This window comes from Sorghum bicolor, chromosome 10, assembly GCF_000003195.3.
Source record: "Sorghum bicolor cultivar BTx623 chromosome 10, Sorghum_bicolor_NCBIv3, whole genome shotgun sequence".
Taxonomy (NCBI): domain Eukaryota; kingdom Viridiplantae; phylum Streptophyta; class Magnoliopsida; order Poales; family Poaceae; genus Sorghum; species Sorghum bicolor.
The window spans coordinates 10,633,835-10,705,923 of NC_012879.2; the positions used below are offsets into that span (position 1 = coordinate 10,633,835).

At 42.4% G+C, this 72,089-nt stretch overlaps 3 protein-coding genes, 1 long non-coding RNA gene and 1 pseudogene across 4 annotated transcripts; 4 read left to right on the top strand and 1 right to left on the bottom strand.

Annotated features, from left to right (window-relative positions):
* Positions 411-22,316, top strand: LOC8061527 (annotated as a pseudogene).
* LOC110430907 lies at positions 27,284-32,488 on the top strand. The gene is made up of 3 exons (XR_002448342.1): positions 27,284-27,673; positions 31,293-31,505; positions 32,150-32,488. It is a non-coding gene; the product is annotated as an uncharacterized LOC110430907 (long non-coding RNA).
* LOC8065760 (3-ketoacyl-CoA synthase 5) lies at positions 48,026-49,670 on the bottom strand. Its single transcript, XM_002438150.2, has one exon. The coding sequence runs from the start codon at positions 49,668-49,670 to the stop codon at positions 48,189-48,191; it is 1,482 nt and encodes a 493-aa protein (XP_002438195.1). The 3' UTR covers positions 48,026-48,188.
* LOC8065761 (3-ketoacyl-CoA synthase 6) lies at positions 58,338-60,068 on the top strand. Its single transcript, XM_002436777.2, has one exon. The coding sequence runs from the start codon at positions 58,384-58,386 to the stop codon at positions 59,830-59,832; it is 1,449 nt and encodes a 482-aa protein (XP_002436822.1). The 5' UTR covers positions 58,338-58,383; the 3' UTR covers positions 59,833-60,068.
* Positions 63,311-64,870, top strand: LOC8061529 (3-ketoacyl-CoA synthase 5). The gene has a single exon (XM_002436778.2). The coding sequence runs from the start codon at positions 63,354-63,356 to the stop codon at positions 64,797-64,799; it is 1,446 nt and encodes a 481-aa protein (XP_002436823.2). The 5' UTR covers positions 63,311-63,353; the 3' UTR covers positions 64,800-64,870.

A 72,089-nucleotide genomic window follows, 5' to 3' on the forward strand; every position in this document is an offset into this window, starting at 1 on the left:
GAAGCCTCCATCAAACTCTCGACCACCTCACGCCGCCCCTCACGAGATCCCTTCCGAGAAAACACTGGTCGCGACTGGTGCAGCTTTTCCCACGTAGGATCCGCAGCCATCTTGGCCGGAGTCGGCGCCCCGCATCCCATGCAGGATCCGCGGCCAAGTCGGCCATCCTGGCCAGCAGCCACCACACAGATGAGGGGAGCGCGGCCAAGGAGGCCATCCTGACCAGCAGCCACCCGTAGACGGACGTGAGATGGCCAGCGACGAGCAGTTGGTGAGGCCGGGGGCGCCCACGGCTTGGACGCGGCGGTGTTGAACACGTGCGACCACGAAGAAGCACGAGATCTAAAACCGTGGAATACGGCAAATCATTGGCGGTGTAGAACACTGGATCTGGAGAAGCACGCTGAGAGATGGAGAGGCAGCGGAAGCCGGCGCGGAGGGCGCAGCACCGGCGGCTACGGCTGCGGCAGGTCAAGGTGGAGATAGAGGCCTGGGAGCGGACCGACGAGGAGTACCGCGAGATCGAGAGGGAGAAGCTCGACCGTAGGCTCGCGCTGGCGCTGCTCTGTGACAAGTCGCTCTTTGTCGGCTGGTTTGAGTCGCTGTGGGAGACCATCACCTGTGACCGGCACATGCAGCGATGGAAGCGGGTCAAGCACGTCTACGGTCTACGCCAAGTACCTGCTTCTGCTCCTCGCCGACAAGGTGGTCGTCATCGTCATGCACAAGATGATGGGCCTGCTCATGTCCACCAAGGACGACAAATAGCAGTTTCTGTGTTATCTAGGCTGCACACTGCATCGGGGAGGCTCTTGAGCACGAGGGGAGTTGAACAAATACTGACCATTTTGATGTCGATTTGATGCTGATCAGGATTTCTGAGCTGCTTGCGGACATCGGTGTATTGTTTCTTTGATGCCGATCAGGATTCCTGAGCTGCCTATGGACAATTAGGACTTACCACTGTCTGCAAAATATCTTTGATGCCGATCAGAATTGTGTTGTAATGATTTGAGATTTTGATCTACCTGTCCATAAAAAACTTGCATTGCATACGTGCACTGTAGCCTGTAATTTGATCGCTGAATGATGATGGCAATTTTAGCTTACTTGACAATATATACGTGTCGTACATCACAAAACATTGGAGAGTTAAAAAGTTTGGAACTATTAAAGATTTTGAAGAAACTGGAACTATTTAAGTGAGAGTTAAAAGTTTGATCACTGAATGAATTAACAACTATTCTCTTGGATCAACCATTGGTGTGTCTGCGTGCTCTAATTTACTTTATTTATTTTTTCGCACAGGTCACATACTGTTCATGCTCCTTGTGAACGAATGAAAATCTTGCTTGAGGTGAACTCATATTCGGATGAATTTTCCTAGGTTCTTTTTAATGTCTCCAATCAACAATGTATGGTTAACTGAGCACTGCTATATATAACAGGTTAGGAACCTGTTTTGTGCAGCCTGGCCTACAGTTAATACACTATGTTACTGCTAAAAAACTAGAAAACATGTGCTCTGTCTGATTTCAGTTTTAGTGCTTGTTTCTAGCACATCTTATAGCTTACACAAATAACATATGTGCTAGCTGCGTCAAATGATGCAAAAATCTATTAATTGTTTCAAATCTGTGTGCTCTTGCCTTGTATGTCAAGATTTGACTTATATGTGCGTTTGTAGGCCAATGATGCATTTGGAGGCTGGAAGGAGGATGGTGCTGCTGCAAGAAGATAAATTTGTGTTGTTTTCCTAATATGTAATTAGGTTCTATTTTTTTCCTGTATTAGAGCACAGGTGCTTTTAGTGCAGTAGTGAAACATTTTAAAAAGCTAATAAAATTCACAGATGGGGCTAAGAATGCCTTCAGTGCTGTTATTAATTTCACCGATGAGATCAAATCATGCATAACTTGTTACAATTTATTATGTCCATGATTTGCAGTGTGACCTTCTAGAAACTAGACATCTATGTATGTCCTGGCGTTTTTATTCTACATTTATTTTTTATGACCTTTCATTGGGTTTCTTTTAATTTTTCTGTTTAACAATGAATGCACGATTGTATATCATCTTCGACAAGGTAAAGAATTTGTTTATCTGATAGTGAAAATCTGTATAGAGGTGTTTTGTAGCCATGCTTTGTCAGTGTACATCAATATTGCAGAGTGACTATTATTGCATTCTTGGAACATAAGTGTTCAGTACAAACTAAAAAGTGACCAGGTCCAGCAACCGCATTGATGACTATTGAAATTGCAGAAGGCAGAGCTGTCCCAAGGATTGCTGAGGTAAGTCTTGTGATCTAACTCATGATAGATAGTCTTTGTGATCTAACTTGTGATGGATAGATATGATTTAGAACACATAAGCTGACTGAACCTTCGTGGTTTAGTTTGAAAGAGAGATTTCTGAAGCTTCTAGCTTCTCGAGTGAAACTTGAACTATGGGAAAAATACCATTTGGTAGTTTTTATGTGCATCCTTAAAATACCACCGTAGCGTTAGCACGGGCATTATACTAGTTAGATAATAGCTGGTACATAAATATACTAATTACACAAATATCCAGAAAGTGATTTTCATATAAATTGGATCTATGTTGTGAATAGTTCTAGATCCCAAAACCAAATAAATGTGTATGACGCTTTTGCAGTGTGCATGACCTCACAGATAAACACTCGGCAAAAGACCTGAGAACAGATACTAAACAAACGACGACCAACATTCATTAAGCTGTCCCAATAAACCCTTTTGTCTTATTCTTGGGTTTAGGCCATTTTCAACTCAGAGAAACAAGGACCAATCGGCAGTATTACCTGAAGTCAATGGCGCTATGGTATAGCCTGGTACTGGTAGTGGTAGGCAGCTAATTTTCTGCGCCATTTGAAGGGAAAGTAGAGTATCAATTTACTTGGGTAATTGATCCATCAAACCCTTGACCCTTGAGACTTGAGAGCATACCCATTAATGGAAGCGAAAGTAACGTACTGATGATTCAGCGCATCTTCATCGTTCCGGGTCGCTCATCTTTGATCAATACAGGAGCACAGTACCAACCTGATTGGTCTCCGAACCTATGCCAGCGAAGAAGTGCGGCCGTGGAGCGTTTATGGCATCTAACAACGCGGTACTCCTGGTGCGTAATCTCAAGGAAAATCAGCTTACAAATATTTATACACTGGACTCACTCTCCAAATTACAAGAGGTTTTAATTTAACTTTTATAGATACATTATTTTTAATACACTACTACAGAATGAGGCATTGGTCGATATCCAAAATGGCCAAAAACCTCGGTCCTTTTGCGGCCCGAGGTTAAAGGCCTCTTTAACACCGGTTCGTAACACGAACCGGTGCTAAAGGGTCCTGCCCAACGGCTACTGATAGGTGCTGTTGGGGCAGGGACCCTTTAGCACCGGCCAGTGCCACGGGCCGAGGCAAAGCCTTTAGCACCGGTTTGTAACACAAACCGGTGCTAAAGGGTGACCCTTTAGCACCGGTTTGTGCCCTGAACCGGTGCTAAAGGTCCGGTTTATAGGCCGACTCCCTCCTCCCCTCTGCCCATTTGAAACCGAGAGCACCATTGTTGTTCTTGGAGCTTCTTCTTGCTTGTTCTTCATTTGTTCTTCATCTCCAACGCCCATCGTTGATCTTCTTCGACTCCGTCATCGTCTCTTCGTGCTTCGAGGTGACTAACTTCAGCCTTTCTTGTCTTTTTCATGTTGTTTTTGGCTTGTGATGTTCCCATCATTTTTAGCTCAAATCCACTTTGTTATTTTGAATCATTCACATGAATTAGTATCCACATATATATATATATATATATATATATATATATATATATATATATATATATATATATATATATATATATATATATATATATATATATATATATATATATCATATTTCATGGTTGACCTAGTATTAATGTAGTTTGCAAGAATGAATTATATCTTTTTATGATCTTAGAAAGTAGGATAGTTCAAATTAATTGGTTTGTTAATATCACTTGATTTATTTTTATTACTACATAATGTCCATTGTATCATACATGTTTACTAGTAAATGTGGAATTTATAATTGTTTAAAAATTGAGTATGGATAGTAGATGGCAACCGTGACTGGGTCTTCGGTCTCTCAACGGGTTCAAAAGCGATACCGTCCGGAACTCCCTCTCATTACTTGTGGCAAGTGTGGGCAGAAGATTTTGATGGAGTACAAAGTGTCGAAAGAGGGAGTAAACAAGGGGCGTATATTCTACAAGTTGTAGCCAAACTTTCCTGAATTAATCAATTATGTATCTTAGACATGTTGTGCAATAAGATGAGAAACTATATGTGTGCATGGTTTTCATAATATATATGTTATATTTAATGCAGATGGTAACACATAATTGGATGTATAATGCCGATCGGCGCTCCGAAGAGTTCATTAATGGCGTGCACTATTTCTTAAGTGTGGCCGAGGCAAATAAGAGGGACGGTTTCATGTGCTGTCCATGTGCCGTGTGCAAGAATTTGACGGAATATTCTAACTCAAGAACTCTTCATTCACACTTATTAAAGTCTGGTTTCGTACCAAACTATATTTGTTGGACCAAACATGGAGAAAGCAGGATTATAATGGATGAAGGTGAAGAAGAAGAATTATTGGTCCATGCCAATATTATTGCTCAGTACGGTGGCTTCAATGATGTTGCAATGGGGGGAGATAATGAAGAAGAGGTAGCGGCAGAAGATGATCGGGGCGATGATGCTTTTGGTGATGCCATCCGTGATGCACAAAGAGAATGTGAAAGTGATAAAGAGAAAGCCAAGTTCGAGCGCATGCTAGAGGACCACAGGAAATCGCTATATCCCACCACTGAAGAGGGGCAAAAAAAGCTGGGTACCACACTAGAATTGCTGCAATGGAAGGCAAAGAATGGTACATCTGACAAGACATTTGGGCAGTAATTGAAGATCATAAAAAAGATGCTTCCGAAAGGCAACGAATTGCCCACCACTACGTATGAAGCAAAACAGGTTGTCTGCCCTTTGGGATTAGAAATCCAGAAGATACACGCATGTCCTAATGACTGCATCCTCTACCGTGGGGAGGAATACGAGAATTTGGATGCATGTCCAGTATGTAAGGCATCACGGTATAAGATTAGACGAGATGATCCTGGCGATGTTGAGGGTGAAGAACGTCATAGGAAGAAAATTCCTGCCAAAGTTATGTGGTACGCCCCTATAATACCATGATTAAAACGTCTGTTCAGAAATAAGGACAATGCAAAGTTGTTGCGGTGGCATAAAGAAGACCGTAAGATAGACAATATGCTGAGACACCCTGCCGATGGATCCCAGTGGAGAGCGATAGACAGAGAATTCCCAGATTTTGCAGATGATGCTAGAAACTTGCGGTTCGCATTAAGTACAGATGGTATGAATCCTTTCGGTGAGCAGAGCAGTAGTCACAGCACTTGGCCAGTTACTCTATGTATCTACAACCTTCCTCCATTGCTATGCATGAAGCGGAAGTTTATTATGATGCCGGTGCTTATCCAAGGACCGAAGCAACCTGGCAATGACATAGATGTCTACCTAAGGCCATTAGTTGAGGAACTTCAACTTTTATGGAGCAAACCAGGAGTTCGCGTGTGGGATGAGTACAAACAAGAGCACTTTGACCTGCGAGCATTGCTGTTTGTAACAATCAATGATTGGCCAGCTCTGAGTAATCTTTCAGGCCAGTCAAACAAGGGATATAATGCATGCACACATTGTTATGAAGACCTTGATCTTGTGTTCCTACACAACATGTTCCCCTTCGAGAGATTCATGGGTGTCCTAAAGAAATATGTCCAATGTCGTTCCCGACCAGAAGGAAGCATTGCCAAGGGCTACGGAACAGAGGAGGTCATAGAGTTCTGTGTTGATTTTATTCCAGACCTTGACCCAATTGGCATTCCTGAATCTCGACACGAGGGCAGACTCAGCGGAAAGGGAACACTTGGGAAGAAAACATATATTGGTACGTGAGACGATTACTTCAATAAAGCACACTACACAGTTCTCCAGAACTCCTCATTGGTGGAACCATATGTTGAGGTACACAAAGATTTTCTACGGTCCCAGTGGCCCGGGAAGAATGAAGCTTGGATAATGCGTCAGCACATGGAAACTTTTGGCGATTGGTTGCGCAAAAAATGTCAAGGTGATGAAAACATTGATGAGCAGCTTTATTTGTTGGCCAGGCAACCATCATGGCATGTCCTCACGTACAAAGGGTACGAGATAAATGGTAACACATTTTACACAGTTGGCCAAGATAAAAGGAGCACCAACCAAAATAGTGGTGTACGCGTGGATGCCACGGATCCAAATATTAACAGACAAACATATTATGGACGCATAGAAGACATATGGGAACTAGTCTATGCAGCTAATTTTAAAGTTCCTTTGTTCCGGTGCCAATGGGTGAAGATGACCGGAGGTGGGGTAACAGTCGACAAGGAGTATGGGATGACAACCGTGGACCTTAACAATAGTGGGTTCAAAGACGAACCATTCGTCCTTGCTGCGGACGTGAGTCAGGTGTTCTATGTCAAAGATATGTCTACGAAACCAAAGAGAGGAAAAAATGATGACCACTCAATCATCAATGAGCCAAAGCGCCACATTGTCCTTTCTGGAAAAAGAAACATTGTCGGAATTGAGAACATGTCAGACATGTCAGGCGATTACGAAAGGGATGATCGAATTCCGCCCTTCATAGTCAACAAAGACCTAAGCATTCTGTTAAACAATGAGGATACTCCATGGTTACGGCAGAATCATAACCAAGGGTCATACGTCAAGAAGAAGTTCACTGTTGTGTCGGCTTAACATAAAGTCATGTTTAATATTATGTGTTGTAAAATGTACGAATTCTGAGAAATGTAAGAATTCTGAGAATTTGGATAATTTTGAGCCAATCCTAATCACATTTCTATAAAATCCAAGACGGGTTTTGGTCAAACTTGTTCAAATGACAAACTAAATTACTTAAAATGAAAAAATTTTGAACACCAAGTTGTTAGATATCATCAAGATCTAAACTTTTTATATACACAACTTTTCCATTTGAGAAAGTTTAAGTTAACAATATCCACCAATTCTTGAATCTCACACAAACTATATAAAACTATATGTGCCAATTGTGGATTTTTAACTACACCTTTCCAAAACTTTCTCAAATGCAAAAATGGTCTATATATGAAATGTAGATTTTGATGAGTGGAACAATATTGGTATTCATGACTTTTCCATTCGAGACCATCTAGGGTTCTAAAACCGCTGCGTGGCTATGAATTCTTTGAAAATTCAAAATTCAGTGGTTCAAACTTTTCCAAATGGAAAGTTGACCATTAGACAAAATGTAGAAACTTGATGAGTGTGACAAACTTTGTATTAATGACTTTTCCATTTGAGACCATCTAGGGTTCGGTCAAACGGTGATTTTGTAAAAACCAATGCTTTGACTTTGGTCAAACTTGATCAAATGGCCCATTTGATGACTTCAAATGAAATAATTTTGAATATAAAGTTGATAGAGATCATCAATATCTACATTTTATATATTGTTCATTTTTACATTTGGATAATTTTGAGCCAATTCTAATCACATTTCTATAAAATCCAAGACGAGTTTTGGTCAAACTTGGTCAAATGACAAACTAAATTACTTAAAATGAAACAATTTTCAACACCAGGTTGTTAGATATCATCAAGATCTAAACTTTTTATATACACAACTCTTCCGTTTGAGAAAGTTTAAGTTAACAATACCCACCAATTCTTGAATCTCACACAAACTATATGAAACTATATGTGTCAATTGTGGATTTTCAACTACACCTTTCCAAAACTTTCTCAAATCCAAAAATGGTCTATATATGAAATGTAGATTTGGATGAGTGGAACAATATTAGTATTCATGACTTTTCCATTCGAGACCATCTAGGGTTCCGAAACCGCTGCGTGGCTATGAATTCTCTGAAAATTCAAAATTCAGTGGTTCAAACTTTTCCAAATGGAAAGTTGACCATTAGACAAAATGTAGAACTTGATGAGTGTAACAAACTTTGTATTAATGACTTTTCCATTTGAGACCATCTAGGGTTCGGTCAAACGGTGTTTTTATAAAAACCAATGCTTTGACTTTGGTCAAACTTGATCAAATGGCCCATTTGATGACTTCAAATGAAATAATTTTGAATATAAAGTTGTTAGAGATCATCAAGATCTACATTTTATATATTGTCCATTTTTACATTTGGATAATTTTGAGCCAATCCTAATCAAATTTCTATAAAATCCAAGACGAGTTTTGGTCAAACTTGGTAAAATGACAAACTAAATTACTTAAAATGAAACAATTTTGAACACCAGGTTGTTAGATATCATCAAGATCTAAACTTTTTATATACACAACTTTTCCATTTGAGAAAGTTTAAGTTAACAACTTTTTATATATTTTTATATGATAAATAGATTTTTTATTTGATGAAAACTATAACCTACTAGCATTCCGTGTAATCAATAACAAAAATAAAAAGTTTAACGTCAATATGATGTGAAAATAGATTTCCAGTTGATTGGATATAGTTTTTGTAAATTTATTGGAATAATATGTTTTTGCATTAACAAAATACTAAACATTTCTTACAAAATTATTACAAATTATAAAAATACAGCAAGATATTTAAGGTTAAAAATTTTCATGTGTACAATAAAAAAAATTACAATATATGTCACTGTTTAAAAAATATTATACAAAATATTTAATTTACTATACAATTTATAATATAAACTGTATATATAAACACTTTAAAAACCCTAAACTAAAAAACAGGGCCTTTAGAACCGGCCCATAGTGGGAACCGGTGCTAAAGGGCCCTGAAAATTTCAGGAGCCCGCTCTAGCGCGCGCAGGACCCTTTATCACCGGTCCGTGGATGGCACCGGTGCTAAAGGGACTCTTTAGCACCGGCTGGTAACCTGAGCCGGTGCTAAAGGGTCACCCTTTAACACCGGCGCGTGTTACCAGCCGGTGTTATAGACCCTTTAGCACCGGTTCCAACCACGGACCGGTGCTAAAGGGTGCGCCCCTATATAAGCCGCTGGCGTCCTGGATCTGAGCAGTTACCTTCGTCTTCGTCTCCAGCGCCGCGACGTTCGTCGTCTTCACCGCCGTCGCGCCGTTTCAACTCCCAGCGCCGCCGCGTCCTTCTTCCAGCGCCGCCGCGGCCTCTACCAGCGTCGCCGCGGCCCTCCACCAGCTCCGCCGCGGCCCTCCACTAGCGCCGCCGCCGGAGGGCACCAGCGCCGGCCAACCGTCGTCTCATCGATCTCCTCTCCCAGCCGGCTGTGTGTGCTATGTATAGATCGAGAACGCCATGCATCTCTCCATTGATTAATTAAGTATTTATATACATTAGACCATATATATATATATACATATATATACACACACATACATATATATATATATTATATATATATATGTATGTATATATTGTATATATATGTATACATATATATATATATGGTGTTTTGATTTGTAGTATTATTTTTTTAATATATTATTCTAGTATATTATGAATTATAGTTTTTTGTATGTATGTATTATTTTTTGAATATATTATTTGTAGTAGTATTTTTTAGTATATATTTGTTGTATATTATTCTTGTATCATATTTTATTTTCTTGTGTTTTGTATATATTATTCTTTGTACTATTATTCTAGTATTGTTTTTTAGTATATTATTCTAATGTATTACTTGGCTTAAAAGATTCTAGTATTATTTTTAGAGCACTCCAACACTTTTATTTGTAGTAGTAGTAGTATATAAGTCTCTAATATATATTCTAGTAGTGTTTAGCCACCAAATTTATTCTAGTAGGGTTTTGTATATATTATTGTTTCTACTATATTATTCTAGTATTGTTTTTAGTATATTATTCTAGTGTATTACTTGGCTTAAAAGATTCTAGTATTATTTTTAGAGCACTCCAACACTTTCATTTGTAGTAGTACTAGTAGTAGTATATAAGTCTCTAATATATATTCTAGTAGTGTTTAGCCACCAAATTTATTCTAGTAGGGTTTTGTATATATTATTATTTGTACTATATTATTCTAGTATTGTTTTTTATTCTAATGTAGTACTTGGCTTAAAAGATTCTAGTATTATTTTTAGAGCACTCCAACACTTTCATTTGTAGTAGTACTAGTAGTAGTATATAAGTCTCTAATATATATTCTAGTAGTGTTTACCCACAAATTTATTCTAGTAGTGTTTTGTATATATTATTGTTTGTACTATTATTCTAGTATTGTTTTTTAGTATATTATTCTAGTGTATTTCTTATCTTATATAGAATATATATATATATGTATGGTTGCAGACATAGAAATGGCTGACCGTCCTCATGATGATCCTGATTATATGGAAGCTGCCATTCAAAATATGATCGACGACAGTAGTCAGTACTTTATTGATTACCACGAGATCATGCAAGGCAATCCAACTGAGCAACAAGAGGGCAATGCCCCTGAGCAACAAGAGGGCAATGCGCCTGAGCAACAACTTCTCGTGCAACAAGAAGAAAATACTGGCGATGTATATGTAAATGTAAACATATATAATTAATGCATCTCTTACATTAGGTTTTAGACTTATTACTTGGTTATTAATTTAGTATTTTTGTTTTTATATCTACGTGTAGCCTTCTGGATCGACCTCTACGGGGAGAAGCGTACCTCCACGAGGGCCAAAGAAGCCGTTGGAGGGCCGCTATGTAATCTCTGAGTTTGAGATAGCTACAGGCAGACCACTTCGTGAGCATGCAAATAAATATGTTAGTCACTGTGGATATCTTGTGAGAGATCAAATACCGATCAGTGCTCGTGAATGGAGAGAGAAGCGAGGTGCTCCTGAGATCAATTTTGTCTCTGATCGTGACAAGGAGTTAGTTTGGAAAGCCGTCACAGACGTTTTCACCTTCGACACTGTGAGGGTATAAACCCCTATACCCTTACGGCTAGACTTGGGCCAGGAGGCTTGGCCCATTACGAGACGAGTTCGAGGCTTGATCCGACTGCTCGGAGTTTCGCGCAAGGAAACAAGACGTGGAGATCAAGCAAGATTCTAGTCGGTTAGAATAGGTATTGATATTGAACTATCTATGGCAATTGTAACCGACTAGGATTAGTTTTCAGATCTGTAACCCAGCCCTCCGGACTATATAAGGAGGGGCAAGGGACCCCCCTGGGGACAGATTATTCTCTCAACACAAATCAATACAACAAGACGCAGGACGTAGGTATTACGCCCACACGGCGGCCGAACCTAGATAAAAAGCTTGTCCGTGTCTTGCGTCACTGTCGAGTTCGTAGCTTGCGCACCGTCTACCGATAAACTACTACTGTGGGTATACCCCAAGGTAGACTGCCGACCAGCTTTCGTCGACAGTGGCGCGCTAGGTAGGGGGTGTGCGTACAGCTTTTCTGGCGAACAAGATGGTCATCGTTCCAGCTTCCGCGGCCGTGCCTGAAGGCCTCACGTTCACTGTCGGCCAGATTACGTGGACGACTCACGGCGGCGGCCTCACGACCACGGCTTCGGAAGAAACCTAGATCCGATCTAGGATCACGGTGGCATCAGCTCCGACCGCACTGACACCGAGCACTCGACCACCGCTTCCTCGTTACAAGGGAAAGAAGGTCGATGGCTCGGATCTCTTTCGAGTCCTTGATCGCGCCGATCTCAAGCTTCTCGAAGCTTCCCGATTAATGGATGGGATCTCGCGCCAGTCTGATCAAGCCGCGCCAACGGACTTTTTCAACTCCTGCCGGCCAACTCGTGTCGTCACACACGAACGGCTGGGAACGTCTCTGACGATAACCTCCACCCCCTCAGGACGGTCCGTTGAACTCAAGGCTGACCCAGATCAAGGTTCTCCTTACGGGTTAAACAACTCAGCCGTCCACTATTCACGGCACATCCAATCCCTTTTCAACGAGGCTGGTTGGTTGCCAAAACGGAGTGGTCGACCAGCCCGTCACTACGTCAACATGGTGACGATCCGAGAACTACGGGACGGCCAGGCTTCCAGCACAAACTCCAGCACTGGATCCGTTCCCACCGAAGTTATAAACTCCGAAGACAAAGACTACGACCTGGATTTACCACCGTATCCTCCGAGTTTCTCTCGCTTCCCGGTCTTTCCACCCCGGCGAGGAGACCTCGCCTTCAATGTCAGCGGCGATGAACCGGTCGTCGATGGAGAGACAGATGAGCAGAGGCAGCTCCGCGAGCAACGTATTGCCGACCGCGCCCGATGACGCGCGGACGAGGAACGACAATTCCCGCCGCATAACCTCAACGACGCTTTTGACATGGTCAGGGATCAGCAAGTCTACAAAACGCCAAGTGCTAACGTGGCTGTTGCCATGGCAAACCTAGATCGACTCCCTGATACTCCCGAGTGCCAGGGTGTCCGATCCAGTGTACGCGCGCATCTGATCGCCGTGATGGGACAGACAGCCACCTTGCTTAAAAGGGTCCAAGCTATCTCGTACGCAGAGGTCTCCTCCGACCAGACTCATCGCAGCCGGACCTCACCACAACCCAGCGAGCACCACCGTAGCCGTTCCCCCGACAATCGCCGAAAGGGCTCACGGCGTGACAACGGTGGTCGGGACGCCGGCGGCTACCGCGAGCAGAATCGTGGGCGTGGTCAGGAAGTGAACCAGGACAGGGATCTTCGATACAACATCCCTCCCAAGGACGCCCGGGACCGCATGAACAGGCGCGCCACGGAGAGAGCGGTGCACGAAAACCTGCGTCGCATCGAGTACGATGCCACGCACGGTCCTCCGGGCCTGAGACAGTTTTCCTCACACCTTCGCCAGGTCGTGTGGCCCCGTAATTTTAAGCTCGAGAAACTCAAAAAATACGACGGCAAGGAAAACCCAGAAAACTGGATCACTCTCTATGAGATTGCAGTCCGCTCAGCAGCAGGAGATGAGCACGTCATGGCCAACTACTTCCCAGTCGTCCTCGACTAGGCTGGTCATCAATGGCTCCTGGGCCTGCCTGAAGACTCTTTCGATTCCTGGGAAGAACTGCGCCAAGCATTTATTGACAATTTCATCGCTACCTACGAGCAGCCTGGGAACAAGTACGACCTCGAGAGGATAAGGGACAGGAAAAACGAGCCTCTGCGCGATTACATCCGACAATTCTCGGATATGCGTCTTAAGATCCTGAAAATTTCCCACGACGAGGCCATATCTGCCTTCATCAAAGGGCTACGCTTCCACGAAGCACTGAGGAACAAGCTACTGTGCAAAAGGCCAACGACGATGGCCGAGCTCCTTGCCACGGCTAAAAATTATGCCGACGCCGACGACGCAGAAAAACTCATCCGGGACGATGCGAGAGGTCCCGACCAGCCTCTTCGACGAGACGAAAGTCGTGGTCGTTTCGACAACAGGAGCCATCGTCGCCCCGACAACCACGACCACAGAGAAGGTTGGGACAGGCGGCGTGACAATCGCGATGACTTCAGAGGCAAGCGCCCCCGCGACCACGACCACGAGGTGAATACGGTCAAGCGTCCCAATGGGCGGCGGGACTACCAGGAAGACTGCAACAAGACGTTGAAAGGGCCATGCCAACTGCATCCAAAATCCAACCACACGATGGAGGAATGTCGCGTCCTCAAAAGCATCTACACGCGGCGTCTAAAAAACAATAAACAGAACCGAAGAAGTGAATAAAAAAAAATAAACCCTTTAACACCGGTTGGTAATACCAACCGTTGTTAAAGGGTTCCTGCAACGTAACAGCCCTGGCAGGACCCGTGTTAAAGGGGAGGGCTTTAGCCCCGGTTCCCCGAACTGGGACTAAAGGGTGGGCCTTTAGTCCCAGAAGGGCAGCACCGGCTCGGGAACCGGGGCAACAGACCGTTCCCGACCGGTGCTAATGCCTAATCCTGCAGCAGTGATATATCTAGACATATTGTATACCCAAATGCCCAGCAAAAACTACATGTAAAAAAAAAGTTAAACAACATCTAGAATAGAGGAATTATAATGTACGGTGAGAGCGCAATGCATCATTCAGCTTGTTTGAGTAGTAACAAAAGTATAAAATTAAAGAAACTATCTAGATACTGGCAAAAGGTATTATAGGCAGTTATTAGCTCAGGTCTATCTATATCGGCTGAAATTAACAGTTATAGTCATGAAGCTTAGACGCTTAGTGGACCAACTATTAGCTACTCCCTCTGTTTTAATTTATATATAGGTCGTTTTGATATTTATAAGTACATACCTTTTATTATGTATATATATATATATATACATATTATATCTCTATATTGGAAGATAATCGACCTACAGTACCGATTGAAAAAACCTTTTAGTCTCGGTTTTTAGACCAGGACTGCAGATTTGAAACTAATAAAGGCCTTTAGTCCTAAGTCAGACAACCGGAACTAAAGAAAATCTCTAGTTCCGGTTTGTAACACTAAGACTAAATGGTTTAGCCCACGTCTGGAGTGTACACATTTAGTCTTTGGTGTTAGTTACTGGGACAGGAAGTCTCTCTTTTTTTTTCCTTTTCCTGCTTTCCTTTTATTTTATGGTTTCCTTTCTATTCAATTCTTGTTCACTTCAAATAATTTTTTGTATATGTATTCTACGCTACTAATACTGTACGTTTATATACACAAGTTCCTGTTCGAGTATGCATTATATATATATATATATATATATATATATATATATATATAGGGAAATTCCTTTGTACACGTACGTGTAGTTACTCTCATCTTCAATAAACTACATTGTGTATGTATTCATACTTGTTTATCGGTTTGAGTATGTTTATATACTTATATTAAGATAATCTAGATCTTACCACGCGAAAATTTTTCAAAAAAAATTATATTTTAAATATATTACTAAAATACTACTACTATATTATATACAATAAGTATAATCATATACTCTATGTATGTATGCATACTTAACATACATATCACTCTAGATGGTCTAGTATGATTATATACTTTGTCTATATACATTTCGTCCGGTCATATACACCTTAAATCTAGAGATATAGAGATGAGAGTAATTACACGCACGTGTAAAAGAAACGCGTCCATATATATATATGCAAGTAATACATATATTTCAAAAGCTTATATATGAAACTATACATAAACTAACAAGAGCTTGAGATCATTATAATTCATCAATCCTATTATTGATGTGGTTCGGCTTACACTTCTATGACTTCATAAAATAGACAATTTTGATTGTCAACACTTTTCTATCTACCGAAAGACATATATGTCCTTCATAGTATTTTTTTTTAGGAAAACTGTGGAGCAATGCTCCCCAGGAATATATAAATACCAAAAGATAGTTACAGAAACATAACAAAATATTAGCAGGAAGCTAATCAGAAGCTAAGCCACTTACCTAGCTTGCCTGTACAAAAAGACCTAAAGCAAAAAGGAATAAATACAAACATGCTAGAGGCCAAAGCAACTAAACCAAAATTAGAACGCTTGGGTCCAATTCATTATTAAACTATGTTTGTAAGCTGGAAGTCGGTGGAGATGAAGAACAACTTCACTCTTGAATAACTGCTTCCATTTCGACAAAGAAGGAGGCCTCCCATTGAAGATGAAATCATTTCTCTCCTTCCAAATAGACCAAGTAGCTAACATGAATAAATCCATGAAATAGGGCCCTTGAAAAGTGCTTTTCTGATGCTGTAACTTTTGCACTATATCACCTTGCTGCAGCCACTGAATACCTAAAGCCTGCCATCTTGCTATACTTGATTGGCAATCAAAAAACAGATGCAATTCTCCACCTGTATATATGATCTCCTCAAGAAATCCTACCAGTTGCTCTTGAATTGCTTTGAGGTGTTCCGATGGTTGGAGTTGTCTTTCATCCATTCAAGTTTTGAATAAAAAGAAAAAAATATGAATATATAAATAGTGTGTATATATATTAACACAATGGTAATAAATAAATTGTGAATATTGTTAATGTACACTTAATGTTTTGCTATAGCATTTCTGTTGGAACCTGACAGGCAGTGGATGTCCTCGCAAACGTAGCATCTATATAAATTGTTCTCCGGTTCTTACCTGAATTAGACATTTTATGAGAAAACAATTCATCAAATAATCAAGCATGGTAATAATGAAACGAACGAAATCAGGATGCACGGACCTACCAGGAAGTTATAAATTATACGTAGAGGAGCCTTACATTTACCTTTTGTTTTTGCAATGAACCTTACCCAATTAGTGTCCAAGAAAAGAAATAAATGGAGTTATTCCCTTGATATCATAGTGCGAAGACCAAAATTACATCAGGAGAATATCTATCATGTCTTGGTACTCCTCTTTGTGTTTCCTTAATATATAATCTATGCAATAAATAATATATCCAGATGTGCAACTAAGATTTTGCCAGGTGTGTTACTATCTCTACCGCAAAAGGAGTTATGCATGCTAGGTTGCAATCTATCAACTAGCCAATCAAACAAAGTTAGAAAACTAAGGGCACTCACAATGCAAGACTCTATCATAGAGTCCAAGACAATTAATTACATATTATTTATGGTATTTTGCTGATGTGGCAGCATATTTATTGAAGAAAGAGGTAGAAAAAATAAGACTCCAAGTCTTATTTAGACTCTAAGTCCACATTGTTCGAGGTAATAAATGACTTTAGACTCTATGATAGAGTCTGCATTGTGAGTGCCCTAAGCACACAACCAATGTATATAATATAAATGTGGATGCTAAAAGGATGATAGAGATGCAAACTCGCGTTGATGACTCTAGTATTTTTACCGAGGTATCAAGAAGCTCATGCTTCCCCTAGTCATCTCGTTTGGAGCCCCTTGCAAGGATGCCCTCACAAAGGCCAAGCTCTATTTTTCAATTTGTTCGCTCCTTTATAGTATAGATACATATTTGATGCTTTTGTTGTTTTGATTAGTTTTGTTTGTTTGATCTGAAACACTTGTAGCATTTTTGTAAACCATTATAGCACCCCCCCCCCCCCACCCACGCAATGTTCAAATTTAGTTTCTATTTATTATCAGATAGCGTACATTTCATCTGAACTGCAAGCACATGATTTCTATGTTGACACAATTAGTTAAGTATACTTTTATTGCTCCAAGAATAAGCTTATGGCTTATGAAATCACGTTGATATACTGCATTCAAAGTGTATTTGCTCTTGAAGTTGAAGGTGCCTTTTTTTAATTACTTCTGAACTGCTGCTAAGGCTGCAACATGTGCAGGATCGAGGCAACAGTGCCAAGCAAGAGCAACCATTGGGGTCTCAGAAACAAAAATCTTCTACACTACCTACCAATTTTTTTGATAATCAGGGAACTAAAAGGCAAAGTGATGGTGAGAATACCTAATGACCTCCCTTGCAGCCTTGTTTAGTTCCAGGGTGTAAAGTTTTGGAGTGTCACATAGGGATGTCGTATGGGTTGTTCGAGTACTAATAAAAAAATAAATTACAGAATCGGTCAATAAACCGCGAGATAAATTTATTAAGCCTAATTAATCCACCATTAGCACGTGTTACTGTAGCACTTTATTGTCAAATCATGGACAAATTAGGCTTAAAAGATTCGTCTCATAAAGTAGACGCAATCTGTGCAATTAGTTATTTTTTAGTCTATATCTAATACTCCATGCATGTGTCCAAACATTCGATGGTATAGGGTGTAAACTTTTGGGGGAGAAACTAGAGGCATTTGCGTATATTATTTTACATGTCATGTTTCTGTTGTGTATGTCTCATGGATTATCATTATGATGGAAATAAACATTTCTTATTTTTCTTTTGAGCTTACATTTGATTCCTCCTTTTGTTCTGCCACTTGTCCAGTGTTTGCCTTCCATTATTTTTTTGTCACCTCTATGTATACTTGCCCAGATACCATGTTAAAAAGAAACTCGACTTGCAGTAGTTATTCTGTTTTTTCTGTACATTTGTCATGTCAATGTCTAACGCAGATGTGTTTCCTGTATAGCTTTCTACCTGTAAAATGGCTATTTGTTAGGGCCCTTAGTAAACTCAACAGTTTTGTGAACATCAATGCCCTCATATAACATCTTTGATTTCTAGATACTGGTTCTGAGGGAATGTCTGTGCGCCATGAAGTTGATGTTATTCAACCGAAGACTTTAGGAGCAAGCACTGATAAATCATCCGTTAGGATGGATCAAATGTCAAAGAAAGGGATCAAAGCAATACCAGTGTCAAAGGAATCCTTCCAGGGAATTTTTTTGACTATGGAGAAGATGAAGCTCCAACTCCAGTTCCAAAAGATCTTAGTACATCTCAAAATGTTGCCAGTTCCATTCACACAAAGGTGAAAGGTGTCCCTGATGGCTTCTTTGATCACAACAAAACTGGCAGTGGCATGCAACCCAATGAACCGAGTTCAGAAACTGCTCTAGCAAAAGGATCCTTGCCTGAAGGTTTCTTTGATAACAGAGATGCAGATCTCCGTGCACGTGGTATCCAACCTCAAAAAGTTGACATGAAGTAAGTTTTAGGGCCTGTTTGGTTCCCCTTGCTAAATTTTAGCCAGCTGAACTTTAGTCACTTCAGTAGCTAAACTTCCAAACACACTGACTAAAAAGGAGCTAAAATAGTTTAGTCCCACTAGTCACACAAGATTAGCTAGAATAGTTTTAGCTAGCTAAAATTTAGCAAGGTGAACCAAACATGCCCTTAATGGGTATCTCGTGCCAGGATTATGTTCAGCATTCATGCATAACCATTTTTATCAGACCTACCCGTTTGTCATGCATAATGCATTGTCCTGTTCATTTGGCAATTTTACATTCTGTTGCCATGACTCGTGTATTATGATCATGGCTCTTTGCAGCAGCTGGCCAGCATAGTTTAATAGCATAAATGAGTTTGATTTCTAAACTGTCATTTTATTGCCATTTCCACGCCCATTTCGTGTCTGTGCATCTGTCAAGTTCAAAATCTGCAGTAATCTACAGTTAGTAAAATGCTATCTGTTGTCTGTACACTCACATTATCATGTCAATTTATTAAAAATCTTGTGCAGTGATGCGTACAAAGAATTCGAGAAGGAAATTCAGGAGGATTTGCAGGAAGTTGATGGCGGCCTTGAAGAAGAGGAGGTTAGGCTAATTTATATTCTACATTATATGTTAACAGTGAAAAAGATATTTACCTACCCATTGCCAATGTTCTTTTTTTTTGGGAAAACGCAGGAGAGCTGCGTTTCATTATATTATAGAGATGAAACATAAGTTGGGTCCCCAACAGGCTCCTCAATCATACGGAGACCAAATATGAGTGAGGCAAATTACACAGGGACAAGGCACAGACACATAGAACCGGATTACAAAACGACCAAAGCTAGAGGGATCTAGTCAGCAAGAGCTAGCCCTAACTCCAAAAGCTTCTTAGCCCCAGCCATACACTATAAGCTGTGCTCAGTCTTGAGCTCCCTCCAAATAGTGCTGACAGAAGGAGATATTCCCTCAAAAACACAAGCATTCCTATGCTTCCAAATACTCCAGGCCCCTAAAGTAATAAGGGTGTTCGCTCCTTTCCTGTGCTGCTAACTAACTTTGCTTATCGTCTCACGCCACCAATCAGTAAAACTCTGCTCATTGATCTGAGGAACCAAATCAGCAAGGTTCAATGGATTTAAAAACTTAAACCAAACTTGTCTGGCTACCACACATGTTGTAGCAGATGAAGTGCTGTTTCCTCTTCTTGGTCGCATAACGGACATTTCTCCAGATGGGAAAGGCCTCTCTTGGCGAGCCTATCCGCTGTCCAGCACCTGTTCTAGATAGCCAGCCATAAGAACATTTTACATTTACTTGGGGCCCAAGTTTTCCATATTCTTTGCCAAGGTTCAAAAGTTACAGCGCCAAAGAAGAAGGCTTTATAAGATGATTTGGATGAGTAGCTTCCACTTGCATCTAGCCTCCATGTGTGACAATCCTCCTCGTCAGTTAGATTAATATCGAGCAAGCAGTCCCAAAGCTGTAGGAATTCTCTAATTCCTGTCCAAGATAAGCTTCCTTGGATGTCCCTTGGCCATTCCAGATTGGAGAGAGCTTCAGCCACCGTTCGTTTCTTGCGGGTTCTTGGCGGAAAACAAGCAAAAACCATTGGTGCAAGATTTTCAATAGAACTACCATGCAACCACCTATCAGTCCAGAACAGAGTATTGCGTCCATTTCCAACCTCTAGTGACTGCAATGGAAAATAGAGCTAGTGATTTGGGGTGCGAAGGCAGTTCCAGATCAAACCAGTGGCGATCAGCTCTAGTCTTTTTAAGCCACTGCCATCTAATTTGTAATGCCCAGGCCATCATTTCCAAGTTGTGAATGCCCAATCCTCCAAGATCATCCCGAGGTCTCATAACCTTTTCCCAAGCCACAAGGCAGCACCCACCATTAGCTTTTTCCTTTCCTTGCCATAAGAAGCCCCTTCTGATCTTGTCCACTGCCTTGATAAACCATTTTGGGACGCCGACGGCAATTAACAAATGAATAGGCATGGGAGAGAGAACACTCTAGACTAACGTTGCACACCCAGCCCTATTCATCAACGCTGCCTTCCAACATGGTAACTTTTCTGCAATTTTCTCAACCCAAGGCATGAGATCTCTCTTGAGAAGCTTCTTATAGGATAGAGGTAATCCCAAATACTTGCACAGAAAATCAGATATTGTACCCGGCAGTATGTCAAGAATAGCAGTCAAGGTCTATTCATTACAACTGATGGGAATAATATTACTTTTCTGAATATTAGTATGCAAACCCAAAGCATCCCCAAAAACCTGGAGGATATCTCTAGTGATCTGCAATTCCGCCTCAATTGGTTTGATGAACAAGGCAACGTCATTGGCTTAAAGAGATAGCCGTTGTCCAAACACCCGTGAGGATAAGGGTTGTAGCAGTCCCTCAGTTCCTGCCTTCACAAATAAACTGTTGAGCACATCCATCATCAAGATAAAAAGCATGGGGGATAAAGGGTCCCCTTGACGAAGACCTCGATGATGTTGCAGATGGTCACTCGGTTCCCCATTTACTAAGATTGGAGTTGAAGATGTTGATAGCAGATTGGCCACCAGATTGCACCAAGAAGGACCAAATCCCAAGTGTTGCAGCACCTCTAATAGGAAAGACCATGATACCGAATCAAAGGCTTTAGCAATGTCCAATTTTAAAAATAGACTGGGCACCTTAAACCGATGCAACACCTTTACTGTTTGCTGCACTAGGATGAAGTTAACATGGATGCACCTTCCTCGTATGAAAGCACTCTGATTAGCAGATATCAGAGAATCCAGGAGGGGGGCCAGCCGGTTAGCAAGAATCTTAGTTAAAAGTTTAACTAAGCTGTGCACTAGACTGATGAGGCGAAAGTCTTTTGCAGCAACAGCATCTTCCTTCTTTGGGATGAGAGTGATGTAAGCTGCATTCAACAGACAGTCTCCTAGAATCCCTCTGCTGAACAGTGATAATAGCCGCCATTTCATCTGCTTTAATCAACTCCCAATACGCCTTATAGAATCTGCCAGTAAAACCGTCCAGGCCTGGGGCTCTATCTGACGGCAAGGACTTGATTGTTCCCCAAACTTCCTCGTCTGTGATAGTATTATCAAGATCCAATAGGTCCATCGACTCCCTGTAGAACTGGAGATCCAGAGACGTAGGCCGACCTGGATCCGTTCCAATCAGATTTTCATAAAATTCAAACAGCACCTTGTGACTTGTGTTTATCCATCTGGGAAGTGACCACATGATGACATGACTGCCGATACGAGCAAGCTTTTCCTTTTTCTGTAGATTGATGCTGCTGCTGAGAGGGAGGAATATTTAACTCTAGAGCAACAGTAAGATACTTCACATCCTGTTAGCTAGATTTTGAAAAACATGTGTACCAAAGTGAAGGTTTTTACCGTGGGCATCCTTTTATTTCTACACAGGGAGTACAGGCAGCAAGTTGATATGTTGAAGAAACAGCTATTAGAGTTTTTTTTTTTTGATTAGTAAACAGCTATTAGAGTTGAAAGCCACCTGTACTGCTAAAGTAAATAGCAAACCTACTGGTCTGGACACGGAGTCAAGCAGTGACTCATCGAGCGATGACACAGCACATATTTTGCTGTTGATTGGAGAGTACAACATTTGGGCCTTGTTTAGTTCTCCAAAAATTTTGCAAAATTTTTCAGATTCCCCGTCACATCAAATCTTTAGATGTATGCATGAAGTATTAAATATAGATAAAAATAAAAACTAATTGCACAGTTTGGTCGAAATTGACGAGACAAATCTTTTGAGCCTAGTTAGTCCATGATTGGACAATATTTATCAAATACAAACGAAATTGCTACAGTGCTCATTTTGCCAAAAAATTTGGAACTAAACAAGGCCTTGAAATGATGAAAACATTTTGCAACTGGTATGAACTACCGTGGAAAGTCAGAACCTTTAGCGTCCAGCCATTATCGAGAATTTGTAGCCTAGTTCTTCCATTTTTTTACATGAAAACACTGTAGTTTTACATCTTTCATTCCCTGTTCTACAGTAGTAACCAGTTCCCACAATTGTGTGTAGTGTAGCACCCACTGGTAACTTTGGCCTTGTTTAGTGCACGAAGGAAAAAATTTCACGACACTGTAGCATTTTTGGTTGTTTATGGTAATTATTGTCTAACTATAAACTAACTAGGCTCAAAAGATTCGTCTCATCAATTTCGACCAAACTGTGCAATTAGTTTTTATTTTCGTCTATATTTAATACTACATGCATGTGTCTAAAGATTTGATGTGGCGGGGAATCTTAAAAAATTTTGAATTTTTGGGTAGAAGTAAACAAAGCCAATGCAGCGGAGCTATGAGTCTTCTGACTACGTACCTGAACTGACTGCGAATCCCTTGACTGATTGAACCTCTTTGGTTGATCACATTCTGACCAACGGTTTAATTTGTGCCAACAAATTTTACGTTCCTTTTGAATTTGTAATATATAAATATATAGGAGTATATGTTAAGCAGGTTATTTGCCTCTAGATCACGATCCTTTCAGAAATTTGCTCGTGCATTTCTATCTGTTGCTGTGATCACAGGATATCTGACATCTCAATTGGTTGATTGTTGGATGATTGAAGGGACGCCTCAGCCTGTGCAGATTGACCGTCTTGTTTGGTTTCCACAAACTTTTCAAGATTCCCCACTTACGGCACATGCATGTAGCATTAAATATAGATGAAAACAAAAATTATTTGGGCTTGCCTGTAAATCGCGAGACGAATCTTTTAAACCTAGTTACTCCATGATTAGACAATGTTTATCAAATACAAACGAAAGTGTTACAGTAGCGAAATCCAAAAAAATTTCACAACTAAACAAGGCCTAATGTTTTTTTTTCTGTTATGACTGACCAAGTGACTGTGGCCTTGTTTTGAAACGAAAAATCGTACTTCGGCTGGTAAGGAGCCACACAACGAGAAAATACAAATGATGATAGCTAAGTACTCATATAGATGAATTGTTAAAGGGGGTAAAAATATGTTGCGACTATGAAATTTGTTCTTTTTGAACCAAAAAATGTTACAATAAAAATATAAAGTAACTAGAGTTGATGTGAGCCAAGTAAGTTGGGCAAAAAAGTCAGTCTAAATTGCTAGAAAAAAATATCAAGCATCATGTCTCTCTAGATCTAGATCTACATGACAACAAAAATTAGTGAAGAAATGTATTGGTAAATTTTGAAAAGATTTTAGGAATGGTATAAACCCGCCTCTCAAACCGAACTCCTATGAAGGTTCAATGGACAAAACCTCCACCTCTTTTTTTTTTGGAATTTCTCGTTTCCAACTGAACTCAACAATGACATAAACAACTACAGTCACGCATAACCATCTATAGTCATGAGGAGGAAGAAGGTTATTATTAAGGGGTTGTTTTTAGGGCTAGGTGACTAAGAGCACCGTCCTTGAATACAATCTAGATTTTGGTTCTCGTGACAAAACCATCCCTGATAACCTGATTATTCTAGAGACGGTTCGGTAAAGTCATCCACCTAAAAATGGATACATATCTAGAGTGGTATTCTTAAAGTGGTTCGTTAGGTACAGTGTTCACACGGTTTACTATGTCGTCTGTCTCTAACTCTCTATTAGAAATTGGCACTGCCTGTAAAAAATATTTATGTACTAGTGCACATAAGTTATTTGGTGCAAAAGTACATGCTAATGTGCCTAAATTCTAGGTTTACAATACTTTTTCTTTGCATACATATATATTGTAACTTTGTAGATGTACTATAATGGAAGCTGTTACATGCGTGTCCATTATCTCTGCTATGTGTTGATTGAACAAGATGTTAGCTGTTGGAGTATCCACCATTTATTATGGTATGCTTCGCAAGTATCATGGAATATGGTTATATGCACCATGGACGTGATGTTGGCTTTCACAGTTCTAGCAGCGACGCCCACCAGATAAAGAGGAAATTGTCTACTATTTTCGCGTAGACTGTTTTGAGGTCATTGGGGTAAGCGTTTCGCGCGCAGTAATGTGTAGAACAGGTGAGGATGGGGAGGAGGGATCACTCTGCGGCCGCATTTAAATGTGCAGACCCCTGGGCTACCTGGTCATGTGTATGTGCAGGGCTACCTGGTCATGTGTATTTGCAACTGACAGCCTACTAGTAAGGCCTTGTTTAGATCTAATTTTTTTAGGTATTTTGACACTGTATCATTTTGTTTTTATTTGACAAATATTGTCCAATCATGAAATAATTAGGCTCATATGCCGCAAGATTATTCGATGTGATGGAGAGTTTTAAAAAGTTTTGAATTTTTAGGCTAAACTAAACAAGGGCAAATAACCGACAACAGTTAACCCCACTGAGGATGGCCTCGAAGTTGCTTCCGATCCGTTACTTGCCATCCATTTGTGTACCAAGGAATTGTCCTACGGGTCGTCATTGCTTCGTCGCATGCAATTCATGTACCTTTGTATTCATTGAGGCCTTGTTTAGTTACTCAAAATTTTTGCAAAATATTTCAGATTCCTTGTCACATCGAATCTTTAGATATATGCATAGAGTATTAAATATACATGAAAATAAAAACTAATTGCACAGTTTGGTCGGAATTGGCGAGAATCTTTTGAACCTAGTCAGTCCATAATTGAATAATATTTGTCAAATACAAACGAAAGTGCTACTATTTTTATTTTGCAAAATTTTTTGAAAGTAAACAAGGCCTGAGTAGAGCGATGCCCGTTGTTGGATTGCTTTGTTATGTCTAGAGCAGTGGTGGACCCAAGATTGAAATCAAGGTAGTCCCAATTTTTTTTTCATCGACAAAATTCAAAGAAAAAAATCAGTAAAATGGCTATAAATTAAGCAAATTGTGACAATACAATTAAATGTTCAAAGCTTACATAAATAGATCTGAAACTTGCACAAATATATTATATATAAGATAAGGTCTTATATAAATATAAGAGGCTACTTTAATTTGCGCTTTCTCATTGCCATGAAAACATGAATTATGTCATCCTCGCTTAGAGAAGAGAATATATTACGCTCAATAAAGGTAACTAAACAATCGTTCAATACACTATCACTCATACTATTTCTCACCTTATTCTTCACTAAACACAAGGCAGAGAAAACTCTTTCAACACTTGTTATCGCCACCGGTAAGATCAATGCCAATTTAAGGACTAAGTACACCAAACCATAATATTCATGTTTATAAGTACACCAAACTGCTATATTTGATTTTTTCATGCCTCAACTTCTTAAAAACATATCAATAAATTGATTTAATTTTTGGCTCACAGTCTCATAGAATCAAAGATCTGGAATAAAATGAAATTCTTAAATGAGGTGAGAAAAAAAATCAAACTCACCCGTGGGCCGTGGCCGCTGGGTGCTGGACGCTGGCCGCTGGCGGACTACCGAGGCGCGGCCATGAGCCCTTGAGCCGTTCGCTGTCGGGGCCTCGGGGGTCGAGCCTCGTGCGGATGCGCCACACGCGGGGGCGGCGGGCCGCAGGTGGACTGCCCTGTGCCGCTGTGCTTCTACAGGAGCGGACTCCGGACGGGACAGGATTGGCTCCTGCGGTGCTGTGCTGGCTGGCGGACCGCGGCGCGGCGGCTCCTTCTCGCGCTCGGTCGCTTGCGAGTCGCGAGTCAGAGGGTGTCACTACGAGAGGTAGGTGGGTGGCTTTTTTATGTATTTAGCATGACAATAGTCCATAATGTCATTATATTATCCGTTTTATGACATTATATTTTAGACACCTTGACTTAGTGATAAAAACAAATTATATGTCACAACAAATGTCATAGTACTAGTCCAATTTGATCTAGTGACGATATTTGATATGTCATAAGGTCTCTTTATATGTCACAACATCTAGTGACGATATTTGATATGTCATAAGGTCTATTTATATGTCATAAAATATTTATTGAATTATTTTTAGATAATTTGCAAAGAACATTGTCACGTCACCTCATGTTTTTATTTAGGCCTTGTTTAGTTCATCCCAACATCCAAAATTTTTTTAAGATTCCCCGTCACATCGAACGTGCATGGAGCATTAAATGTAGATGAAAACAAAAAACTAATTGCACAATTTGTCTGTAAATCGCGAGACGAATCTTTTAAGCCTAGTTACTCCATGATTAGACAATGTTTGTCAAATAAAAACGAAAGTGTCACAGTGTCAAAATCCAAAAACTTTTTGATCTAAACAAGGCCTTAAATTTTATGTCAGTTCACCATTTTTCGTCTAATTGGAATATCTATAAATTAAATGAATGCCTAAACGAATCTGGTTGAGCCCCTAAATGGGCCAATCCACGACCCACCAGCGCCTAGCGGCCCATAAGAAAAGAGAAATCGTCGTAGGCCTAATCCTCATCTAGTGCCCCCACCAGAAAAATCTCCAAAATTGCCAAAAAACTGTAAAACCATAGGGGCCAAGCTTTGAACCAAAGACCTTGCCTTTGCATATATGTGTACCAACCACTGAGCTACATAGGTGTTTTGATTACTTGATGCATTTTATTTTATATATCATTATCTGTAGCATGTAATGTAAGTCTGTTCCAAGATTTTCGCTCGGGACTTTATTCGTGTGCGGCCAGGAGCGTCGAGGAGGGCAGCGCAAATCCAACGAGGGGTGCGGTGCGGCGCGCGGTGCGGATCCCGCCATGAGGGGAGCGGCGAGGCGAGCTCGCATGGATCTGGCCATGAGGGCAGCAGCGCGGCCAGGCCAAGGGGCGCGGCACGGATCCTCCGCCGACGTCGCCAAACCCTAGCCAAGAGGCTACGCTGTAGCGAACTCCGATGGCGTCGTCCGTGCTGCGCCATCGTCGAGGCCCTAGCCAAGAGGATTTGGTGCCCTCCGCCGCCGTCGAGGCACTACGACTCTGACAGCGTCGTCCGTGCTGCGCCTCGGCTTCCTCACCTCGCGAAGATGGCTCCTGGTCGGAAATCGACGACCCAGCCCTCAACTCGACGTGAACCAGCAGGTGACGACTTCCCCATCTCATGGCGCTATAGGTTTCTTAGGATCTATGTTGATTTAGGAGTAGGCTCGTACAGCCGTATAAATAGTCTAGACTTCTTGTTTGGCCTATGTCCCATGCTCGTGATCAATTTCAATCTAAGGTTCCTGCTTGTGATTAGCACATAACTCTATTTACAAGGAAACATGTCAAAGTCTTTAAATTGTGCTTGATAGGTCAGAACTGAAACTACTACTGGTTCTTCAGATTGTAGAACAGAGTCTATTTTATCTTTTGTTTCTCTCGTATTCAGATAGTGGTACATTCAATTTTGAAATACTGATAGCTTTCTAAATCTGCATTTTTTTAGTGTATCAATCCTGAAAGCTACCTGAATATGCAATTGTATGATTTCTGAAAGTACCAGTTTTAGAATTTTATTTGGTGTTCATGTGGCTAATAGTGATGGTAGAAAATCAATTCATAAAACAATGGATGTGCCTTATTTACTCAAATAGGATAATTATAATTAGCACAGAACCTAGTGGCATGTGAATTTGTAAGTTGTTCAGCCTTTTCTGCAATATGGCATGTGAACCTAGTGCACTTGAAACAAGTCCACACCCATGTTACACTAGTACATTGGCACACTATACAGGCGGTTGGTAACATATTTCTACAGACGTTTTTTGGATCCGCCTGCGCTGGAGGTCAGTAGAAATCATCCATTTCCACATGCGGTCGCTTGAGAGCCGCCAGTAGAAATCTTTTACACAGGCGGCTCTCTTAGGGAACCGCCTGTGTAAATGTTCATAAGAGAGCCGCCTGTGTAAACCTATTAAAATATGTATTATTTATTTATTTTTTAATTTATCTATTTATTTATTTATTATTTTATTGTTATTATTTAAATATATTGATATTGGTTGGTCTTCTAACATAGCAACATGTAATTTAAATACTTCATCTCATACATACATTTGTATACATCAAAGTTTGGTGCTCAAAGACATAAAGTTAATTACAAGAGTATATCCATCATCACACATCATATATATATACACATCAAAGTTTGTTTCTGTCCTCTAATAACCCTCTTTAGTAAGTTTGAGCTTACTAATCTCTGTTATCACTCGGAACTGTGGCCTGGATAATTGGCTTTCATCATCATGATATTTGCCTTCACGTGGAATGACATGCTTCATGATGAACGAGCAGATGTCCTCAACTATGTTGTCTAAAGCATGTTCGTGCATGCGCTCCGCCGTCTCTTGCTTATATACCTGCAAAGAAAGTTTATAAACATTATATATTTTATGACTTCCAACTTTAATAGACTATTACTTATATTACCTTGTCAGAGTTCCTTGCATATCGTCCGTTTTCTCTCATGTTCTCGCACACGTAGTAGCCACAGAGGACAGATAACGGTGGTTGCTTCATGCACTGTATAACAATATACAAGAGAGTGGTTATTTAATTATAGTTGCAACTGTGGTCATATGTGTATGATTTGTATACATAATAGTTGCAACATGTAGTCTTTATTTGTCTTATACCTACTTGCACCACACTTGGGATAGCTGTCCAAGTCTCTATAATCATCGCCTCGATATAGGATACAATGATTTGTACAAGCGTGGATTTTCTCAACACCCATTGTGAGTGGGCTGATTAGTTTCTTTGCATAATATGTGTTAGCAGGCACTTTGTTATCCTTAGGAAGCATGTCTGCGATAATGCTTAAGAACGCATCAAAGCGAGCATCACAAAGACCATATCTAGCTTTGCACACCAACAATTTTAGCACAGACCGCAGCGTCGTGAACTCTTTGGTGCAACCCTTGGACTCATCATACAAAGGCTCTTCTGCTGCCTTCATTAGGGCCTCCATACCTTTCATGAAGAACACTGATGGATCTTCCGCATGACGACGCAACATTGCCTCTAGAAATTCTGCATCTTCCGCAGCCATGTTAGTTTCGGTGCCATCTTCATTTCCTCCAATAAAACCATGATCAGGAACATTTGGCACAACATGTTCAGTGGCTAGACCATCGGTATTAGGTTGTCGTGTCTCGTGTACGAACTCAAACCCGTCAACAATTCCAGTTGTATAAGGCGCAGAGCTACCCTCTCCATGCTTTGTCCAAATCAAGTAATCTTTCATAAATCCTCGACGGACCAGATGAGTAAGGATTTGTTGAATGTCATTAGATACAACAAGATTTCTACAATCCATGCATGGACAATGTATGTGCGTCTTTCTTGTTCTTGAAGCATGGTTTTGAGCAGCATCAATAAACCTCTGGACCTCAGTTATGTATGATGGATCTAGTCTTGATAAATTATACATCCAAAATGACCTCTCCATCACTACCTGTAAAACACCATTCATATGATCTAAGGGTTTACAAAGGATTTATCTAGGGTTTATTAGCTAGGGTTTATGGTTAAGCTTGAGATTAAAGGAAAAAACCTAAGTTACATAATTAAAAAATAATCTAAGTATAGCATAACTATATAAATACATCATTCATTAAAAATAGATAGATGATGTGGAAGGTGATAATAAAAAACCTAACTACCATATAATTAAAAAAATCCACAATTATCTCTCTACATAAATATACAAAGAACACACCATTGGTTTAATCTTGTAAAAACTAGCTAAATTGAGAAGCAAACATGTTGAGAGGCATTATCCAACCATATTAAGCAACCCCATCTAACCATATCAACAAATAAAGACAAGAAGCTAGCTATTCTTCTCTCTCACTCATAAAACATACATACATGTTGATAAATAAATTGAAAAATTTATAAAGAGAGAGAGATAAATTAGAAAACCTAAGTATAGCATAACTATATAAATACAACATTCATTATAAATAGATAGATGATGTGGAAGGTGAAAATAAAAAACCTAATTATCATATAACTAAAAAAATCAACAATTATCTCTCTACATAAATATACAAGAACACACCATTGGTTTAATCTTGTAAAAACTAGCTAAATTGAGAAGCAAACATGTTGAGAGACATTATCCAACCATATTAAACAACCCCATCTAACCATATCAACAAATCAAGACAAAAAGCTAGCTATTCTTCTCTCTCACTCATGGTGAAACCCTAGATCCAAAAAGTGGCTCAAATTGAGCTAGAATGGTCAAATTGAGGCAATAGTGACATAAACTAACCTCTTTTAGCAACCTCCTTCCTAGAAATGAAGATCAAAACCTCCGCCCTTATATTTTGAGAAATCTGGAACTCCAAAATCGCCCCCAATGGAAGGTGGGTGCTAGATACTGTGTTCTGGTCGGAGAGGAAGAAGGGGTATTTATATAGAGATAACACAGGCGGTTGCTTAAGCCATCCGCCTGTGATAAACTGTTTCCACAGGCGGCCGAAAATCTCTGACACCGCCCGATTTGTACCACAGCCGCGTCGTAACTGGAACCGCCTGTGGTATAAAAAGGGAGCGCCAGCTATGAGCCTCTTTCTACTAGTGTTATGCTCCTTGTACTAAATCTGCACTTTGTCGACACTTGTGTGTACTGTTTCTTGCTCGCTATTGTTGCACACTCCTAGAACATCATTTGATTTTTATTTAATGACATGTTCATGCTCTCCTCCAGAGTCAATTCACCATTGATATGGATGCTGATCTAGTGAAAAAGTCATATTTTGATCTTCTCAAAAAAGGACAAAGGTAGATGAGATATAGGCTGAAGAAGCAATACTTTGATGGCTTACCCGCAAACCAAGTTAGAACAACTTCACCGCTGAGCACTATGACTGACTTGGAGTGGAAACAGCTCGTGGACAAGTGGTCTACCCCAAAGCACAAGGTATAATTCCTTAATATCTTTCACAAATGTTGCCTTACAGAATATGGAATGGATGTCCACCAATATTTGTCTTCCTATAGGAAAAATGGTAACTTACTGCATGACACACCGATAAGGTTCTGGACACATGCATAATATTTCTGGACACATAGATAGAGTTTTTGATAGATACATAATATTTTGGGACACATGGGTTTTGGATAGATGTATAATACTTCTGTTTGTGATATTTACAAACTTGCTGCTATCCATTTAATAACTAGAAGTTGTGCAAACTTAAATGGCTATATTTAACACTCTTGTTCACACTTAATAACTACCAGCTGTCCAGACTTAATCGTTTAATAAGTAGCAGCTGTCCACACAATAATTTAATAACTAGCAGCTATCCACATAGAATCAAAGAACACCTGCAAAGGATAAGTGGTTTGGCAACTTAATCCTTTATATCAAGCTATTGTCCATATGATATCTAGGTGAGTGTCCATTTAATTACTAGCAGCTTTTGCAACATTCTTCATCTTTCACACTAGAGATGTTCTTCTGTTAATATGTAGCACAAGAGGATAAAAGGAATTTTTAGCTGCTACTATTCATTTAACTCTTCACATGCTTTCAATAATTTACTTCTTTGTGAGCTGCAGCAGGACATTTCTGTGTTGCTAGCCATCGTGCTGCTACTGCTGTCCTGTTGTTGGCACTCTCGTGTTGGTGCGTTGCTGCTCCGCTGCTGCTGGTCATGTGATGTGCTGGATGTAGCTGATGTTCTGAAGACAGATTCTTGATGTAGCCCATGTTCTGCAGACATTTGAGATTCTAGATGTGTAGCCTATGTTCTGTAGTCATTTGTGCTTTTGGTGTTGTATTGCAGTTTGAAACCTATATCAAATGCCTACGATATTTTAATTAATTGTGGAGATTGCTTATTTGATTCTAGTTGTGTGGGCTGAATATATTTGTGGGTTGGATGTTGTATGGGCCAATTTGTGGGTTGAATTGTATTCTGGGCTGGAATAAACATGATTGTATTGATGGGCCAGGTTATATGGGATGAAATAAAGGCTGGTCCCAATTCTATTGGTTGGAAACAAATGGGCTTGAATTTTTCAAGCTAGAAAAATAGGCTAAAATTCGTGGGCTAAAAATTATGGGCTGAAATTCATGGGCTTAGAAAAAAATATAGGCTAAGGGCCTATTTGGATTGGAGGAATTATAAAGGAATTTCAAAGAAATGCATTCTTATGGAAAGTTTCTCAAGATTGCTGTTTGGAATGGAGGAAAGATGTATCCCATCCAAAGGAAAGGATTCCTATCATGTATAAAACATAGGGAAAAAAGCATCCACCCAAACTCAAGGGAAATCTTATGGCTTGCTTGGTCACTGTGGGATAAGGGACAGGAGGAACGAACCTCTGCGCGATTACATCCGACGATTCTCGGATATGCGCCTCAAAATCCCGAAGATTTCTCATGACGAGGCCATCTCAGCCTTCATCAAGGGCCTGCGATTCCACGAAGCGCTGAGGAACAAGCTGTTGCGTAAACGTCCAACAACGGTAGCAGAGCTCCTCGCCACGGCTAAAAATTACGCCGATGCCGACGACGCAGAAAAACTAATCCGAGACGATGCGAGAGGTCCCGACCAGCCTCCCCGGCGAGATGACGGTCGTGGTCGCTACGACAGCAGAAATCACCGCCGCTCCGACAACCGCGATCACCGAGAGGGTTGGGATCGGCGGCGCGACGACTTCAGAGGAAAACGCCCCCGCGACTACGACCACGAAGTAAATACGGTCAAACGTCCCAATGGACGACGGGACTACCAAGAAGACTACAACAAAACGTTGAAGGGACCATGCCAACTACACCCAAAGTCCAATCATACCATGGAAGAGTGCCGCGTCCTCAAAAGTATCTATACACGGCGGGCCGCCCAAGACGACTCCGCCAAGAAAAATAACAAGCGCGACGGGCACGACCACGAAGATGAGGATGAGGACCAAGATAGGGACCCCCGACACCAATACGTCAGCCCCACTGACGTGGTCCACTCCATTTTCGGAGGCAAGGTCTCCACTGAGTCCAAGCGAGAAAGAAAGTTGTTAAAGAGAGCCTGCCTCAACATAGACAGCACGGACGGGCTGATCGCAGATCCGAAATTTCCCACGTGGTCCCACAGGGAGATCTCGTTCAGCAGGAAGGACCAGTGGGCTGCTATCCCAGAGCCGGGTCGTTTCCCACTGATTCTTGACCCCTGCATCAACAGCATCAGATTCGAGCGCGTGCTCGTGGACGGGGGAAGCTCCATCGACATCCTCTTCCGCAACAGCCTGCCCGCCCTCAAGATATCACCGGCACAACTAAAACCTTACGACGCCCAATTCTGGGGGGTTTTGCCAGGTCAAAGTTCGGTGCCCCTCGGACAGATAACATTGCCTGTCCAATTCGGCACACCCGATCACTTCCGGACGGAGTTCATCAACTTCGTAGTCGCGGATTTCGACGGAACCTATCACGCCATACTGGGCCGCCCATCGCTGACAAAGTTCATGGCAGTCCCGCATTACTCATACCTAGTCCTTAAGATGCCCACGGAGAAGGGTGTCCTAACCGTCAGAGGCAACGTCTACACTGCGTACACCTGCGAAGAAGAAAGCTTCAAGATCACCGAGGCAATCGACCTCTCAATCCGCATGGCGGAAACAGCAAACCAAGCCGCACAGCTGCCTCCCGACCAGCTCCGATTACCTGAGTAGGAGACAGCCAGAAAGAACTCGAAATCCAAGGAGTACAAAGAAGTGCAGCTGGTCGAAGGCAACCCCGAGAAGACAGCCCTCATCGGGGCTAACCTGGATCCAAAATAGGAAGACGCGCTCGTCAGGTTTCTAAGGGACAACGTGAGCGTTTTCGCATGGAAACCCGCAGACATGCCCGGTGTCCCACGAAACCTGATCGAGCACTCCTTAAATGTCTCGAAGACCGCAAGACCAATCAAGCAAAAACTGCGACGGTTCGCTCGTGACAAAAAGGAGGCTATTAGGACAGAAATAACACGGCTTCTAGCAGCCGGATTCATAAAAGAAGTGTATCACCCCGATTGGCTCGCCAATCCGGTTCTTGTACGCAAAAAGAATAATGAATGGAGAATGTGCGTTGATTACACCGATCTCAACAAACACTGTCCTAAAGATCCTTTTGGTCTTCCTCGCATCGACGAGGTGGTCGACTCAACGGCCGGATGCGAACTCCTCTCCTTTCTAGATTGCTACTCTGGTTATCACCAGATCTCGCTAAAGGAAGAAGATCAGATCAAAACATCCTTCATCACACCCTTCGGCGCATACTGCTACACTACCATGTCTTTCGGACTTAAAAACGCCGGGGCCACTTATCAAAGGGCCATCCAGCAATGCCTCCACGACGAGATTCGCGATGACCTCGTCGAGGCCTATGTGGACGACGTGGTCGTAAAAACAAGAGACGCGAGCACCCTAATCGACAACTTAGACCGAACCTTCAAGGCACTCAATAGGTACAAGTGGAAGCTCAACCCCAAGAAATGCATTTTCGGCGTTCCTTCCGGTCTACTGCTCGGCAACATCGTCAGTCGCGACGGCATACGACCAAACCCTTCAAAAGTCAAAGCCATACTCGACATGCGACCACCGAAGAACGTCAAGGATATTCAGAAGCTAACCGGATGCATGGCCGCCCTCAGTCGTTTCATCTCAAGGCTGGGAGAAAAAAGCCTCCCTTTCTTCAAACTATTGAAAGCGTCAGAAAAATTTTCTTGGACAGAGGAAGCCGACGCTGCGTTCACTCAGCTTAAGACCTTCCTCACTTCACCACCTGTCCTCACAGCGCCTCAGCCCAATGAAGACCTACTCCTTTACATTGCTGCAACCGACAGGGTTGTTTCCACGGCAATAGTGGTCGAGCGAGATGAACCAGGTCACGTCTTCAAGGTCCAGAGACCCGTTTACTTCATAAGCGAAGTCTTAAACGAGTCCAAGGCCAGGTACCCACAAATACAGAAGCTTATATACGCCATCCTGATAACGTCAAGAAAGCTGAAGCACTACTTCAACGGCCATCGAGTCCTGGTGACAACCAGCTTCCCTCTCGGGGACATCCTGCGCAATAAAGACGCCAATGGCAGAATCGTGAAATGGGCAATGGAATTATGTCCATTTTCCCTGGAGTTCCAGAGTCGCACCACTGTCAAGTCTCAAGCCCTGGTCGATTTCATTGCCGAATGGACGGATCTCAACGAGCCTTCCGTTCCCGATGTCTCAGACCACTGGTCAATGTTCTTTGACGGGTCCTTGAACATCAACGGTGCAGGCGCTGGGATATTGTTCGTATCACCCAACAAGGACAAACTCCGTTACGTCCTTCGGATCCTTTTTCCGGCGTCAAACAACGTCGCCGAATACGAAGCATGCTTGCATGGCATACGACTAGCCGTTGAACTGGGGGTCAAGCGCCTCTATGTCTATGGCGACTCCGCTTTGGTCATCAACCAGCTCAACAAGGAGTGGGACGCAACCCACGAGAAGATGGATCTCTACTGCAAAGAAATTCGCAAATGGGAAACTAACTTCTATGGCATAGAGTACATCCACGTGGTCCGGGATAAGAACCAAGCAGCAGATGCGTTGTCAAAGTTAGGCTCATCTCGGGCCCAAATCCCGCGGGGTATTTTCGTCCAGGACATCCATGAGCCGAGCGTAAGCTCCCCCCTGGTCGACAAGCAACCCACCGAGGCAATGCTCATAGATGACGCCACTCCGACAACCGGTGGGCGCGACTGGCGTACCCCGTTCATCAAATACATATCAGACGGGACAGGCTTTCAGGACAAAACAGAGAACGAGCGCCTCATCCGACGATCAAAGAACTACATCCTGGTCGACGGAAAACTCATGCGGAAAAACGCAAGCTCCGAAGTACTGCTCAAGTGCATACCCCAAGATGATGGTATCAAGCTCTTGGAGGACATACACGCTGGATCCTGCGGCAATCACGCCGCATCTAGAACGCTGGTCGGAAAGGCTTTCCGAGCAGGTTTTTATTGGCCAACCGCGGTCGGCGACGCAGAAAAACTGGTTCGGCATTGCGAAGGATGTCAGTTTTTCGCTAAGAGGACCCACGTACCTGCCCATGAAATTCAAACCATCCCGTCGTCTTGGCCCTTTGCTTGCTGGGGGCTTGACATGATCGGACCATTTAAACCAGCCCCGGGCAATTTCAAGTTTGTCTTCGTGTTAATCGACAAGTTCTCCAAGTGGATTGAATACATGCCCCTGGTCAAGGCAACCTCCGAGAAGGCTGTGGAGTTCCTCAATCAAATCATACACAGATTCGGCATCCCGAACAGCATAATCACCGACCTGGGCACTCAGTTTACTGGCACCACTTTTTGGGATTTCTGCGATGACAGAGGCATAGTCATAAAATATGTGTCAGTGGCACATCCACGTGCCAACGGTCAAGTCGAACGTGCTAACGGAATGATCGTTGACGCCCTAAAGAAAAGGTTGTACACCGAAAACGACAGAGCACCCGGTCGATGGATGAAAGAATTGCCGGCAGTGGTCTGGGGCCTCCGAACTCAGACCAGTCGAAACACAGGGGTGTCTCCCTACTTCATGGTGTACGGTGCAGAGGCGGTCCTGCCGTCTGACATACACTTCGGATCTCCTAGAATCGAGCACTTCGACCAGGCGACCGCCGACAACGCCAGAGAACTCGAAATCAATTGCATGGAGGAAAAGCGTTTAGTTTCATGTCTCCGAACAGCAAAATATCTCGCGGCAGTCAGGCGATACCACAACAGGAACGTCAAGGACCGTTCCTTCGTGGTCGGCGATCTGGTGCTTCGATGGAAAACAAGCCAGGAGGGAATGCACAAGCTATCCACTCCCTGGGAAGGACCCTTCGTGGTGACCGAGGTCACACGACCTACGTCCTACAGATTGGCATACCCAGACGGAACACGAGTGCCTAACTCTTGGCACATCGACAAACTGCGACGTTTCTATCCATAAAGTTTTAATGACTTTCTTTTGTAAGTATCTTATAATTTTTGATAATGAAATTCTCTATTTTTTGCCTATACTTTGTCACACACAGCACTTGGCAAAACTCCTGCAATGGATGCTCTTAGCGACAACCAAGACAAATACGGTGACACGTCACTCAGATATTCTTACAGCGCTCAAAACAACAGTCATGACAAAAAGCAAACTTTATTACAAACTTTACATACAAAGTTTACAATAAATACCCTGACGGGCAGACACTAGTCTATTCCTACAGACTACTTTATTGGCCTAGCTGCTCGGGCTAATCACCCGCCTGGCCCTGCTGCCCGGACGAAGGGGTCGGGGCCACCGGCGCCTGGCTGGTCGAGACCGCAGGCGTCGACCGCCCATCTCCCGCAACGGACGCGCCCGACAACTCCCTGGCCGACCTATCTGAACTCGGCTGGTCTGGAGGAGTGGCCGTTCCGCACAGATTGATGTCGCCGATCACTGTCGACGACAAGTCCAGCAGACTACCCCGAAGCTCGTCCGCTTCCTGTGGGCCGACTTCCTTCGGGTACCCCTTCTCCAGCCTGCTCAAGTCGACCAGGGGGTAGTGGGCGCGCACCATGCTGAGGACGTGCGCGTCGGCAAACTCCCCGGCGTCCTTCACAAACTGCTGGAGCCAGTCCCACGCCCGTTGCGCCTTCTCGACCGGGGTCAACTGCGGCGCGCGGGGCTGGCTCTCCGGGAGCTCGGGACTGATCAGGTCTAGGACCGGGGACACTCCTTTCCAGATCCTGCAACAGTTGACCTTCCAGGAGTCCCGGTCCTTGATCAGATCATCCAGGTGCTTTTTGGCGTTCACCTTGAGCACTGCAAACGAAACGAAGCGTTATTTTCGGCATACCAAACAAACAAAGGGGCAGGCAGCAACCAACAAGGCGGCACCCATTACCAGATAGCTCCCGGTCTTTTCGACCCAATTCCTCTCCTGCTCGCCGCCCGGACTCCAGCGCACCGGCGAGCTGTTGGCTGAGCTGCTCCTTCTCTTGTCGGAGGCGCGCCACCTCCTCCTCCAAGTCTGCGTGAATCATAAACTGGTCAGCAAAGCAAACTATACAAGTACGCAAAGCTGCTCGGAGCGTGTGACTAACCTTCTTGCAGCCGGTACTGGTCGGCCAAACGACGAGTGAGGTCGAGACGACGCTCCTTTTCGGCACTCATCTCGGCCACCTTCTCCCCGACCTCCGACCGCAACCGGTCTACCTCCACGGCAAGGGCCTTGTTCTCGGCCATGACGCCTTCTATCTGGTCAAAGCACCGTTTCCGGTACTTCGCCGTTTTCATTGCGCCCTACAAAGCAAGCATATAACGACCATGCAAGACAAGGCATAGAATGTACAGCAGTACAAAAAGCCGCTTACCTTGACTTCGTCGACGAGGCGCTTGGCCGCGCGCTCCACCCTGGCGGCCTCTTCGGTCTCGGCGAGCTCCTCATGCCCGATAAAGTGATCCCCGCGTTGGCGCCACACATACACGTGTTGGCGGCCATCACGGGGACGACCCTCAATCTCTTCCACCTCATCATCGGAGGCCGCCCGGGTTTCCTCCTCCTGTGCTGCGTCACCCCCGGTGGTGGTCCCAGGTATTACTGGCCCTTGGACCAGACCTGGGGAGCCCGCAGCCGAAGAGGCTCCTGCTCGGGGCGGCGTGGGGACTTCACTCCCCCCGGCAGGAGGAGCGGTCGGAGATCTTCCCTTCTCTGAGGAGTCAGTTGGGGGAGCCTCTCCAGCCCTGGTCGGGCTGCTTGTCGTAGTCGGTGCCGCGCTCGGGAGCCCCTCGGTGCTCCCAGGCGCGACTGCAGCATTTGGCTGCTCTGTGGTCTGGGGGGCCGCATCCCCAGAACCGCGGGCAGGCTCGCCCGTTCCCTGGCTGGCAGTTTGGCCGGGGTCGACATCCGATGCCGCACTACAGGAACAAAAGTTAAATTTCAAAAAAAAAAGTCAAAGAGGAGTCCAAAATACGTAAGTCGAACACTTACAGGTCTGACCGACGGTGGGTCGCGGTGAACCTCCTCCTCGCCCGGCCGGTCGGCACCTGTGCCCCCATCTCTACAGCTTGCGGGGCAGCGGCGCCGCTGGCCACTCGATCAGTGGCGACCGGCGCATTGTCTGGGCGGCTCCGAGGCCGTCGGACCAACGACGGCGCAGCCTCCTCGTCGTCGTCGTCGTCGACGATCCGCACGAGCCGACGACGCTTCGGTGCTTGGCTGCTCTCTGCCGGTAGATCTGCCGGCAGCTCCGGTGTCGGCAAGGGATCTGCCGGCAATGGCCTTTTCCCCGCTACCCTCTCCTCGGAGGTCGGGACGGGGCGGGCTTGGTCTTCCTCACTGCTGGTGTAATGAGTACACCGAGCAGCGTCCTCCTCTGGCGGGACCTCTCCTGCAGGATTTTACATCCCCGGTGCCAGTGATACATACACTGTGCACCGGTCGACATCGCCGATCTGCAAAAGCAACAGAGATGAGTCAACTGCAGACGATATACGAATGCTAAAACAGAATCTGCTACATACCTTTGGTGCTGGTCGTCCTAACTTGAAGGCTTGCACCCGATCACTGCCACGGATGAAGCCCCCATCCGCGAAGTTAAACAGCTCGTTCAACAGCTGTTGTACCTCCGCCTTCTCCAAGATCTCCGGCCGCATCCTGGTCGGGTCCGCGCTTCCGGCATACTCGTACGCCGAGTGCACCCTCTTCTGGCAGGGCATCACCCGGCGGCAAATGAAGTTGCCGACCACGCCAAGCCCGTCCAGGCGCGACCAGTCGATCAGCTTCATGAGATCCGCTACTGGACCGTCGAACTCCGGGCGGTCGGTCCAGCTCGTCCTCCTCTCAGGAATGTATCCCACGTCGCAGAACGTGGAGCTGCCCGGTTCCTCCCTGATGTAGAACCACTTCCTATACCATTCGGACAAGGAAGTGTTCCATGGGCAGTGCAGGTAGCGATTCTTCATTCCATCACGAAGGTTGAGGTATACTCCACCTGCAACCTTGGAGCCTCCAACTGCTCCCTTCTTCCTCAAGCAGAAAAGATACCGAAAAAGATCGAAGTGCGGCTCTATGCCAACATAGGCCTCGCACAGGTGAATAAAGGTGGAAATGAGGAGAATTGAGTTCGGGTGCAGATTGCAAATCCCGATCTCATAATACAAAAGAAGACCTTGAAGAAAAGGATGAACAGGAACACCAAAACCCCTCTTAATGAAATCTTCAAATACGACGATCTCACCGGCGCGAGGGTCGGGGTAGCTCTCCCCCTCCGGTGCCCTCCAGCCGCCGAGCTCCGGGCCGTGCAGAAGCCCCAAATCGACGAGGTCACCAAGAGATTTTGTGGTGCTGCGAGACTTCTTCCACTCCTTGGCCATCAGTTCGGCCCTCTTCCTGGAGTCGCTCTTCGCCATTAGAGGTGCGAATGTGGGCTTGAGTTAGGAAGATGCAGGAGATTGGAGGAGATGAGAGCGGAAGGTTTGAAGGCAATGGCAGGGTAAGCGGTACAGGCGGAACCATTAGGCTCTTATAGCCCGCAACTCCACCTCTCCCACTTCCTGTATTCTCGGGAAGTGGGCAGGCCATGCGGCGGACGCGGCGTTTCGGTTTACAATGATTATAGACAATTAATGCGGCGGAGTTTTCGTACCAATTGATGGTTTCCTTTTCTCAAACCATGCAAAGGGCGGCTGTACAGTTGTCAGGCGCAACTTTTCATGCATCCGTCTGACACCCCGTCAGGAGGCCTCGTCACGTCAACTTTAACTGGAAAGATCTTTTCAAAAATAAGAAGACACATACGCCAGTGAGTCAACAATCCGGGGACTGCACCGACCACCGAGCACTAGACGCTCGGGGACTGGTCGCCCAGTCTATCAGCTCGGAACTTCAAGGACTGCACCGACCACCGAGCACTCGACGCTCGGGGACTGGTCGCCCAGTCTATCAGCTCAAAGCTTTAAAGCATGCACCGACCACCGAGCACTCGACGCTCGGGGACTGGTCGTACGGTATAGCAACATATAATTCCAAGGAGCACACTTAGTGCTTGGGGACTGGTCGATTGGTCTCTTCAATTGCAGACGAGCATGACATGCTCGGGGACTGGTAAATTCACTTTTGACCTTGCTACAAGGCTCATACTTCGCCTTCCAGCAAGCTCGGGGACTACATCGGTACGATGCATCTAGCGATGCATCTCAGTCTCAAAACTACTTTGGGGAATTTTCTTTTGACCCTGGCACCACGTGCCTACGTCACCTACTACCAGGCTCGGGGACTAAGTGGGCACACCTCACCTAGCGGTGAATTTGCTTGCTTTTTTGATGTTTATACCTTTCAAAAAGGTAAAGTGGGCACACTTCACCAGGAAAGAAATTTTTTTTAAGAGCACCATGCATTCTTCGAACAACCTGCTTCTTCGATGTCAATGTTGATCAACTGTCTTTTGAGTTGGTCAAAATACCGTTGCAACTGTTCGGGCGACTTTCCTGCTTATTGAAGACGTCAAGCCACACTGATCGAAGAAGCTCAAGACGGCGTGTTACATCACAATACATGGTGCTCGGGGACTAGCTGTGGGGGTATAAACCCCTATACCCTTACGGCTAGACTTCGGCCAGGAGGCTTGGTCCATTACGAGACGAGTTCAAGGCTTGATCCGACAACCTGGAGTTTTGTACAAGGAAACAAGATGTGGAGATCAAGCAGGATTCTAGTCGGTTAGAATAGGAATTGATATCAAATTATCCATGGCAATTGTAACCGACTAGGATTAGTTTCCAGATCTGTAACCCTGCCCTCCGGACTATATAAGGAGGGGCAAGGGACCCCCCCCTAGGATACATCGCATCATATTTTCTCAACACAAATCAATACAACCAGACGCAGGACGTAGGTATTACGCCAACTCGGCGGCCGAACCTGGATAAAAAGCTTGTCCGTGTCTTGCGTCACCATCGAGTTCGTAGTTTGCGCACCGTCTACCGATAAACTACTACCGTGGGTATACCCCAAGGTAGACTGCCGACCAGCTTTCGTCGACAGTCACTCACTCACTATGGGCCTGCAGTTGTGACTCAAGGGAAATCATAGAAACATGTGACTAAATCTATTCCTGCAATCCAAACAACTCAAAGTATTTATTCCTGTGTTTTGGAATACCATAGTTTTTCACCTTTCACTCTATCATATTCCTACATTTTTTCTATTCCTCTGTTTTACATTCCTTTGTTCCAAACAGGCCCTAAAAGAGCTATATGGGCTGAAAAACAGTTGCGTGCTCTAGCAGGCCAAATTCATTTTGTGACATTTTTCCCCTTCCTGCCATGTCAGCAATTCATCCTACGTGGCATTGCCTACATGGCAAGGCTAGGATTTAATGACACTAAACTAGTGTCATAAGATTATATGACACTAAAATCACACGTCATAAACTTATGACATTTAGCAAAACATATGTCATAAAATCATTTTATGACAGTGGCTTTTTGACATTACAGTTTATGTCACATTGATGTCATAAAACTCAATTCGTGACATAAATTGTAAATATTATGACATAATAGAATGTCAAAAAGCCACACACTTTTTGTAGTGAGTGGAGCGCCTGTGCGGCTGTGCGGAACCGAGGAAAGGAGGAAGGGAGAAAGAGGAGTATTGGGCTAAATTTCTATGGGCCGAGAGAAGCACTAAAAAGTTTTTGGGCCAAAATCCAGAGTAATCCAGTGCCTACCTGGACTACCCATTGGGCCCCACCACTGGTCTAGAGGAACTCAGGATACTGTGTCTTCGTTAAACTGGTATGTTATAGGTCTCGCTAGAGGTCAAATTTCAAATCACATTAACCAAATATTATCTGAGCTCCGTGGTGATTTATAGAGATTTGGCTAGATAATGTCAAGATCAGTCGTTTAATTTATATATGCAACGCTAAATGGTAGGTTTAGCTCAAGTGAGCATACAAAAACAGCTGTGCTTCTTACATTCTCTTTGCGGGGGAAATTGTTTAGTTTTATAGTTGTATACGGCCACATGAAAAGAATGTCGGCTTGGAGTTACATATTTATATATTAATTGCTGGAATAAAGTTACAACCACGTTAAGCCACATCGAAATCTTGCAGGGTACACAGAACATTAGTAGTTCCAAACTAATTTTTATTGGTGTTTTTGGCTTGTGCCAATGTAAAACTCTAGTGAAAATCGCGAACTTCTTAGGCATCCTCTAGAGAACCGCCAGTGTAAATGTGTAATAAGAAAATCATCTGTGTACTTGTATTTACACTAACGGTTAGATACAATGTGTGTAAATACATTTACAATGGCAGTTAATTTAAGAAAAACGGCTGTGTAAATGCATTTCCACAGGTGGTTTATGTAAACTTGCTATTTTTGGAAATTAATTTCTAGAGGCGATTTAGTAACATAAACTGCTAGTGAACTATTTTAAAACATTTAAATGTTTGCGCATATATTTTCCGCCAAAGATAATTATATTTAAAAATTCAGATGAACCAAAATATACATCACATGCAATTATATTTCCATGTATAACAAAAACAAAATTTACTTCATTCTACCATAGTCATCAACCCATGTATATACATCAAACATAGCATACATATATACATCAAAGTTTTCAACTCATAAGTTCAATGAATTTTGTAATAATCATCTTTGCTTCGTTCTAGTCTAGAAAAATCTACAAGTTCTCGGTACTCTGGCTGTGCCAACAACTCATAAATCCCATGAGTTCTGTAATAATCGTCTTTATTTAGTTCTAGCCTAGAAAAATCTACAAGATCTGGGTACTCAAGTTGTGCTAACTTAAAGGTAACATCATGATATTTCCCTTCAAAGTGAATAATTTCAGGCATGATGAACCGACACATGTCCTCACATATGTTCATGATGCCTTTATCTTTGAGGCTTTTCTATGTTGGCTGGCAATGATATACCAGCAATGAAAGTTTATAGTCATCACATATTAACAAGTGACCAATGCATTTGTAACACTAATGACAAAACTTCACATATGACTATTACTTACATTGCTAGAATTTGTGATGTATCGTCGGTTTTGTCTAAGAAACTCACACATGTAGTACTACCCATAGTCGACCGACCTAGGTGGTTCCTTGTGGCACTATATAACAGACAAGTGGTTATTTAGTTGCTAGATTTACATATATACTAGATATGACATTTATGAACAGTGACTTTGATTTTCATTTTGTATCATATTTTCACCCATGAACTTATTCCACTTGTGTGTCATGCGGAGTTCGAATAAAACCACCAAGTCATTTCCAAACTCCCATTGATAATATAGAAATGTTAAAAAGTACGCATGCTATAAGTGTCACGAATTTTTCATACGTGCTAATTGGGTAATAATCTAGGGAGTCAAGGACCAACAACCTTTTGATGAGAGTCTAATATAGGGGTGTAATAAGTCCCTGGGTTAAGGGCGTGATAGTCCGACTAACCCCTGGTTGGCTCTGAATCAACCGTGGGCTCAAGGGATATACCCACTGATTAAAAAAAAGGATGTCTTGGTGGACCACAAATGGGCCCTTGATAGCAAAGAGTCGAGAGCCTAAGAAGGCAAGAGCTGCCATCGCCTGGGGCTCGGGTCTTGGCTAGCACACGGGGATCCTTGACCGAAGGGGATCCCTGACCAAGCCTTAGCCCTGGTGGTCATCCAAACCTTGGCTCGAGGCCAATGTCTCGAGCCAAGACTAGAAGCCAACTACAATTTTTGTTAGGTGCTCATTGCATGACAAGCATAGAAGCACTACATCACCATCGGGTCCCTCGGACATGAAGCACTTTTTGCCACTCATCGGTAGGGTCATGCCTAGGGCATGACGTGTCAAGACAAGGAACTCATGAAGCCGGTAACGGGAGCGACTATGGGCTTGCCTGGTAGTCCCTTTTGGTGGAAGAAGGATCGTGGCATGTCAAAGATGCCAAGAAGGTTCACCCAAGGAAGGCACTGTTGTGGCATGGCACCTAGTGGTCAGCACCAACCTGCAGGAGAGGTGTCAGGGAGTGGTTGATGTTCTTTTGGCCCCCAGGTGCAAGACAAAGAAGGTCTAGGATGGCGCAAAGATAATGAAGATCAAATCCCAAGGCAAGAAATTCAAGGTTACAAACTACCTGCTTTGTACCCCATGCCCTCCTCGGTGTATAAGGGCGCGTTTTTGGTCGCCTGGCCAGCTTGAACCAGGCTCTCCGGATGCAGGCACCCACATGTTTGGTTTCCTGGTTGACCCTCCCAGCCAGCTGCGCGCATGCAATAGACGCCTCTCGGCCAGGCTATGAAAAGAACGAGTGAATCGACCGTTTCTTTGGAGCCAGGCTCTGGACGTGCAAGCGTGAGCGCATGCTGTGTAGTCGGGCCAGCGTCAAAGACACATGCTATCATTTTTCTACACTAGATGTGCAACAACCAAACAGCGGATGAAGCGGGTCTGCATGTAACGTCCCGCCTCCACGAGGCCGGGCCCGCTTACATCTGGCAGCTTTTCTAGGACATAGTCAGCCCCCACAGACCAACACTAGTCTTTTCTGCACACTTTGTCCTCACTCGTGTGCACCCGGAAACTACTTCTTGGTCGGTCACCCATCCCTAAATTGCTCTAGGCCAAGCATGCTTAACTTTAGAGTTGTTTGGAGATAGGCTTCCGGAAAATAAGTTACAACTTGTTTGTATGAGTCTCCTATTAATCCTATTAAACCCTAGGCCGGGTGTTACATCCTCACCCCCTTAAGAGATCGACGTCCTCGTTGATCAACCCCAAGCCAGGAACGTCCTCTCTTGGCCACGTCCGTGCATCCAGTGCCAGCGCATGTGCCATGCTGTGTGACCACTCTGGGTCCACACCAGCCATGCACACTATGCCTGCGCAACTGCGACACACGCGCCCGTGAAACCGCGAGAGTCGGCTTTGATACCATTCTGTAACGTCCCGCCTCCATGAGGCCGGGCCCGCTGGCAGCTTTTGTAGGACATAGTCAGCCCCACAGACCACCACTAGTCTTTTCTGCACACTTTGTCCTCACTCGTGTGCACCCGAGAACTACTTCCCGGTCGGTCACCCATCCTTAAATTGCTCTAGGCTAAGCACGCTTAACTTTAGAGTTGTTTGGAGATAGGCTTCCGGAAAAGAAGTTGCAACTTGTTTGTACGAGTCTCCTATTAATCCTATTAAACCCTGGGCCGGGTGTTACACTGCATGCATGGGAACGAGAACCAAACGAACCCTTCGGCATGTGACGAGCCTGGCCACATCGGGCCTGGTTGCGGCATGCAAGCCAGGCTGTGGCCAACAACGAACAAAACACGCCCTAAGGAGTGGCATGGGATCCAATAGAAGGGGTCTCGCAAGTGACCAACTGCAATAGAAACCAAATCAAGAGCATGTGTTGGTATTTCTAATACGATTACAAATAAAAAATTCAAACTCTATCCTAGCAAAGCCATTAGAAATATTCGGAATATCTCCTAGCATTGCTTAAGTCAGGTTGTCATCCCCAACACAACACTAAAAGATACGGTTGTACTTATGATCATGGCACTATAGAAAATGAATGAAGATTATCTGCAAGCGAAGGGTATCCCACTTCTTTTTTTGTCTAGGTGATTATGGGATTTCAGAAAAAAATTATTTTTTTCTTACATTATTTATTAATTTAATAATTCATAAAATCTTATAAATCAATACTCCCTTCATCCTAAAATATAAAGAATCTTGTTTTATTCTAAGTCAAACTATATAGTAATTTTAACTAAATTTATATGAAAGAACATCTACCACATCAAAGAGGTATATTATAAAAATATGTTTTCATAATATATCTAAATAAGCTAATTTGAAGTCGTATGTATTTTTCTTCTTTTCTATAAACTTGATCAAAGTTACTATAGCTTGATTTAGAACAAAACTAAATTCCTTATATTTCAGGAAAAATGGAGTAGCTCAGATTGCTTTGAACTATGACCTCCTATAAAGTAAGAGATTTGCTAAATTCATGTGTCTGAATTTTAGTTTTCTTTCAGGTGACAATTATTTCATACATTTTATACTAAAATTGTAGTTTTGGTTAATTGCAATTTTTGTAGACACAATGTACAATTTTTTATTCCAAGAACAAAAAAAATCAGTTAGACAAAATTACAAATTTGACAAAATCTAATATGTGTTGGCACAGATATAATTTAATATTTTAAAATTATTTTTATAGTCAGACATAGGACAGAAATTTGATATATTATGACATATAAAAGTGAAATTTTACTTGCACTATAATTGGTAGTACAAGAGTGTTGTGTGAAATCATCTTAAAATTCAGACACCTAAAATTAAGAAGAAGTGATAAAGTAACGGGAGTATGGTAACATTGTCCATGTTAAAAACAATGCTAATTGAAGGGTAATCTTTATTATACGGGTGCAAAGTAATAAGATACAGTTCTGGGACATGCAATCTTTATCTTTACTTTATATAACAATAAAAGACATGCATTATTTTTTTTTGAAACTAATAATAAAAGAGACATGCATTTTCGTAGGAGTGTGGTTTGGGGGCATTGCATGTCCTCAGCCAACGTGGGGCTTAGTAGTTATTTTGTTTGAGCATGCTTTCACTGGATACCGGTGGATGCACTTGGCCCATGACTCATCAGCACTGTGGGATGGTTGGATACACTCCCACACAGCGATGTTGCACTTGTACCCTGAACCGAAGGCAATCATCAATACTCGATCACACTTATGCATCCTACCTTTGGCCTCAATGTATGCTAGCTCGTACCACAAAGAGCTGCTTGATGTGTTCCCGAAACGATGAAGCGTCATTCGTGACGGCTCGGCATGGCTACCAGATAGACGGAGGCTATCTTGGACAGCATCAATCACCGCTGGTCCACCGGGATGAATGCAGAAGTGCTCTATCGCCACGCAGAAGTTTGGGACATACAGTGGCACCTCCTTGCCGTTGACAACCTTCCTCGATATGCAGGAAAGCAAAAACCGTAGCTTCTCTGATAGTGGGAGAATAAGGGGCGCAATGGAAGTGATACTGGTTCTCAACGCCTCACCAGAAACAGTGATAAGGTCCTTGGAAAGGTGGGCTCCCAAGTTTCCCTCGTCATCTTCGTCCATCATGACACACCGATAAGCACTTTCGCTGGTGGTAATCATCCGCTGAAGGTGTTTGAGCCGGAATCGCGCCTTATTATTCTTCCTTGAATTTGATAACAATGCAGCGGCGCCACCCATGCGGAATAGGACGGTGGGCAGATGCATTTCTCGTTTCCTCCCTTGATATATGTGGGTCGACGTCGACTCCGCAGAGACAACTAATGCATACGAGGCATGTGGAGTGATCTGCAGCAGGTTCTTGGCCAGCCCCACGGAAATGAGACTCGCACTGCACCCCATACCAGAGAGGTGCACACTGCGGATACCGCTGCGAAGCTTGTATCTGTTTATGATCATGTCACTGTAGGATGGTGTTGGGGTAAATAAGGTGCAGTTAACAACCAGTACATCGATGGAAGATGGGTTGATGCATGTCTTACGGAACAGGTCATCAATTGTTGAAAACAGGATTAACTCAGCTTCAGCATGGGCTTGACTAAAACCAAAGCTCGGAGGTATGTAAAAGAGGCAAGGCGGAAAGGAAGTCTCGTCGCCGAGGCCAGAGCGATCAATCATACGTGTTAGGAAGTGGACGCTGCGGTCATCAAGGAATGGCCTGAGGTGCATCATGTGCTCTTTGAATGCAGCCAGGGGAACACGGCAGTTAATATTTGGCTTGAAGCAGGCATAGTCGACTAGATATACATCGTGGGAGCGGTTCACAAGGTACAAGGTAAATGCAGCTGCTGGTAGCAAGGCAGTTAGCAACAAGTAGATGGGTCGAAGGGCATGGAGAGGGAAAATGTGCTCACTGAAACCAAACTGTGCAGCCACAAGGATGACAGCAGTAGTGAGTGAAACGGCAATGGTAACCAGGACATTGTTGACAACAATTTGGTACAGAGATCTGAGGAGCCTCTGACTAGGTGACAAGGCCATATTGTTTACTCTTCTAATGTTCTTGTTATTTCTGCTGCTGCCTATATATAAATAATATATATGTGTAAGCATGGTTATGAAGGACAGAGGGAAGCTGGAGGCGTGAATAACTATACAGCTACTTCGATGAGACTTCCAACTTCTTGGTAATTGAAAGCTAACTGTTGAGTCACAAAGAGATTGAAGTTACATATATGTTGATTTGATGCATCCCACATATCTCTAAAACATGCCCAAAAGATTTGAAGTAACAATTGAGATTATCTTAGACATGATTATTCTAACAAAAATTCATTCACTCGACTAAGAACGACAAAATTTAATAGGTCCACACCACTACAAAACATAGATATTATAACATAGTATCACATATATCAATTTATATTACAGAGAAAATTCATAGCAACGCAGGTGTACTACCAACGACGATTATAGTAACAAGTAACAAAAAAATTGTTACAAATCACGAAACGGTCTTTGTATTTGTATAATTAGATTTATAGATTTCTTAATATGTTTGTCAAAACGACGAACCACACGTGCGTCGTTTTAGGTGTAGGCAAAAGTTCGTAGCCCCGTGCAACACACATGCATATATCTAGTTAAGAAAAAAAAACTTTGAAATCACGCGTTAAAAAACATTTCGTACATGTACTAATACAAAGTTTTACATTATACATATCAAAATATTATTACTTGAATCTATCATATTACAATTTTTATACTACTAAGTTCAAAACTTTGCATACAGAATTTATAAACTTTACATATATAATTTAGTACTAGTTTCCCTATACAAACTTTATAATGCTAGGTGTTCAAAACTTTTAGCTATCATATTTTAAATGTTGTACAACTAGGTTCAAAACTTTGCATACAGAATTGTAACACCCTAAAATTTACTCCTTTTAAAATATAGATAAAATTATTTATTTTTATATTTTTGTGCTCATGAAAATATAGAAAAAAAAATATTTTTAAATTAAAATTTATCATAAGACTTAGCAATATTATTATGCATACATGCTGGTGCATATGTTTTGATGTGATGCTTGTTGCTCCTTTATGTGTTGAGTGAGCAAAGTTTTTAAAATGCGTTTAATAGATCGATCTTATTTAATCGGTCCATCTTTATATTTTTCTACAATCAAATTCCTTGTCTCTTAGCTCAAGATTTCGGTCAGGGTCTCTCAGAATCTTTTCTTTCAAACCTAAGTCACTCGTTTGAGTTTCTCGTCCATCATGCAACCTCTACAAACTTCTCGGGTATTTTTCTAGCCTCTTCTATGAGCATAAATCTAATTTTTAGATGTCCCAAATTATCTCATCATGAGCTCCAAATACTTTATTTGGATTCCACATGTTCTATAATATCTCTGAGAATTTTTCCCAAATTTTTGGAGCTTTCGGAGTTTTTTTCTTGGCTTAACTACTAATTTTGAACTTTTCTAGAATTATTTTATTCATAAAAATAATTAATTTCGAAAATAATAAATCCTTCATTTTACTCTAACCCAACGTCATCATGATTCAAAGGCCAAATGTTTTTTTACTAATGAGCTTTAATAATTAATTAAGCCTATTAGTAAAGATGAAGGTTGCAAATCAATTAGTACCATATCGCTAGTTGACGTGGAGGTGGGGAGTTTCTTTCCCTATATATATATATGTACCAATTCCTTAGGCAAAGCACACCAAAGACTACTATATGAGAAGCCTCTGTAAAATAAAATTATATTTTCTTCTCTACAACGTGATCGCCATCGTCTCGCATATACACGACATCTACGAGCGGTCAGCTGCTCCGGCGTTGCTGTAGCTCTAAGAAAGCGTCGCTGCCGGTGAACCTGCTCCCTGTCCACTAACATAAGCTCCAATCACTTTGCCTTTCAGTTTGGAAAATGCAAACAGCTCGGTTTTAGATTAAAAATACGTTTTCCCTATTTATAGAATTGCCACTAACTTTCTTTTGGCCATAAAATATTTATTTTAACTCCGATTTGAGCCATTCACATTGTGTTAGGTTTGATTTCATGAGCTCTACATGTTAGTAACACTGTTTTCTCAGTTTGAAACCTTTTAATTTCAAAATCCTATTTAATTAATTACTTTTCTATATAAAATCTTAGAAAATTCATATATTCTCCATTTCAACTCTGATTTTCGTGATCTTTACGTCTGTGAGATCGTAGCGATACGTAGAATCATTTTATAAAATTTTTATACTATTTTTACATGTTTGGTGTACTGTTCTAATTGTAGCCTTGTTTGCTTCGTGTATGTTGTTTCCGATTGTTTGTGTGTTGATGATCGATGATCGGATTAGACGGTGAGCAATTCGTGGTGAACAAGAGTGCTTCAGTGATCAAGATCAGTACTTGGACAACTAGCAAGATTAGCAAGAGCAATTGGATTAAGGCAAGTATAGCATTTGGATTTTATTTGTGTGACCATGATCTTGTGACTCGATTAATGTATACGCAACAAACGATAAAAATGACTTTTTAGCAACTTGAGGATTTATCTGTACGTGATCACCCGGGACAAACAATGCAACCATGAGGGCTATAATGGCTCTAGTTTTAGCTTAGTATGAAGACCTTTTCTAGCTTGTTAGAGGTTACCCGAAAGGATGCTAGTGGGGCCTAACCGTTTGGGGTAAAGTGTGAGCCTCTGTCCTTATGTGTATAGGCTGCGCGTCATTGTGCCATTTGGAAGGGGAGCATCTATATCTGCGCGCCCGGGAAACCTTGCGGCCCTAACATGTTAGACGCACTTTTGAAAGGCTTCGTAGTGATCCCTGCCGACCTTCCTTAGTAGTGGGTTAAGAGGCTGATCACCTCGGACGAAAGGGAAAGGGTAAATCATGACTCATGGGTAAAGATGTACAACCTCTGAAGAGTGTTCAAAACTAGTATACTAGCCGAGCTCACGGTCAGGAGCGGCCTTGGGGACATCTACATTAAGGATGATGATTCTTGTGTGTTAATATGTTCATTATTTACTGTTTAATGCTCTACATTATTTATGTCATATTGATCATGAGATATTGGGATCTATACAATCTAGTTGCTATACTTGTGGATTTTTACATGGACTCACTCTTGCTATTTCCCCCAAACCTCAGGAGAAGTTTAGGCTTGTGATCAACCAGTCAGTCAGTTGGATCCTGTAGAGAGAAGTTAATACCCGAAGTTTGGAGTTGTCTATCCGCTGTTTGCTATCAAAGGTTATCTCTTTTGTACTAAGTATGTTATATATTTATGCTTTGTCTTTTGATATTACTCTTTATTTGTTGCTATATGTGAGATTTGACTTCAAAAACTCACATATGGTGCATATGTGGTTTTGTCCAAATCGGGTATTACAAGAATTTATAAACTTGACATATATAATTTACTGCTAGTTTCCCTATACAGACTTTATACTGCTAAGTGTTCAAAACTTTTAACTATCATATTATAAATTTTGTACTGCTAGGTTCAAAACTTTGAGATTTCAAAACTATATTCCTAAATTCAAAAACTTTAAACTAGTTCATTTCAATCTTTGTACCAATATGCTATGAACTTTGGACACATAAAATAGAACTTTCTAATTCAAAACTTTGCACTCCAAGTTGTGAAAGTTTGTACTACCACATTTGAAACTTTATACTCCTAGATGCCACTAGTACAAAGAAGCATTGTATAGGCGGTTCTTCCTATTTGCATAAGCATTTTTTTAGAACCGCCAAGGGGCAAGTGGAAATGAATCTTTCTAATGGCGATTAACTGAGAACCACATGTGGAAAATGATTTTCACTAGCGGCTGAGTTAAGACAACCGTCTATGAAAATCGATTTCCACAGACGGTTCAGTTAAGTTGGAAATGCTTGTCTAGAAAATATAAATTAGGTTTTAAAAATAGAAGAAAAAAGATTTTAATCATAGGGAAGGCCCATTGGCCAGCCGCCCGCCTGTCTCTGTCGAAGTCGTAAGTATGCGCTGCGGCTAGCGGGATTTGAATCATGACCTCCCCTCACGCATAGCCTCCTCTACCACTTCACCCATCACTCACTTGTGTCTATATTAGAGTTTGGTTGCCCACATATTATCCTAAACCGAGCATACATTGATTGTTTGAGGCCCTAAATAAATTCAAATGGAAAGATTGTAAACTATAAAGTTTCATAACTTTTCAAGATCTACAACTTTTATATTGGTAGTTTCTCCATTCAAGGCCGTTTACAAAATTTAAATTTTAAATTAAACAAATTTGAATGTAGTTTTTGACGACAAGATGATTTCAAATGATAAAGTTATCAACTAAAAAGTTTTATAAATTTTTGAGATCTACAACTTTCATTTTGGTGGTTTTTTCATACGAGATCATTTTAAATTATTTCTACAAGCTGTTTTCGTAACAAACCGCCACTAGAAATAGATTTTTAGTGTCAGTTTCTTATAAAAATTGCCTGTAGAAATACATGATTTTTAGTGGTGGTTTTCGTACAAAAACCGCATGTGCAAATCCATTTACACTGGTGCTTCAATAAAGAGAATTGCTAGTGGAAATGCTCCATTCGCTAGTGAAAATATGTTTCCACTGGTGGTTCTTGAGTCGGGCCCACCAATTTCTTTTCACTGGCATTCTTTAATTGAAACCGTCTGTAAAAAAGAATCACCACCGCCGGCATAGAGTTTTTCAATACTAGTGTGCAAAACTTTATAATCACATATTATATGTTTTGAATCATATCAAATATAGATTAACTTTTGTAGATCTTGTTATAATGAATGTAATGGTGTAAATAGAATTAAAATAAATGCTTCACAAATTACCATATTTTGAACTTTATATACATGTGCATACTCCCTTGGCTTTGAAATAGAGTACATTTTGACTTCTAAAATTCGTATTGAGATACAATACATTCTATATAATGACTATGTTTCAATTTAACATGAGCTTGTTAAAAAGAAAGCCATGATTTGAAAAAAACTCTATAATAAAAATAATCAATGAGTACATGCGTCATTTGAATGTTCCATTAGATTAGCTTAAATTTTTAGAACGTGTATTACAAGACAGAGGAGTATGCCGCAACAACACACAACACACGCGCCCCCTCCCCTACTACCATGCACTGCTATAGGTTGCATCGCACACGCCAAAAAGTAATTGGTGAATTACAACCTGAGAGGCGTTGCGGTACAAGCCTACTGCAAGTCTGCAGCGTGAAAAAAAAAAGGTTCAGCATCAAAGCCGTCTCGGTTGGGGTCCATACTAAAAATAAAAAATTTTCTCCTCTCACGTCAAAAAGTACTTTTATAGTTCGTTTTGCGATGAATAATTATCAACGTGATCCACAAATAAGTTGAGTTGGTGACTAACATTATTTTGGCAAAAGCTATGTGTGCGACATATTTCTTGGCTTATGATATTCAAATGTGAAGCTCGGAGACGGTGGTCGATAACGAGGAGAAGGTCAAGTAAAGACGTGTCGTGCCGATGAACCTAGAGCGGTGAAGGGCGGACATGAGCCTTGGACTGACAGACCAGGTGACCAGCCACAGTGGTTGACATCTAGGACATCGACAAGTGCTTGTGTACATAAGAGTGACCGTGTTGACCAAGTGAAGAAGGCGGATATGTGAGTCGAGCGAGGTTCAGGAGGACTTGGTCGGCCGGCCAATCGTGGACGGCGGTGACACGCGTCGAGTGGCCGGGGAAGCGTATGGATTACGCTACTCACGGCAGGTTTCGCGGGTTTGGACCTCAAAACTTGAGCGGAGGTTCCGAAGAATGGACAACATGTGACGGCATCGAGGAGTTGACGTCGAGGCTAAGCTACCTCATGACGGGTGTGGTGGCTGTCAGATAGGTGATGTCAAGTTGGATTAGAGTACCCCTGTGGCTAGCTAGTTCGTTAAAAAATATCCAAGAACAATTAGAAAATGTGTAATATGTGTGATAAACAAGGAGGACATCTTCCTCACCGCTCTCTCATTCTCTCATTCTTCTTTTCTAGCCCGGGTTCTATTGGCTGTTATTTGAGATAGGTCCACAAATTCCAAATTTGTGTATCAAACTTGTGATTTTGGACTGGAAATGGAAGTCCGAATCCTTTGTTGTCCTCTGAGGTTCACTTATTTTATTTGTGATTTTCGTCAATTTGTTCCTGAGTTTTTCATCTCTTTTTGCTCTTTGCTACGATTTGATTTTTTTGGAGTTTAGGTTAATCCTAGATGATAATTTTTGAGGAATAGTTTCATGGTCTGTTGAATTTGGTCTGTGCAAATTTTGAGAATGAATGGTTGAGCCTTTGTTCATTTTTCATCGAATTTTTGGAGTCGCTTTCCTCTGTTTTCATCGTTCTGTTCGTGAGCTGTTGTTGGGCACTCGTGTACAGGCGTGCGCAGGGGCGCCCCTGGCAGCATCTAGTGACAGCGGCACCAACGCCGGCCTCAGCTGCCGTGCGCGCTCACCAGAGCACCGCTCGCTCCTGGGACTTGGGGGCTTGTATGCTCATGTGTATTTGGTCTCTATCTGTCGTTCTTCGTTTTTGAGTCGCGAGCTTCGGAGACTGCAGCGGTAGTTTTCTGTGTGGTCATTCTCTCTGTGCTCAGTTTATTTCTCTGTTGCTTTGGCGTTCTAGCAATCAGATCAAGTTGGCCTTGTGTCCTGGGAGCACGTTCGGTCCAGGGCAGCACGCAGCGCTTTTCATGAAGAAATTTGCCCAAGCTTGCTGACTATTTTCTCTGGTGTCCATGGCAGCAGCATGTGTGTTTTTTTTACTTGATTTTGATTGGCCAAATTTGCTTCTTGCCTCCCGTGGTCGTGTTCAGCTCTCACCAGTCTTGCTTGCCTTGATTTCTGTGAGTTTAGTTTCGATTAGTGCAGTACCTGTGTGTTTTTGGTGCTGGTTCAGAAGCAGGTTCCCAGGACCAGCAGTTTCATCGTTTCAGCTCCTGTGCTTAGGTGTCTCAGTGTTGATCTCTGAACCGTGCTGCCCTACTAGGTTCAAGTTTGGTGCAGTGCTAGCGAGGTGTTTGAACGAATTTTACACTATCTCTAGTGTATTTTTCCAGCCCAAATTTCTCATTTTGTGCGTAGTGTGCTCGTTCGAGCTCCGAATCATGTTCCTTTTGTTGTGTTGATTTTTTATTGTTGCGAATAATCAATATAAGTACTACTGTCACTAGTTGGCTTGGATATTTTAGGTTCGACAATTCGCTTATTCTTGGAAGTAATTTTGGGACAACGACTAAATATTTCGATAGAAATTTGCGGCTCTCATTCACCTCCCCTCTCGTTCGGTTTCATTCGCGAGAACCAAAAATCCCCTCTCTCTCTTTCCATCTTCATCTACAACATAAAAAAAAAATCTCCAAATCAATCTCTTTATTAAAATCCAAATCAATATCCCTCATCGGGGATATTGTTATGTACTTACTCCCTTATATTCTGAGAAGGGCATAGTGTACAAGTTGATTTGATTCTAATCTATTGTCTATGCGCACTAGAGGACCTGTTTGGTTACTGCCCCAAAGACAGACCAGGCAACGATCTCAGCCCTCGAATGCCTGGTGATGCTGACTAACCAAGGCAAGCTGCTGGTTGGAGCAGAACAGTGCCTGTGCCTCGACTATCATGGACTGCCTGTTGTTGCCTTCTCGAGGCTTCCTTGTCGTGAATGGAGGAGCCGACAATGCCTTGACTGTCATGGTCTCTAATTTAGCGTGGGAGTGCAGTCGATCTGTGGAGATAAGCGGTTGTCGTTAAAAGTATGATACAAGGACCGACCGTTCAACGTTAAAGTGAAATAGAATTAACGACCGACAATCTGTAGCCAAAACAAGATACAATGACTAATAGCCATTAGCAATCTTTAAAGTCTAACCTTCCGACATCAAATCTATATTTTCAATGACCCCCCAAATGATGTTAATTTTGGGCTATGATGCACTGTCTGGCCACGTTACAAAATATTTTTTCTCATTTTAGTAGACTTCTAAATGATTTAAAAATTTCTGAAAATTATGTTAAAGCGGTCGTCTTAAGAAAGTCGTCCCTAAAAATCAATTTATAACAACAGTTTCAAAACCGCCCTAAAATCACTTATTTTTACAACCAGTGGTATATAGCGGTCTTTTAAACCATCTCTAAAGATCGTGTTTAACCACTTGTAAAAATAATTTCTGTACTAGTGTGAGCCAACCTACCATTTAGCGGTGGATATAAATTAAACGGCTGATCTACACATTTTTAGGCCAAATCTCTATAAAAGCCTGTTCATTTGGCTGATAAGACATGACTGAAAGTACTGTTCATTGATTTGTTGTCAAAGGAAAAACACTAACTGGACCTCTAGTACCATACCAATTTAATTTAACAAAGATAGAATATCCTGGGATTGTGACACAAGAAAGCAATCGAACAAGGGGCATCGCTCTATCCAATGAATACATACGTCGTCATGAATTGCATGCGACGAAGCAAGGACGTGTAGCACAATTCTTTGGTACACAAATGGGTGGCAAGTAAAACTGAAGCAAATTCATAACCGTTGTTGGTTATTAGTTGGTTATCAGTTGCATATACACGTGACCAGGTAGCCCACGGGATCTCCACTTTTAAATAAGGCCGCACACTGGGACCCCTCCTCCCCATCCTCACTGTAGCTCTACACACGACACTACTGCACGCGAAACGCCTATATACCACCGCAATGAGTTCATCACATATTGGCAAGTACCTGAAAACAGTCTTCGCAAAAATAGTAGACAATTTCCTCTTGACAGTCGCAGTGCCATTCGCCACTGCAGCTGTCATCGTGGCAGCAACAACAAGCAGGTCTGATGAGTTCACCACTCTGCTTCATTCAGTCAGCAACACGGACGTGCTCTCAATTGGGCTCCTCTTGGGCACAGCAGCGGTCGTAGCCATCATGCGGCGCCCACGGGCGGTGTATCTCATCGACTACGCTTGCTTCCGTCCCCCACATACCAACCGTGTTCCTGCCGCAGCCTTTGTGGAGCATGTCCAACATGTCAGCCAGTTAACTGAACGCAGCAAACGTTTCTTGACACGTCTTTACGAGCGTTCAGGCCTTGGTGAGGAAACATGCGTGCCTCTAGTGGGGCACTACATTGACCCGGCCAAGTACAGCAAGTTTGAGGACGGCCGTGAGGAGGCACAGATGGCTGTCTTCTCGGCCATTGATGAACTGTTCTCCAAGACAAGAATTGCACCTCAAGCCATCGATATTCTCGTCACAAATTGCAGCGAGTTCAATCCTACGCCAACTTTCTCTGACATGGTTATAAACCGGTACAAAATGCGTAGCGACATCCACCATGTCCACCTGTCCAGCATGGGTTGCAGCGCAGGGCTAATCTCAGTAGAGCTTGTGAAAAACCTGCTGCAAGCTGCGCCATTTGGTGCAAATGCTTTAGTTGTTTCGACGGAGACACTCAGTGGCAATCCCTACCTGGGAAACGAGCGACCTATGCTGCTTCCGTATTGCCTGTTTCGCATGGGCGGAGCTGCAGTGCTGCTGTCAACTTCCCCAACCATGGCCAGATTCCGCCTTAGGTGTATCATGCGCACACTCACCGCCGCAAGTGACCAGTCATACCAATGCATCTACAAGGAAGAAGATGACAAGGGATTTACTGGTGTTAATCTCTCCACTGACCTGGTGGCCGTCGCTGCGAGAACTGTGAAAGCCAACATCACGTCCATTGCGCCTCTTGTGCTCCCGCCCTCTGAAAAGCTTTTGTTCGCAGCATCCTTCGCCGCACGGAAACTGCTCAATGGGCGGGTCAAGCTATATATCCCTGACTTCCTCTCTGTGTTCCAGCACTTGTGCATTCATGCAGGCGGGCGTGCAGTAATTGATGGTGTCCAACGTAACTTCGGCCTGTCGGACGAGAAGGTTGAGCCATCAAGGATGACGCTACATCGATTTGGTAACACATCTAGCAGCTCACTTTGGTATGAACTGGCGTATGTGGAGGCTAAGGGCCGCATGTACAAGGGCAATCAAGTGTGGATGATTGGGTTTGGCTCTGGGTTTAAGTGCAACAGTGCAGTATGGGAGTGCATTCGACCTGTCCACGATGCACATGGACCATGGGCTAACTGCATCGATCGTTATCCAGTGCATATTCCCTGATACGCACCAAGCATACCAAAATAAATAAATGGTGGATATGCAACAGCTAACATGCTGTTCCATCCACACTTAGCAGACATGATGGACATGCACGTAACAGCGCTATACCTTGAGATTACAAAGTTACCATAATGATGTAATGCATAAAAAGGTTTGTTACTAACAACAAACCTGCTGTAAACCGGGAATTTAGGCCTAGCAAAACTTTTGCGACCAATAACTTGTCTGTATCAATATGTTGCTCATGCGGATATGTGAAAATTAACAACAGTGACTGGATTGGTTGCCTGATTTTCGAATTTTAAATATTTCTCAACTTAAAGTTTTAAACTATTACCAGACAAATTATAAAGTACTCTAGCTGAGACACTACTACAGTACCCATTTTTAGGTTGGTGGAAGAGCAATATTAAGGGCTGCCAAGCCACCTAATATACCTCTGGTTCAGGGTCTGTGTTAATCATACTTTCTAGAGGCAGTACTATATATCTGCCTCTGTTAATAAATTGTTTATTTAAGAGTAAAGTCCATCACCGGTCCCTAAACTTGTACTGTTGTGTCATTACGGTCTCTAAACTCGCAAATCGACCATTTACGTCTTCAAACTTGTTCGTCTATGTCATTCCGGTCCTAAACTTGTTCAGTTGTGTCATCCCGGTCCCGAAACTTAGAAATCACCCAAAATTGTATAATTATGTCATCCCATCGCTAAACTTGGTTTTGAGTCTCATCTGGGTCAAAACAAAGCAATCTAAAAACTCTATATTAAAAAATAATTTATAACTTTTTCATATAAACTCGAATGAAGATAAAATTTATATCAAAATTGTAGCCCTCAATATGATCTACAACTTTATAGTTGAAAAGTTATTTATTTGAAGTCATTGTCACAAAATGAAATTTCAAATTTCAAAATCCATAAACTTAAAAAATATTTTGGGGCTCTAAATTATTTTAATTTAAAAACTTTTCAACTATAAAGTTGTAGATCATGTTGCTGCCTACAATTTTAATATAAAGTTTATCCTCATTTGAGTTCATATGAAAAAGTTATGAGTTATTTTTAATATAGAGTTTTTAGATTGACCCTGTTTTGATCCAGATGAGACTTAAAAATAAATTAGGGACTGGAATCACATAATTGAACAAGTTTGAGGACCTATATGAGAAATTTCCATGTTTAGAGACCAGGATAACATAACTGAACAAAGATACCAGCCACCTGAAGCAAGGACGACCTTTGGAGGCTATGGTGCGAAGGTCCCGAGCAAAATTAGGAGCAGACACGCCAGGTCTTATACTCTTATTACAGGAGGAAGCCGCCACAACAGGCTCAGGGGGGATGCGCGTCCTAGGACCTTCGCACGTTCCAGGACCTTCGAGTATCCCAGAACCTTTATGCAGCCAGAAGCCGAAGGCCCCGCGGTGCTTGGCATCTCGGATGCTCTCAATTGGACTTTACCCTTGTGTCTTGGAGTGCACAAAAATAGCTTTCTGTTTCACATTCAAGTACCAGGGCGAAGTACAAGGCTTTGGCTAATGCAACAACCGAGATCACGTGGGTTCCGAAGCTAGCTGTTGATAGAGTTACATGTGTTACATCCTCCTGTTGCTCGACTCTAGTGTGACAATGTGGGCGCCAAGTATTTGTCATACAACCCTGTGTTCCATGCGAGGTCCAAGCATATAGAGATTGACTTTCGCTTTATCCATGAGAGGGTAGATGCGAAGTTGCTAGATATATGGTACATTCGTATGGGTGATCAGTTGGCTGACGGATTCACGAAGCCTCTAGCTGCACCTAAGATGAAAGAATTTAGATTCAATCTCAACCTTACAAGTGGCTAAGATTGCGGGGAATGTTAGACAATAGGATATTGTGTAAACGTGCAAGGCTCAAGGTTGTTGAGCTGGCACTGTTAGTTGGAGGAGACGCATGCAGTGCTGCGTACATGAAGGGTAGAAGGGTAGATAGGTATGTATTATGTTGTAACAAAAACTTCACCTATATATGCTATATAGGGGGCTATTCCCTATCTATATATATACATGCACAGAGAGCCCTGCCGGGTTATCGCATTCACCTCAAATCTATTCTACTTACAAAGTGGATCACAATACTTGAGACTCTGGCATTACATGGGTTAAATTCCCCCTAAGTGTGTGCATAGGTATTACCGAGACTACCACCAAACAATTTGATTATTTCTGCTTATGATGTCGGTCGCTTAAGAACTTAGAAACTAGAAAAATCAAGAATCGAGAATAAAAAAAATCATGGTATGATAACAATTGAGTCTGGTATATGGGGAAACACAAGCAGAGCCCCTTAGAAGGTCTTTTATTGGTTTGTTTAGATGGATTATAAAAAATACAAAATTGTGAAATATAAAAGAAAATCACATAGCTATGAAAGAAGTACGTTCCAAGGATAAAAAGAAAAGAAATAGAAAAAGAAAACAGAATGAAAGGAGAATAAAACAGAAAATGAAACAAACATAAAGGAGGGACATGGATTGTGATTGGGGCACTCGACATTACCACACAGGCTATGCGTGGCATTCCCGCCCATGCGTGTAGGTGACAAAGTGACAACATATAGTTTCCAATTAGGGAAAGAATTTTTAGCATGTTGTCTCTCTGCTTTATCACGATCATTCCTGCATAAATATTTTGCTTTTAAGGGCACATGCTCTTGCTGCTATGAGCTACATGTTTCTCACTGAACACGAATCTCAATGCAAAATATAGGGCTCACAGCAGCATAGCATGTGCCCTTGGAGATAAAGTTTATTTCTCCATATTCTTCGGCACTTTCCATAAATAATACTACTAAGAGCAACTCTAATAGCTTTGCTATTCTTATTATGGAGGCCTTTTAAAACTTTTATAGTAGAAAAATAGACTCCAACAGATGTGCTATTTGGTTTTGTAAAATAAAAAGTTTGCTATCCCTTGATTTTTGTTGGCCATATATAGCCAACCACTGGCACTAGCTATCTGATAGCAAGGCTGTTGTGAACATCTTCTTTTTTAAGAAGTTATCTATTTTACAAAATAGCTAAACATTAGAATTTTACTACTAATTTTAGCCAAGTTCTTGGAGATGCTCTAACAGTTTGCAACTTAACTGATTGATAGTGACACTACGCGATTTAATAATGACCATCTATCAATTTATCTACCTCCAACCTTAATTTCAATAATGCATGCACGTGAATTGCGCACAGTGAACTGCGGGCAGTACTATGGAACAACGACACAGTTAATGCTAGCACACTACTACCAGTCTATCAACATGACAACGACAAGTTTTCCAAAACAAAAAGCATGACAAGGAAAATAAACAGTACAGAAAATAATCCTTAAGTATATATGGTTGGCAAGTGTAAGAGCAAATTCAGTGTTGGTGTCCACTTTGATAAACAGTCACATCTGTTTTGCCGATTTAAACTCTCTCGTACTCGGCCCAGTCCTCTCCATTCTCACCACCGTCACATTGCTCCACCTACAAGCTGCAGATGAGTCCATCCATTCATATGTGCTTCAATATCGTCTACGAGAAGATTGTAGACAATTTCCTCCTGATAGTCGCTGTGCCACTCACCATTGCCGCAGCTACTATTGCGATGGCAAGACTAGAGCCTAACGAATCCGCAGATCCAATTCAAACCTTCAGTCATTCACAGATCTTGTCAATTTTGTTGTTCTTGGCTACCGCGGTGATCGTATATTACATGCAGCGCCCACGCATGGTGTACCTCGTCGACTATGCTTGCTTCCGCGCCACATATAACTACCGTGTTCCCTCTGCTGCTTTTGTTGAGCATGTCCGCCAAGTCAGCCATTTCAGTGAGCGCAGCGTCCGTTTCTTGACACGCCTACTCGAGCGATCAGGCCTTGGAGAGGAGACATGCCTTCCCCCAGTGGGCCAGTACATTGAACCCTACAATTACTGCACGTTGGAGGTTGCTCGCGAGGAAGCTCAGCTCGTCGTCTTCTCAGCCATTGACGATCTATTTGCCAAAACGAGCATTGCCCCTCACACCATTGACATTCTCGTCGTAAACTGCAGCGGATTTAGTCCAACACCAGGTTTCCCCGACATGATCATCAACAAGTACAAGATGCGTAGTGACATCCGCAACGTCCATCTATCTGGAATGGGGTGCAGCGCGGGTTTAGCCTCCGTAGATCTCGCCAAGAACCTTCTGCAAGCCATGCCTCCAGGGGCACGGGCGTTGGTCGTATCAACTGAAACTCTCACGCCCAACTACTATTTTGGGAACGAGAGAGCTATGCTGCTTCCATATTGCTTGTTCCGGATGGGCGGAGCTGCCGTGCTACTTTCAACATCACCCGAAAAGGCCCGTTTCAGACTCAAGTTTGTCGTTCGGACACACACTGCAGCAGACGACAAATCATACCAGTGCATCTATCAGAAAGAGGATGACAAGGGAAACAAAGGGGTAGATCTCTCCATTGATCTCATGACCGTTGCTGCTAGGACGCTCAAAGCCAACATCACCACCATTGCGCCGCTCGTCCTTCCGGCCTCCGAGAAACTCTTGTTTGCAATTTCCTTCGTATCTACGAAGCTTCTCAAAATGGGGACCAAGTTGTACGTGCCTAACTTCCTCACTGCGTTCGAGCATATTTGCATCCATGCAGGTGGGCGTGCAGTGATTGATGAGATCCAGCGCAGCCTAGGCCTGTCAGACAAGCATGTTGAGTCCTCCAGGATGACACTGCATCGATTCGGCAACATATCTAGCAGCTGCTTATGGTATGAATTGGCATACATCGAGGCCAAGCACAACATGCAAAAGAGTGATCGAGTATGGATGATTGGATTTGGTTCTGGATTCAAGTGCAACAGTGCAGTATGGGAGTGCATCGTTCCAACCCATAGTGAAGATGGGCCATGGGCTACGTGCATCCATCGTTATCCAGTACATGATCCTTAATTATTAAGATCCACAAAACCTGTTGTACTAATTAATAAGTATGGATAATTAAATGATCCTCTTTCTATCAATCCCCCTGCAACATAATCAAGACTTCCCCTCTTTCTCCTCTTTCTATTTTTTTCAAAGCTCTGCTTTTGCACTTGATGATTATACCAAATCCGTCAGTACCTATTTGGTATCCAGCATATTTCCACTAGTTATTTAGGTGGAGATGAGGAAACTTATGTTAGTGGTCTTGGTTTGGTGGTGCACCAAAGCTTCAAAAAGAAAATATATGGTTGTTTCTCTTCCCCTATAATATATTTGTCTCATATCAAAATTATTGAACAAGCCAAGAAAGGATGATTACACAAGATGCAATGCGAACATTTTGAATTTATGACTTATTTTAGTTGTTGTTTTTCTTTGGTACATCCGACCCTTTGATGACTTTTTATATGTTTTGTTTTTGGGATATGTGCTAGTACTTTGTAATAGTTTAGTCTCATGTATGTTTATTAGAAGATGTCTGAAGCTGAAAACCTCAACCAAAATTGTTCATTTTATGAAGTTGTGAAAATGTGGAACGGACTTCTCCATTGCGTTCCACTCATCGAGACGGCCAAAAAACATATATAGAACGTCTAATTTGGAGTCCGGATGAAGGAGTTATGCCCTTGAGAAGATGCTCCGTTGTCGGAAGTTGACCCAAGTCAGGAGTTCTGACCCACGTCGTGTGTTCTGACAAACGTCGAAAGTTCCGATCCAAGTCGGTAGTTCTGTCCGAGTCAGGAGTTCTGATCTACGTCGAGAGTTCCAACAAACATCGAGAGTTCCGACCCGAGACAAGAGTTCTGGCCCACGTTAGGAGTTCTGGCCCGAGTTAGGACTTCTGGCACACTTAATGGAAAGGCCTGTTCGGATCTAGTCTTCTGCATTCTAATCCGAACTGTTTCAAACTCGTAGAAAACTTACAAAATAAGACATGAAGAGGTTTCCTACTAGGATAAGACCACCCCCTCTATATATATAAGAGGATCTTGGCCGATTGAGTTAAAAAAACAAAACACATCTACTCTTTGCCCTAATTCTCCTATCTCAACCCTTCCTGCTGTTTAGCAAGTTTCGCTACAAGATTTGTTGACATCTTAGGTGGCTTTGCTGGTTCTAAGAGATCCTCCACGTGCTCCTTCCTGACAGATCATTTCGGGAGCAATTCGGAAGCCGTTTTAGCCAAGATCGAGCTCTACATCAGCCTATCGATCTCTAGATCGATCTGGCCGGTTAAGCTGCACTCTTGATGTGTTGCAGGTTGATCTACAACCTCATTGGGCATCCAAGGCCTTGTTGGTGTGTTGACTTAGATTCATCTCAGCGTCAACATATTTTTTTGATGACTCCGCTAGGGAATGCAAGACGAAAGATCAAGTTCACCTCGAACGACATGGAAAACAACGGTGAGGACACTGGTGAGAAGGACGACCACACGGACGTCCCTCATGGTGCCAAGTGCCAACATCAATCACCCCATGAACATGGATGAGCTCCCTGATGAGTTGAAGCAAAAAGTGGAGGCAAGTTCAATGCCGTTCTAAAGGCTATTTGTAACACCCTAAAAATTGTTTTCTTGGAAATAGAACTAAAATGATTTAAATTTGTATTTTTTGTGCTCATGAAACATAGGAAACTAATATTTTTCATTAAATTAAAAATTATCATAGGAGTTAGCAATGTGTTTGAGCATGCATGCCTTTGCATTTTATTTATTGTGATGGGTGTTTTTGAACACAAAATTCAAAAAGTTATAGAAAAGTGACCGCGAGAATCACCCTCATAGAATTTGGAAGAGTGTTCTATAGAAAAGTTGTAGACAATTTTCTAAGCTTTCCAACGGTATAAGCTGGAACTTACTCGGATAAGTAGAACCTGAGATATGATATTTACACTTGGATGTTTCTCACTACACCACAACACCAATATAGCGTCAGACAACTTACGGTAAAAGTGTATATTTACCAATGGGAACGCTGACGGTAAAAGTATGTGACAAACCAACTGTCGGTAACTATAACTTTAACGATTAACAGTGTGTCGGTATACCTATTTATAATTTGCGTTGGACGGTTTGTCGGTGTTTCAAGCAATAGGGCAATTAGTTATCCGAGGCCCAGTCCACTGTAGCATCTCAAAAATTTCCCTCAGCCGCCACTGGTCTCTCTTTCCCTCCTTGCTTCCCGCGTTGGGGACGCTGCCGTCTCCACCAAAATTCCAATCCAGAGTGCCGTCTCTCAAATTGGCCCCCAAATCCCATCCTCAACTCAGCTCCTTCCTTCCACGAGCAGGGATCCAAACCCTATCCTCAACTCAGCTCCTTCCTTCCACGAGCAGGGATCCAAACCCTTGTTCAAGTCACCGCTGCCGCTTGCCTCCCTGCTCGTGCATCAAGCCACCGCCGCCGCTTGCCTCAAGCCGCCGCCCAACCCAGGGCAGATTGCTGCCCGGCCGCCCAACCACTTCCTTCCACGAGCTGGGATCTAGACCCTCAGGCAGTCTCCTCCACAAGCCCTAGCCACTCCCCTCCATGGCCAAGCTCCTCAGCCAGTCTCCTGCTCTGAAGGCGTGAAGGGGAACAGCAGGGAGTCCAGGGCGCAGGCGGCCCACAACCTCTCCATGGCTGCACGACCAAGGCGCAGGGCACCCAGACCTGCTAGGCCTGCCGCCGGCTCCAGGACGCCACCTACAGATTCAGACCATCCCCTCCCTCGATTCTTCACTGCACAGCAACAGTATGTCCTTTTTTGCTTCATTTGGTTTGAGTTCGCATCTTGTTAAAAATATATTTCAGATGCTTGCATGACATTTGTGGCTAGCAGAGTTGATGCATCTATGTAGCATCTTGGCCCTGGTAGCAGGGCTGGCAGTTGAATTGTGTATGGTCTTGATGCTTGGTAAGTGTACCTGTTCGTCAGAGTTCAGATTGAACTGTTTTGTGTTTCTGAGATGCAACTGGTTTGTACCAGGAGGGGGCCAGCAAGATGTCCCTGGCAATTGTTTTAGAGCAATGGTTATTGTCGATGAATTTATTGCCCTGCAGATATGTTGTTCTGTGTGTGACCTGCATTGGGTTGAATGTAGGAGTGAGGACCACAGATTTTCCTTGAAATTCAGTGGTTACATTTTCTACAGAGAACAAATCATGCTCCTTCCCTTCCAGCAAATAAATGGAATTAGTCTGATTAGATTTGCCTTGTTTTGCTTGGAGACGTTTGTGTTCTCTATTTTCATGGTATTAGCTAAATTGTTTATGTTATCTCTTGGTACTGTTGCACAAAGGGTACATGGGTGTATGTACTGGTGACCATGTACAATGATTTGTATGTGTTATTTTTCATAAATAGTAAGGAACAGGAGAATGCAGGGGGAGTTTACGGTATTTCTAGCTATGTTGCATATTCAACTCTTTGCTTAGATAATGGAGGAGTAAACAAAAACTTTTCCATCCTATCTTCTGATGATTCAACTCTTTGTGTTTTCTCATTTCTGATTTAAGTAAGCTCTTTTTTGATCAAAATTGTTTGAAGTAAGCTTACTGTATATGTTCAGTTTGATGGCCATATAGGAAGAAACTACTCTATATTTATTAAGCAAACACTACAACGCTAGGACTGTTGGCCTGTTGTCTCCATTTCTTGATAATTTGTATCTGATGCATACTACCTTTGCAGGAGCAGAACCTGTAGCTGCAAGCAGTTTAAACTTTTTTTGAAGAACTACAATATTCATAGTTGCTGGGTGTCGGAGCTTTGTGCAACGATATGATCTTGTTTCTTGAGTTCTAATCACTTTGTCACATTGCTTTTTTAAAGCTTGTGTTGTGTGGTTGTATTCTCTCTGAAAAGATTTAATCTGAGCGCAGTCTGACCTTCCTGTAAAGGCGTATGGATAAAACTTGGATCAATAATGAGCCTAGGTACATCACAACTACTTTACAAATGTTAAAAGTGTTGTGTAGTGAACATGACATTTTACATAATACATTCCATGTAGGCACACAAAGAAATATTTACAAGGGGTGAACGGTTTCCTGGCTTTTGCATTTAGAAATTCAGCAGTAGGCGACAAGATATTATGTCCTTGCAGAAAATGTGTTAACTCATTTTGGAGAGAGGCTAGTGATGTACGTGAGCACCTAATATGTGATGGGTTTATACGAGGGTACACAACATGGAACTTACATGGAGAAGAAAGTACATCTTATGAGAATCATGGAAATAATGTTGATGTTGATCTTATGGGAGAGTCAACTGAAGAAGATGATATATCTGAATTGCTTAGAGATCTAGCATGTGGTTTAGATGATAGAGGGGATTTTGAAAACAACAGTTCTGTTCAACCTAGTGATGAGCTACTTGCCCTTTAGAGGTTGGTAGAAGCCAATAGTCAAGAGTTGTACCCTACTTGCAAGAAGTATACAAAACTGCGCTTCCTAATTAGGGTACTTCACATCAAACTCCTTGGAGGATGGACCGATAGAAGTTTTGACCTTCTACTTGATCTGTTAAATGATGCATTACCTAAGGGTTCTGCACTGCCTAGAAACTTCTATGAAGCTAAGAAATTGATCAAATCCATAGGACTTGGTTACATTAGCATTCATGCTTGTGAAAATGACTGCATGCTCTATCGGAAGGAGCAGGAAAAATCTGAGTCATGTCCAAAATGTAAGGTTTCTAGGTGGAAATCAGTTAGGAAGAGTATAGATGGAAAACATGTATATAAGGTCCCCAAGAAACTTCTTCGCTACTTTCCAATAAAGAAAAGTCTCCAAAGATTGTTTCTATCTTCTAAAACAGCAAGTCTAACAAGATGGCATGATGAGGAAAGAACAAGAGATGGTGTTCTTAGGCATCCTACAGATTCTCCTCTATGGAAAGACTTTGATGTAAATCATCCAGAGTTTGCTGCGGATAGCCACAATATCTGACTTGCATTTGCCACCGATGGTTTTAATCCATATAGGTCCCAAAATATTAGCTATAGCATTTGGCCTGGCATATGTATTCCCTATAATTTTCCACCTTCAATGTGCATGAAGCAAACAAATTTCATCCTTTCTCTATTGATTCCTGGGCGGCATGCTCCTGGTAGTGATATGGATATTTATTTTGAGCCACTTGTTGATGACTTGAAAGACATGTTTGAAAATGGAGTCAGAACTTATGATGCTTCAAAGCGTGAGCACTTCCAATAGCGTGCAGCAATATTGTGGACAATTACTAATTTTCCTGGTCTAGGCTATGCATCTGGACGTGTAACATCTGGTAAAGCAGCATGTCCACATTGCCACTCCTATACATGTTCACTTAGACTAGGTAATGGCAGCAAGACATGTTATATGGGTCATCGTAGGTTTCTGCCCGAGAATCATCCATTTAGGCTTGATGACCGTAAATTTGGTTCAACTGAACTTAGGACAACACCTACTCCTCTTTGTGGGGAAGAAATTTTGGAGTGTACTAAAGATATTGTTACAGTTTTTAGAAAGGATCCATCTAGAAAAAACCAGCAACCAAGAGACCCAAGGCAGGGGAGCCAGTCATTTTCAAAAGGAGATCTATTTGGTTCAAACTTCCATATTGGAAAGATTTGATGTTGCGGCATAATTTTGATGTCATGCATATAGGGAAAAATGTGTATGAGAACTTTGTCAATACATTCCTGGGTACTGATGGGAAATCTAAGGATAATCTGAATTCTCGCTTAGACCTTCAAGCTCTAGGTATTAGAAATGATCTCCACCCTGTTGAACTTGAAGACCAATTGTATTTACCGCCTGCACCATATTCAATGAGTCCTGATGAGAAAAAGTTATTTTGTCAAGTGCTAAAAGGGTTAAAGTTTCCTGCTGGTTATGCATCTGATATACGACCCAATGTTCATGTCAATGAGAGAAAGGTGATTGGTCTTAAGAGTCATGAGTGCCACATTGTTCTACAACATTTACTACCACTTGCTATGAGGAAAATATTACCAGAAGTAGTTAGTGCTGCAGTTATTCGTGTTAGTCATTTCTTCAAGAAAATTTGTGCACCGGCTTTCCGGACAAGTGATATGGATAGTCTTGAGGCTGATATTGCTGAAACTATATTCCTTCCTTCATTTTTTGACATCATGGTACACTTGATGGTTCACCTTCTGGCCCAAGCAAGAATAGCTGGTCCAGTACATTTTCGTAGCATGTGGCCTGTTGAGAGGTAGGCATAGTTCAACTTAAGAGAACAAATAAATACCTACTGTTTTAATACCATTATGAGCTAATTATATATGTGTATAGGTTTTTGATGAGATGTAAGGGTGATGTTCGTACAAAAAGCCGTCCGGAGGGATCAATTATTGAGGGTTCTTTATTTTATGATAGCCTTAAGTTGTGTGCCCGCTACTTACATGATGAGACTCAATTTAGCCGGGGACTTAGAAGTGATGAAGGGCAGCAAACAGAAATTTGCAGCTGAACTCCTTTCTTTAATAGCAATGGTCGAGGTTTAGTTGGGAAGTGTACAGTGACTTTAGACCACAAGACTTGGCTTCAAGCACATAGATATGTTTTGTTCAACTATGTCGATATAGGGCCTTACTTGGAGTAAGTTATCTATTGCACTTCACATCACATCTATTGTTTCCATTGCACAATAAATTGACAAATTGCTATTTTCAGCAAGCACGCTCACTATCTATCGTCACTTGGTGTTCGAAACCAACGAGATATCAATCGCATGCAGCATGAATCCTTCCATGAGTGGTTTAGGTTGCATGTAAGTTGAAAGAGAACATAAAAACTTACTTTCTACATTAACTTGACATTTATCTTAAAGTTAGTGTCGCATACTAATCACAGGTGGAAGGATTGTGTGAGGATGCACCAAAAGAGATCCAAATTTTAGCTAAGGCACCAATGATGATTGCACAAAAGTATAGTAGCTACACAATTAATGGATTTGATTTTCACACAGAATCCTATGATGTGGGTAGGTGTGTCCAGAATAGTGGGGTTGCTCTAGTTGCAGAATCGGCATGCTTTGAAAGGGGAAATAATGATAGAAGCATAATAGGAAACAAGACATATTATGGTATTATCAAGGAGATTGTTGAATTGAACTATGAACACAAAGGAAATGTGGTTCTTTTCAAGTGTGCTTGGGTTGACTTCCGTGTGCAGGACAAATGGGTAAAAACTGATCAATTGGGGGTCACTACTGTCAACTTCAAGCATTTGTTCAACACAGGTGAAAAGGAATCTGATGAGCCTTT

Coding starts and splice junctions, on each gene's coding strand:
- LOC8065760 (XM_002438150.2), bottom strand. CDS start 49,670: ATGGCCTTGTCACCTAGTCAGAGGCTCCTCAGATCTCTGTACCAAATT.
- LOC8065761 (XM_002436777.2), top strand. CDS start 58,384: ATGAGTTCATCACATATTGGCAAGTACCTGAAAACAGTCTTCGCAAAA.
- LOC8061529 (XM_002436778.2), top strand. CDS start 63,354: ATGAGTCCATCCATTCATATGTGCTTCAATATCGTCTACGAGAAGATT.